The following is a 60,948-nucleotide window of genomic DNA, read 5'->3' as shown; positions in this document are numbered from 1 at the left end:
TGTTGGGTCTTATTTGAGGTATGTGGGATCTAGTTCCCAGACCAGGGATTGAACCTGGTCCCTCTGCATTGGGAGCACAGAGTTTTAGCTACTGGATCACTAGTGACGTCCCCAGCATTTTTTTTTCTGGGATATACTTTTTTGCACCTCTTGATTTTTCAACACCAAGAATGTATTACAAAAGTACTCCAAGTGAACAAAATAAAAAGAAAATCAGTATTTAAGTACATGGTTACTTTCCAAAACAATGGTGCAAATGGACACCATTATACTTGAAATATTTAAATTCTGAATTCTTCTTAACGAAGAAATAGGAATCTGGACTGAATATTAAAAGATAGATACTATTTGGATACTCCAAAAGGAGGTGGAAGCATTCTGAATTCAACTGACATTGAACAAAAGCCCTACAGAGGAAAATAGACAACATTTATGGTCCTAATAAATAAGTGGGGATGACTGTAAGTAATTTGAGCTGGAGAGATTAAGGGGTAGATTATAAAGAGCTTTGAATGCCAGGATAAGGAGTTTAGATTTAATAATAATATAAACGGAGAGAAGCTTTCAAAATTTTGAACAGGGGTAGTAAGGCCCCTAATAACTTTCAGTGTGGATTGAGATGGGAGAGGCTGAAATCAAAGACAGCATCCCAGGCAAGGAGATTGGGGTGGAGGTGGTGAGGTGAGTTTGTAAAATTTATTTTTTAATTTCTTTATCTTGTTGGCTGTGCCATGCAGCTTGTAGGGTCTTAGTTCCCCAAACAGGGATCAAACCCAGGCCCCTCTAGCCATGAAAGCAAGGAGTCCTAACCACTGGACTGTCAGGAAATTCCCAGAGTTTGCAAAGTTTAGATGAAGGAAATAGAGATGAATTCCCAGTGATTGTAACGTGAGAGGAGCCAGTGCCCTGGAAAGTCACCAAAGAGAGTCCTCATGTGTGTGTGCTAAGTCACTTCAGTTGTGTCTGACTGTGTTGACCCTATGGACCCCACCAGGCTCCTCTATCCTCATCAGCCTCCAATTCTTAAGAGTCAAAAACAGTGAGGGCTGAGACAGTATTATTGTACTTACTGACCTGTAAGTAAGTGTTGAGAAAGTATAAACCATGTATTTTTGATGAGTGCACATTTTCATGTGAATGGTGGGGTGGAAACCAGATTTTCAGAAATGATGGTGACATTGGCAAGAAAAAGAAGAAGTACTTATTAAAATTAAATAATCTAATATAATCAATAGTTTTTTTGATCACTCATTATGTGCCAGAAACAGTATTAAGTGTTAAGGGAATAGGGTGGAACAAGACAACTTAATCTCTGCTTTTATGGAGTTTATAGATTGCTTGTGAAAATAGACAGGAAACAAGTCATTAATGATGTATAGAATATGTGTCATAGAAGGAGAAAAATGAATGCTTTGGAAGTTTATAGCAGTGAAAAGAAGGATAGAAATGGAAAAATATCTGGAAGAATGTGGTAGGGACATATGAAATAATTTTGTTTTTCCAAATGGATCCAATATGGAGGCATATTGGGAGGAGTCTGTGAGGAGGTCAAGGGTGCAAAGTTCTTGGGGAGGCAAGAGAAGGTGAAATTCAGCACAGATGGAGAGGTTTACTCGTGGAAAAGAAGGACACTGATTTTTTTTTTGTTAAGGCAAGAGGAATAAGAGAACACCATAGCATAGAGATAATGCTGTTCAGAGCTGGCAAGGTTCACGACTGGGTGCCTTAGCCTTGAGGTGAAGCTGAGGCATGGGGAATGTGGGTGTGGAAAGCCATTGTGGTCTTATGCTGGCATTAACTGGCCTTATTGTGTGTCAAAGGTGAAGGCTGCCCTCTCAACCCCATGTCAGCCCAGGGTGGTGGAGAGGTTCTGGTTCATAGACCCTCGAGGTGTGAAACGCTTTGATACCCATCAGTACAAATCTACCACAAAGCATGCCCTAAAAGGAGACGGTTAGAATCTATAGGTCAGAATCTAAAGCACTTTATTTCTTTCTCATATTTTATGAAAATAGGATATATTATTTACTGCTGTGTGTAAAGCTTTCTTATACTCAGCAGTCCCTGAGTCCCTGTGTAGGGGCAAAAAAGTAATCATTTACAATAGAATGGATGAAGTCAATAAAGAGACTTCCAGCTAGCTTGGGCTTCTCCCTCCGCCTGGGACATGAGCCTTACCTGCTGGTGGCCATGATCCTCTGGATGAAAGGATATGGTTAAGAGTGTCTTCTGTGGCTTCTGTCTGGGGTGTCTTTGTGACTCATATTTTCCAGTGATGGACGAGATGGGGGTACCTAGAAGGGCCTAGCTTCTGCTCTGGGGCAGCCAGTGCCAGGGAAAGGGCAGAGAGCCCCTGGTTACCCTGCTGTCTGCTGTGAGGGTGCTCCCCTCATCGGGGTGCTTCCTCTCCCCTTCAGCCTGAAAAGAGAGCACACCTCTCAACAAGCCTGGGAGAATGCAGCATATAAACCCCTAGCTGTGCAGTGCATAATTGGCATTTATACTAGTACACTGAACACACTGAATAGTTTGAGGAGTGTAATCCAAATTTATGTATCCAAAAAAAAAAAAAAGGATAACTTCTGGCTGGAGACTGGACAGTATAAATCAAGCAGTTCACTGGGCATACAGTGTTGATAAGGTCAAGATAATTCATGAATAGATACATTAATGAGAAAAAAGACTACACTTTATGTTCTCATAACACTCTCTGCAAAAATATCCCTTTGCCATGTAGTCATGAATACATTTCCATTTTATTCAAAAGTGTTGCCCATCATTTTTATATCAAGTGATAAATTGCAGCTAAGTTTAAAGAGTTAGTGCCATTTAAAAATAGACATAATTCCATTATTGTCACATTTTATAGGGTATCAGAAGTCAGTCTACCTTTGTTATTTTTTCAAATTAAATCTGTCTATCAGATAACCTAAGCCTTTAAAGCCATATATCCTATTTTAATTAAAAAAAATTCTGGTTGTGATCATTGCATAGAATTAAAATCCCATGTAAAATATGGGAAGAAGGGAGGTAAGGGGAGGTCATATAGTGTTACCTGATAAAAGGAGACAGTAATATTTAAAATGAGGTAAGTGTTGCCCGGATTTATGATGTATTTTATCTTCAGGAGAAACCATAGTTTATCGTGCTGTCATTCAGCTTGAATCGTCAGCTGTATATCTTTGACTTTTTGAATGTAACTGTTGAAAGGAAAAGACTTTCAGCCATGTGAGCTCTGAGACAGATCAAAAGCTTAAAGCAATTTTGCTTTGCTCTTTCAAATATATTTTTATTGAAACATATTTTGTTGTCATGCATGCATAAATATTCTATAGCATCAGTTAAAGAGAGTAAGTCCCCCCCTCCCACCAAAAAAAGAGTAAGTCCCAGAGTTGCTGGGTGTTGTTAACAGAAAAGAAAGTAAGAATTAAAATGTCCTTCTAACTTTTAGAATCTCAAACTCTTTGTTATCTTTATTTTTTTCTTTTTTTCCTTAACATCTAATTTTGCAGTAGCAACCCTTATCCATAGAGAATTGCTATTGAAGAAAAGAAAAACAAATTTGTGATGTTAGATTCCCAGACTCAATGTAACAGTAAATTTAAGGAACATAAATCCTTATGAAAAAGCAGTAAACACTAATTTGAGTGTCTTAGGAAGTGGATTACAGTTCCACATTCTACATAAGCCAATAAACAAATCTGTTAGTTTTTGTTTTTTAAATTTATTTTTTCCATCATTATGTTTATATACATTTCTTGTAACTGGTAACACTATAAATAGTCATGAGACAATGAAACCTTATAAACAAGCAATGCTTTGATAACAATTGTCCACTGGAGTTAGGTTCAGCTTTTTACTTTAGCTTCAGATTTTCTCATGAGATTAACATTTCCTTTGAGTATTTTTAGAAACCAAGAAAAATATTTTTTATTCAACTACTGGCAGAGATTTTTTAATAATTTTTAACATTTTCTTTTTTATAAGTTGGTTTTAGTTTAGAAGTGAATGATAAAAATACACCATGAAACAGGGTCACTAGGAATAGGGCTGAATGAGCATTACTACAGTCTGAAGACAGGAATGGGACTCAGTTCTTCAAACAGTCTTTGTGGAAATTAATCCCCCAAAATTTAAATGGTTTTATTCAGAAATATTTAGTAGAAATGATAGGTGAGAACAAAAAGAGATAGTCTACTATTTGTGCTGAGGTCCTTTCATTTTAGATTTTTAAAGACTATAGTTCATAAAGTAATCAAAGGTTAACTGACTTTTCCATATCCTCTTACCAACCTCTTTCTTAAGACTCAATGCCTAGAATGTGCTTGTGGTCATGTCATCTCCCTCAACAGAGCTAATGACATGAAGTTTTAGGAGGGGGGAAAAAAGTAGGGCTCATAAATTAAATGCACTGACCCCTTTCTCCAAAAAGCATAAACATCTTATAAAATGTAGATTCTTCACTGTTATCACCTCTCTGTAAAGCAGAAGAAGAACAACAGGTTTTCTTAAAAGGATTTTAAAAATGATAAAGCAGCCGAGTGTTTTGCGTTGGTGTAGGAATTTACACAAATAACGTTGAGACTCTTATAGAATTCTTAGTGTTATTTAGAGAACAGCAGCTTGAAGGATTCTGAAGTCGTGTATATCTTACCCAGACTTTATTAGAATGTTTACAAAAGGACTCACTTCATAATTCACATCCTTCCTTAAAGCAGTAACTATAAAGCAGCAAACATATGACAGATGTATGTCTGTGTGTCTTTTCTGCCTGTTTAGGCTTTATAGAGAGGTTCTTTTTTTTTAAAGAAAATCACTAGTGGAGGATCATTTCACGTTAACATGCATTTATTTTGTATTCTTTTTTACAGCTTGCTTAAGAACTGTATTTTCATTAGCTCCATCAGAGAATATACTGTATAAGTTTCTGTATTTAATTTAGGTCACTTTATGCTAAATTCACATTTATTACACCCTCTGGTAATAAAATACCTTTCAACATTTTCACCATATTTTATACTGTGCTTGTTCAAAGACTTTTTTTTTTTTTTCCAAAGTCTCTTTGTTTTGTTTTGTTTTTTGGTGGGGGGTGGCACTTTAGCTAAGTGAACAGCTGATCACATAACTTCTTTTAAAATCAAAAACATCTCTTATGAAAACTTTTGAAAAGATGAGTCCCAGAATTTCTTGCATTTAAACAGGAATTAGCTGATGGATCTATCTAATCTATATACTGAATGAAAACAATGCCTGAGAATAGAGTAAGTGGGAAAATAAATCCCGACTTTGAAAACTAGACTTTGAAAACAAAAACCCATTTATTAAGAACAGATTTATTTATTCATGATATTTGTGAACAGTTGTTATGTGGCAGATGTTGCATTACATATTTGAATTTTACAACCTGAACAATGTTATCAAATTATTTTGATTTTTTGTTTTCCAGAAAGGAATCGAATATACCACATATGATAAAGTAGCACTAATTCACATTCTACTCACTTAATCAAGATCAGTTTAAGTGGCAATTAGTTTCACTAATTAACACTACTAGTGAAATTAGTAAAAATTCAGAGCAAAATAAGTTTATTAAAATGATTAAAATAGTAAAAAAAACTTAACTTTTTATTTTGTGAAAATGTTTGAGTCCCTAGAAAAAAGAAAGATGTAGAAATTTTTAAATAAGAAATTTCTAGAGTATATTCTTGATGTTGGGCTGTAATGTATATTCTTTCCTTGTAAAAGCTTTTCTGTTATGTTGGTTATGTGCTAAATTCTAATGGACTAAAATATTTTATTATAGAATAATTATAGTATCATTATAATATTTCATTATATATTTTGAATTTTAATTAGATTGTAGTTATATCATATTTTGATATATCCTATATTTTTGAATCATAAACAGCCATTTCTTAAATCATGCTATAATTTTTAACTTAAGACAGTGCTTTTAACTCTGCCTCTTTCTTCAACAATCCTTTTTATTTTTGCATTTTCTATTTTCTAGGAAATACAGTTTTCATCATTTTCATCATAATGGTTTCATTATGTCAAAAGTCTATTGCTTTTCAGATATAATTTAAAGTTTTCTTTCAGTAGATTCTTCCTGGATAGAACAACAAAAAAAGCCAGTTTATATTTTTGGCAGTGCTTGATGGTTTAGGAAGAAATTTTTCTAGATTTTCCCTAAGTTCATTAAGTACCTTCCAACTAACAGAGGCCTCCAGGCTTCTGATAGCTCTTTAGCCCAAGGGAATAGCATTTCCTGGATGAGCTCATTTAAAACAAACAAACAGCATTTTAAATAGTAAATTTTGTTAATAAAAATAACAAGATGGTTACAATGATCGTAATGATCACAGTAATGTGTTTCTTTACGAATTTATACTTATCTCATGGAGTATTTTCCTGAGAAATTTCCATTGTAGCTATTTGAGACATATAACTTAGTTATAGCACACGCACTAATACTATAATTTGTTTAAAGCTTCTTTGTAATTAAAGAAAAAATTCTATCTAATAAAGTAATTTTTCCTTTTCCCCAGATGGATTATTTATTTAATAGTAATAAAATTTTTAAAAAATCACAATAATATTACAAAACTGAAACAAAATGATGACTCTCCAAAGAATGTTTTTAAGCATATCTGATTTTGGAGAATATCCTCCAATACTTCTTTTGTTTAATCGTTTTAAAATTTGTAGTCATTATGCTCTAAAAATACAAAAAAAGAAAATAAAACCACAATGAAACACTCCCATCTTTATCTATTGCTATCACCGCTTTATGTCTGTCTACTAATTCATCCATTCTTCCATTCATCACCTACTTGGCTATCTATCAAAATCAAATCATTTGCACATATCAAAAAATGATTCAAGGTCTTTTAAATGTCATAAAACCTGATTATTATTTGCATTTTATTTCAGTAGTGCTACATTGGTGAGAAATGTCACTAGGCCCTCATAATTTAAACCCATTAAAAAAGTAAAAATGTTTCTGTTTTAAATCATATTAAAATGATTAAGTTTTAAAATAATCAGCATTAAAATATCTGCATTAACTAAGTGTGATTCCAATTAAATTATTATTGCATTTACAGTTAGTACCTGATGTGGAAGCAAAATTTCAAGTCTATGTGACACAAAAGTTACTTCAAGCTAAACAATTGATTATTATGGGGCTTATTATATTTTCCTAGAAGCAGAAAGTCATCATGTTGACTGTATTATTTTCTTATTATGTATATTCTTCTGATCATTAAACATAGATGCTTTGTAAGGAACAGTATTTTATGAATTAATATATGTCACTGGTAAAAGGTGAAAGCTATTATCAACTTTCAGTCTATTTAATAGTTGAGAACAATTGTAAAAGTGTATTATCGTTTTGAATTTTGATCATGAGCCTGTTGATTGCTATTAAAAAAAAAAAAACTAAGCCTCTCTGCCTGCTACAATTCTTCCATCGGAAGACAGGGCTGTGAAAATCTGCAATAGACTTCTATGTGACTTGATGAATAGCAAGAGAGCTTAGTGGAAATGTTGAAGTCCTTCATGATTAAAAAGCAAACCTTTAATGTAGTTTTTGTTTACCATGTCATAAGTGCAGCGTTGGAAGTTATTGCCAAAGAGTCATTGGAACAGGCATCAGTGAGGCAATGTCAGCCAGCCGATGCTTTGAAAATGATTCAGTTCCTCTAGCCTTATGACTAAAATAATATCCAGTGGCTCCAGCCCCAAGCCTGGTTAATGCATCTGTCCAGAACACATAATTACTCGGTCATAACATTCCCCCGGCCACCAGCCAACAAACCAATCAGCATTTCTTCCTAACTTACCAGAATTTTTGCTGTGTCAAACTGTTTGATCTCTAGGTAGTAAAAATGCAAAAAATGGAAGGACACTGCACTGGAAGGTTTTAATTTAGAATAGTTTCTCATGGAAATTAAATTTGAAGAGAAACATGTTTTTGTCGTCATGACTGAAGTTGAGATGTTAATTTGGTGTCCCTTTGCAAACTGCATCATTTGTTTTTTCATCAGAAGCTCACATTTTTAATCATTTTAGTGAGGAAATATTTTAACAACAAAAGAACAGCAAATATATCTCCAGTGACTATTATATGATTTTGTTTCCCAAACATTAACAAATAGAGTGACAAAATGTTCCTTTTTTGGTTAACAGTAATATTGTATGTGCCTATATTTATGTACATGTGTATATGTAGAATTCTTTATATCATCTTCAAAGAGAAATTATGAAAGTATATATGTAATCATAGATGTGTGAGCATAATCTAGGTTTTATTTTTTTACAAGCTCTTTATATTTGGATAACTGTTAATTCTTAAAATTAAACTGAGGGGGAGGGATAAATTAGGAGATTGGGATTGACATATACCTACTAAATATAAAATAGATAACTAATAAAAACCTGCTGTAAACCTGGGTAGTTCTAACTCAATACTCTGTAATGATCTGTGTGGAGAAAGATTCTAAAAAAAAAAAGAATGGATATATGTATATGTATAAATGAATCACTTTGTGGTACATCTCAAAACTAATACAATATTGTAAATCAACTTTTCTCCAATAAAAATTTAAAAATAAATACAGTAAAATTTTAAGAAAACTATTTTAGATTGAATGACATTATTTCTCCCTGTTTCCCACAGTCTCACCTATAAATGCTTTAAAATGAATTTAAAAAATCATTTTTTATGAAGTGAAGATTAACCGAGATGTAAAGTTTGAGTTTAGTTATACGGAATAAATAGGTTAAAGTCACCAGGGGCAGTGAGGAAGAACATTCCACATAGAGGGGAAAGCACGTAGGCAGAAGCATAAGAGTGAAAGAAAATGACACGCCCAGGAAAGTAGGAGAAATTTGGTCTTTCTGGAGCACAAAGACAAGCGGGAGGGTGATGGGGGATGAGGTTGACATGGTAACCTCAGGTTGTGAAGGACCTTAATATGTAAAGTAGAAGCACAGATCTTAGGACTCCTAATTTGAAGAAATGACATTGGACTACTTCAATGGGTTAATTTGTGGGCACATGAAAATATTTTCTCAATTACTTCTCTCCCTTCAACTTCTTCCTGTATCAGGCTTAGATGGCGATGCGCACATTGGATCATATTCCTGTCTTCCTGTCTGGTATGAATTGAAAGACGCGTAGAACTATTACACTTTGTTCCCACAAACAGTTGGTAAGATTTCTGTAGCATCGTTTCTTTATCTCAGCACACACTGACCTCCAAGGGAACAGGGTCTGGAATGAAGATAAAAAATAATGTCGGAAGCAAACTGCCTTTCAAATAGCTGATTACTGAGCACTCTGTGAGGAACGCACATTCAGTGCCCTTCCCAAGTCACAAGAGGAGACTTGTGTATTTACATAGTACACATATTCCCACATACATTCACGGAGGGCCGCCTGTCTGCTTTCTTTGCGCCAGGCTGTATCATCACAGGCTTGTGTGTGCACACTCACCATCGCAGTTTATGGGCTGGTCTTCATTTCTCCTTTCACTTCCCATGTGCTGTTCACATGTCAAAACCTTGATGTATTTACCAAGAGACTGTAATAAATAAGAAACATGAACCATCCCTAAGTCATAACCGCTTTCCTTTTTCAGTGATCGAATGTCATATAATTCCAGAGGCGATGGGAGCTTCCTTCCGTGTTGATACGGTGAACTCCCCGCAGGCGACTCCAGGCAGACATGGTGCTTGGGCTGCCGCTACCATTGCAAATCTTCACGTTCCTATCCAACTACATCCTCACAAGCAGATCTGGTTTGTAAAAGATTCTTGTTTGAAGAATAGATGTAACTCTTGAAGTGACGAATAAATTTAAGAAATGACTTTATCTTAGAGGGGAGAAGTCATAGTGTTCACGAATTACTATGTCTCTGCTATGAATATAAACTCCCTACAGGGACTTCGGAGAGTAGATATAGGAAACTTTGCATTTTCAAGGAACGGAATTCATGCTCTAAGGCAGCATTACCCAATAAAAACACCATGAGAGCCATATATGTCATTTTGAAATTTCTAGCAGTTTGTCGCATTAGAATAAGCAAAAAGAAAGTGAAATTTCAATAACATTGTATTTAATCAAATGGATACATATTATACCAATATTTAATCAATGTAGAATATTAATAGAATATTTGTATTTGAAAAAATTAAGTTCTCTAAATTCTTACGATCTATCTCAATTTAGACTAGCCATATGTGGCAACTGGCTACTATATTAGCAGTGTACTCAAGATAGAGAGGGCTTCCCTGGTGGCTCAGTGGTCAAGAATCTGCCTGATAATGCAGGAGATGCGGGTTCCATCCCTGAGTGGGGAAGATCCTCTGGAAAGGAAATGCAACCCAGTCCAGTATTCTTGCCTGGGAAATACCGAAGACAGAGGAAGCTGGTGGGCTACAGTCCATGGGGTTGTAAGAGTCAAGACACAACTTAGTGCCTAAACAACAACAAATAAGAGACCAGAATTCATGATCACGTGTGTCAGCTTAGAGGCACGTATGAAACTGGTGTACGCCTCTAGGTTTTAGCCCTTAGAGAGCAACATCATAAAAACATTCATCAGATGCTAAATTCATTTAGATTTACCTACGTACTTTTTGTGTTTTAGTCTTTATTTCTTCTTGAATTTCTGACTTTCCCTCAGATAAATTGTATTCAGCTCGGAAAATATTTTACATATAAGTCTGCTGAAGATAAATTTTCTCAGTTTTTGTTTTCTGAAAAATGTCCTAATTTCGTCTTTATTTTTGGAAGGTATTTTTGCTATGCATATAATTCTAATTTAAACTATAATTTTATCTAAATACTTTATAGCTTTATGGATTATTTTTTTGTTTGCTTTTTGTTTTTGCTTATACTATTTCTGTTGAGAGGCAGTTGTCAGCTGTCAGTCTAATTGTTTTTTTTTTCTTTTAACTGCTTTTAAGATTTTCTCTTGGATTGATTCTCAGCATCAGCTTTATCATTATGTGAACAGATACTGGTTTTTGTTTTTAGCTATTTCTACTTGAGATTTGTGTGGCTTTTTGAATACATGGCTTGGTTTATTCCATTAATTTGCAAACATTCTCAGTCATTTTCTCTTTAAATATAACTGCTGTTCCATTCTCTTTCTGTTCTTATTTTGGGAGTCCCAAGAGAATGGAACAGCAGTTATATTTAAAGAGAAAATGACTGGACAATGTTTGCAAACTAATGGAATAAACCAAGCCATGTATTCAAAAAGCCACACTACTATATCCCTTTATAATTCTTATTTTCTTTTTCATATTTTTCATTCTTAATTTCTCCATGCTTTATTCTGAACATTTTGTTCTGACCTATGTCTCAGTTCACTAATTCTCTCTTTAATATTTTTAATTTACTATAAAACCTTCTCATTGAAATTTTAATTTTGTAATTGTTTTGTTGTTGTTTTGGAATTCTATCTTTAAAAAAACCTGGTTTTTAGTTTCTGCTAAAATTTGAAGTCTTAATCTTTTATGTCCTTGTATACAATAAGCTTAACTCCACATTTGGAGTTCCTATGGGTCTGCTTCTATTGTTTGTTTTTGCTGTTTTTCAGAGTAGTGTCATTTTTCTGTGCCTACTCACTGCCTCACTCCTGCCACAGTGTTTATTAGACTGCTTTAAAATTGTTCTGGAAAAAGGAATACTGTTGTAATTTCCAGAGAGGATTTACTTTTCCCTCCATCAGGTACCTGGTGAGGGGGGAATCATCTTAATCCAGTTTCATTTATTGAGATGTTTTAAGGTGAGCTCTGGGTCCTGCAAGTGCTTCATCCCACACCTCACTCTTATCTTATTCTTTATCTTTATCCTTATCACCTGAAGGTGCATTCTTTCCAACCCAAAGGGAGGGGTTTCAACTGGGAACTCCCATTGACAGGCTCTGGACTGTTTCTATTTTCTTTGTCAAAAGCACTTCTTATGCTCTCATCCTTCCTCTTTCAAATTAAGGGAAAAAAATGTGAAAAGTGGTCAGAGCTGGACTCAATTTTCTACTTCCCTTTTATACCTCAAGATGCTGAAGCAGTAGCATTTCACGAACATGCTAGCTCTCCTAGGCCTTAAAATCATGTTTTGTATGTTCGATCCAGTTGTTTCAATACCTGGCAGAGAATCACTCTAAATAGTCTACCACTTTCCCTTAATTCATTGTGCTATAACAGATGCTATTTTTGTCCATTTTATGGTCAAACTTTCCTTGATACAGTGGCAACTTATTAATCTTTGGTTGAAGCTGGCTCAACAGATTGAAGTAGAAGCCCTCTGGGCTAAGAATCATCTTTTACATATCTTCCTGGCTTTCACTCTCCTACTTCTCCTTCCATTCAGATTTTCTCACATTTTTAAATTTTAATTTTTTACTTATTTTTCTTATTTTGTTATTGCAATATAGTTGAATCACATTGCTGCACAGCAGAAATTAATACAACATTGTAAATGTACACACACACACACACACACACACATATATATATATATATATATATGGCTTTCCTGATAGCTCAGTTGGTAAAGAATCTGCCTGCAATGGAGGAAACCCCGATTTGATTCCTGGGTCAGGAAGATCCCCTGAAGAAGGGATAAGCTACCTACTCCAGTATTCTTGGGCTTCCCTTATGGCTCAGCTAGTAAAGAATCCGCCTGCAATGTGGGAGACTTGGGTTTGATCCCTGGGTTGGGAAGATCCCCTGGAAAAGGGAATGGCTACCCACTCCAATATTCTGACCTGGAGAATTATATGCAGTCTGTGAGGTCTTACATATATGTATATCTTACATGTATGTATATATATATATACACACATATATACTTTTAAAAAATTCTTTTCCATTATGGTTTATCCTAGAATTTTTTAAAACATTTGTTGTATTTTTTCCAAAATATTTATTTATTTGGCTGCATTGGATCTTAGTTGCATCATGTGGGATCTTTCATTTTGGCACACTGGTTCAGTAGCCCTGAGGCATGTGGGATTTGGCCTACCCTGCCAGGGGTCGAACCTGCATCCCCTGCATTGCAAGGTGGATCCTTAACCACTGGACCACCAAGGAAGTCTCTATCATGGGATATCAAATGTAATTCCCTGTTCTATACAGTAGGATCTTGCTATTTATCCATCCTATATATAATACTTTGCATCTGCTAACGCCAACCTCCTACTCCATCCCTTCCCACCCTTCCATTCAAATTTAACCAGAATATACTTCAAAGTTTTCCCATCATTTTACAGTTTCGTTGAGGTAAAGTAGATATTTTTCAGTTATATGATGTACTTTCAAATAGTTCCGGCATGCATCTTAGGATCATAGTATCTCACTAAAATATATGAATGGAAGGCTTACTTTTTGTCTGTTGTTCTGTTGCTCAGTCATGTCCGACTCTTTGCGATCTCATGGACTACAGCACACCAAGCTCTTTTGTCCTCCACTATCTCCCGGAGTTTGCTCAAATTCATGTCCATTGAGTCCTTTGTCTACATTTGATTTAATAGGAACAATTTTTAGCATCACTGTTGAAAAAAGCAATCTACAAGGTTTTTGTTCTTTGCGTGTAGCATGTTTCCTAGCTGTGCTGCTATAGGCAGTTTCAGCTAATTTTGTTTTGGTTTGTGTTTGACTTTTTGTTGCTTTGCTCTTTCACATGCTAGAGAATGAAGTGGCATTTGAAGAGGCTGAAGATCAATTACAGTAGCAGAGTTTCTTGGAGTCTAATAGGGATAGTCATATATAGTTCACTTGTGAGTGTTTTAGGTATTCAGAGTAAGTTGATATATTTCCTTCTCCAGGGGATCTTCCCTGGCCCAGGGATCAAACTCATGGCTCCTGCCATGTCTCCTGAATTGCAAGCAGATTCTTTATCACTCAGCTACCAGGGAAGCTATAAGTGTCTGCTGGAGATATATTGTGAAAATGAACAACCAGCTCATGGTGAAGCTGTATCCTGCTTTATTTGTAGCTGATCTTCCCACGCCTGCCTTTCTGGATTGCTCTCTTCCACAAACATGAGCACATCTGTTTTGCCTGGAGCTCTGTTTCCAGGAAACTGGGCTAAGGTAGGGTGTGTCAACAACACCATGAATATTTATGATTGTGATATTGCTAACTTAGTAGATTCTTGGTAAACACATGCGGAATATTTATTAAAGACTTACACTGACCAGAAGAGATTTTAATTAAGATGTTTAGCCAGTTGAAGTCTAAAATGATAGTGATAGCAAACATTTAATGAAAATTTACTCTTTGCCAGATACTGTGACAAATGCTTTGCAAATGTTATCTCTTTTGGCTTTCCCAATTGGTGGACACTATATACTATTAACCCAGTTTTTACATATAGAGAAAGTGAAGCTCCTAGTGGTTACGTAACTTTCCTAAGATCATGAGGTGGTGTCACAACTGGATCTAAATGATTCAATTCCAGAATTTATCTTCTTGACCACAAATTATATGGCCTATCCAAAGTTTTACTTTTGTTTGTATACTTCTACTTTTTTTTGTTGGTCAAGTTATTGGAAAGTTTTAAAAATCTATTCCATCTCACATATTGGACAGCTGAGAGATATCTAAAAGTGATAAATGTTGGTATCACAGTTAAAAAATAAGACATCTGTTAATCAGGTTAAGTATCAAAATCAGCAAACTGATGTTTTTCTGAGGAGAAAAATATGTGAATGCAAGTGGAGAGTTAAAAGGAATTCCTTGTTTGATATCATAATCATCCCAAGAAGTGCTGTATTATTTAATTAGATTATCTAGGAAATCCAACTTGGTTTTCCCCTCAAGTCATCTTATTGAAACAGATAATTTTTTTGAAGTATAAGCAAATTTAAAAAATAAGTTATTTTTTGAAGCTATGAAAGCAGTACAGTCAGATGACTTTATTTTGTATTTTTCTTTTAGTTAGAAATATGATTAAAAATAACATTATGTTTAACTAAATGCCTATAATTCAGGAAATGGATGATAGTTAAGTTATAAGTAGCAAATACTCTTGGGGTCCATTTGTCTTGAAAACAGATTCTAAGTAGGTAGACATGCCTTTCAGTAGGAAATCTGACAAATCAAGTATTTTCATAATTAAACTATAACATTCAACAAATACCTATCTTGCGCCTACTGTTAGGCACTATTTTATTTGCTAGGAATTTGGAAGCAAAAAAATCCCTTCCCTCATGAAGCCTACATGCTAGTAAGGAAAATAAACATTAAACAAAATTATTTTTTTCAGATTTCTGATTGGGAAAATTACTGCAAGAAATCAGAAATCAGTGTGAGATGACAGCCCTTGATAAGGTGGTGGTGGTAGTGGTGGGCGCCAGCTGTTTTAGCCAAGTGGCTCATTTTTAAAGAGTCCAGATTCTCAGGTACAGAACTTTATCGATGAGGAGGAGCTGAAGATTTACTTGGACTTCTGCAGGTGTGGATCATCATGGACTCTCAGAGGCAGGAAGGCCTTTAGGGTCTATCCCCTTCCTGTTGCAGACCACACTGAGAAGAGGAAATTCCAGTTGATTGCACCCTAGTTCACACAGATTGTCAGTGTAAATGACAATGCTGGCCTAGTTTTCAGTCAAGTATTTTTTTAGCAATCTTTTATTACTGCTGTTTCTCCATGAATAAGAGAGAATGATACAATTCCAGATAGTCACAAAGCCACTTCTAATCTCATACTGCTCATGTCTTTATTCCAACTTCTCAGTCTTTCCCTGTCACTTTATCTAAAATTGCAACTGCCTCCATGTTAGGTCTCCCTTGGAGAACTATCACCCTGTGCTCTGTGACCTGCGCAGGTTCCACTTGGAGAGCTCAGACGTTGCAAACAAAACTTCCTTTCCATGCATCACTGGGAGAGATGCATACTTACTGTGTAAAAGTCAGGCATAAACTTGCTTCTCTCCTCCCCAAATGGTAAGCTGCATTATCAGGGTGATCATACGTAAACTTCAAGGGTTTGAAGAAACATCACCAGTAGATTATGTTGCCATCAGAAGACAGTGAAAGTCTCTCTAAACAAGATGACCCTTTCTTGAAAGGTATCCTGGAGGGATAACCTACTTATTATGTACACCTTGAGGGAAGTTATCTCAACCTTAGGAATATCCATTTAGAAAAGATGGTATGGAAATAGTTAGCTAACTAACTCTTGTTAAAGTGATCAATGATGAAGGTGCTAAGGCCAGCCTCGACTTGATGATCTGGTGGTTATGCTCTCAACCTCCTGTTTGTATCTGAATCAATACCTTGGGTGAACTGGAGAGCTCAATACAAAAACTTCGGAGAAAGTCACCTGTCTTTCCTGGGTATATCTTGATGTTTTATGGGATTTGTTCCTATGGCTGGGTCTTAAACCATGGGTAGCATGTTGAGGCAACCAAGGTTGGCCTCATCCTGCTTCTTGGCATTTTGTTGGTAATATAATGAAATGCTGTAGTGCAATAAAATGTTGGTAGTATAGAAAAATGCCTTAATAAAGAAAGAGAATTTGGGAATTGCCTGGCTGTTCAGTGGGTAGAACTCCACATTTCCAATGCAGGGGTCCTGGATTTGCTACCTGGTGTGGGAATCCTTTAAGCGCCCCCCCCCCAAAAAAAAAGCAAACAAACAAACAAAAAGAGACAGTATAAGAGGCATCCTGGGGATGCGTGAGGATGCAGTAGGTGGTGAGCACAAAGCAGGAAGCAGCTACTCCTGTTAGGAGTGGACCTCATTGCGAAGAGAGTCCCACAAGGGCTGATCTCCTTTTCCTCTGTATCTTATTCCTTAGGGAGCTCACCCACTTTAACTTCCATGACCAGCACCTCTAGGTTGGTCATCTCCTAATCTATACATCTAATGCTGTCTCTCCTCGAGGTGGTGCGGTTGCTGTTTAGTTGCTAAGTCATGTCAGACTCTTGCTATCCTATGTACTGTAGCCTGTAATTCTCCTCTGTCAATGGGACTTCTCAGGAAAGAATACTAGACTGGTTTGCCTTTTCCATTTTCACCCAGGGATCTTTCCAACCCAGGGACCAAACCCACATCTCCTACATTGCCGGTGGGTTCTTTACCACTGAGTCACCAGGGTGTCCCCCCTTGAGATGTGAAGTGAAGTCGCTCAGTCATGTCCGACTCTTTGCAACCCCATGGACTGTACCCTACCAGGCTCCTCCCTCCATGGGATTTTCCAGGCAAGAGTACTGGAGTGGGGTGCCATGAGATGTAGTCCTGCTTAAATCTTAGCATTCTTCATTGGTTTAATGGAGTTTTGGGTGTCTACTCTGTGCCAAGATTGCAAAAGTGATGCAAATAAGTCAGTGCCCTCAAATTCAATGTAGTAGGAGATACCCTAATTAGCAGCATCATTTAGTGTCACCGGAAAGGGCTTTAATAGCAACATGGGAGGACTAAGAATGGCCAGGGAACTCAGTCTGGGGATGGAGTCAAGGAAGGATTCCCAGAGAATGTGACTCCACTTGAGACTGAGCAATAATGGGGGTGAAAAGGCCAAAAGGGGGCGTTTTAAGGTCCAATGCCCAGATGTCATAAGACTTTTTAATTCCATCTCAGCTGAATAGTACCAGTCCTTTCTTCTACCCTCATCTCCAACCCAATAACACTTTATTTATAATTTCTTTCCTTGCATAAGAGGAACATCTTATTCTACAATGTATCATAGTCACATCACTGTACTTCTCTCTACCAGACTGTAATGGCGGGTCTATGACTTACTCATATTTGTATTCACCACATATGAAAATTGGGGCTTGCTTATGGAATCAAATCCTACAATGAAATAGGCCAATGGACTAAATGGAAAGTGAAAAATTATCATGTACTTTTGATTTGTTTGTGTCAAGGTCCAAATATACAGAAATGCAAGGAATCTTATTTAATGCAGACAAGAGTATAAGTGAAACATTAGGGTTAGAATCCTAAGCAAAGACTTTTCCATTTTCTCATCTCTCAGTTCAGCCTCCTCAGATATCCCATCACCACAGAGTAGAAAGAAACTCTTATTTTTTGCTGAATCCTTGACTCTTCCATGGGTCTGCCTCTGTGACAACTGCTTCCATGTGATCTGGCAGTTGAAAATTGTAGGTTAGGTTTCTTTAGGTCAAAATGATGTCTAGGATAATTTGCATGGAAATCACTGTGATTATACAGCTTGATTTCAACTGAAAAATTCCATGTCATGTAACAGTTATTACTATTCATATAGGGAGCATGAAAGTAATTCCATGCTGGCTTTAAAATATTTAGATGTGAAAATTATTTTAAAAGGCATATTTTATATGAATAAGAATCTGTGAAGAATGAAAACATTAAAAACAACCAACAACTATTAGTCACCAGCCAGAAACCACTATGTATCACCCTCTCCCCCACCCCTAACCCTAACCCCCCACTAAAACATGTGCAATACTGTGGAGAAATGTTGAGTTGCAATGACATTTTTTAATTATTATTTATTTATTTTTTACTGCACTGTATCTTTGTTGCTATGAGCAGACTTTCTCTAGGTGCAGCAAGCAAGGGCTGCTCTCTAGCTGTGATGCTCGGACTTCTCACTATAGTGGCTTCTCTTGTGGCTCGGGGGCTCTAAGGGGCATGGGGATCAGTACTTACAGTGCTCAGGCTTAGTTGTTCTGCATCTGTGGAATCTTCCAAGACCAGAGATCGAACCCGTGTCCCTTTCATTAGTAGCCAGATTCTTAACCACTGAACCAACAGGGAAGTCATGCAGTGACATATTAACTCCTGGGACTTATCCATCCCTGGACAGCCTTCCCCTTGGCCTGCCTGGATATATATATATCAGGGCTCTTTACCTTCAGCACTTCAGAGTTCACATGACCCAGAGACTTTTCCTACCATAGAGGCAGAATCGTAGGAGTCTATATGTCAAAGTCACACACTATGATGAACTTCAGATCAGCTCAGTCACTCAGTCATGTCTGACTCTTTGCGACCCCATGAATTGCAGCACTCCAGGCCTCCCTGTCCATCACCAACTCCTGGAGTTCACCCAAATTCATATCCATTGAGTCACTGATGCCATCCAGCCATCTCATCCTCTGTTGTCCCCTTATCCTCCTTCCCCCAATCCCTCCCAGCATCAGGGTCTTTTCCAATGAGTCAGCTCTTCACATGAGGTGGCCAAAGTATTGGAGCCTCAGCCTAAGCATCAGTCCTTCCAGTGAACACCTAGGACTGATTTCCTTTAGGATGGACTGGTTGGATCTCCTTGCAGTCCAAAGGGCTCGCAAGAGTCTTCTCCAACATCACAGTTCAAAATTCTTCGGCGCTCAGCTTTCTTCACAGTCCAACTCTCACATCCATACACGACCACTGGAAAAACCATAGCCTTGACTAGACGGACTTTTGTTGGCAAAGTAATGTTTCTGCTTTTCAGTATGCTATCTAGGTTGGTCATAACTTTCCTTCCAAGGAGTAAGCATCTTTTAATTTCATGGCTGCAATCACCATCTGCAGTGATTTTGGAGCCCCCAAAAATAAAGTCTGACACTGTTTCCACTTTTTCCCCATCTATTTGCCATGAAGTGATGGGACCAGATGCCATAATCTTAGTTTTCTGAATGTTGAGCTTTAAGCCAACTTTTTCACTCTCCACTTTCACTTTCATCAAGAGGCTTTTTAGGTTCCTCTTCACTTTCTGCCATAAGGGTGGTGTCATCTGCATAGCTGAGGTTATTGATATTTCTTCCAGCAATCTTGATTCCAGCTTGTGCTTCTTCCAGCCCAGTGTTTCTCAAGATTTATTCTGCATATAAGTTAAATAAGCAGGGTGACAACATACAGCCTTGACGTACTCCTTTTCCTCTTTGGAACCAGTCTGTTGTTCCATGTCCAGTTCTAACTGTTGCTTCCTGACCTGCATATAGGTTTCTCAAGAGGCAGGTCAGGTGGTCTGGTATTCCCATCTCTTTCAGAATTTTCCACAGTTTATTGTGATCCACACAGTCAAAGGCTTTGGCATAGTCAATAAAGCAGAAATAGATGTTTTTTCTGGAACTCTCTTGCTTTTTTGATGATCCAGCAGATGTTGGCAATTTGATCTCTGATTCCTCTGTCTTTTCTAAAACCAGCTTAAACATCTGGAACTTCATGGTTCATGTATTGCTGAAGCCTGGCTTGGAGAATTTTGAACATTACTTTACTAGCATGTGAGATGAGTGCAAATGTGTGGTAAGCATTCTTTGGCATTGCCTTTCTTTGGGATTGCAATGAAAACTGACCTTTTCCAATCCTGTGGCCACTGCTGAGTTTTCCAAATTTGCTGGCATATTGAGTGCAGCACTTGCACAGCATCATCTTTCAGGATTTGAAATAGCTCAACTGGAATTCCATCATTTCCACTAGCTTTGTTCGTAGTGATGCTTTCTAAGGCCCACTTGACTTCACATTCCAGGATGTCTAGCTCTAGGTGACTGATCACACCATCATAATTACCTGGGTCACGAAGATCTTTTTTGTACAGTTCTGTGTATTCTTGCCACCTCTTCTTAATATCTTTGGCTTCTTTTAGGTCCATACCATTTCTGTCCTTTATCAAGCCCATCTTTGCATGAAATGTTCCCTTGGTATCTCTAATTTTCTCAAAGAGATCTCTAGTGTTTCCCATTCTGTTATTTTCCTCTGTTTCTTTGCATTGATCATTGAGGAAGCCTTTCCTCATTTCTCCTTGCTATTCTTTGGAAATCTGCATTCAGATGCTTATATCTTTCCTTTTCTCCTTTGCTTTTCACTTTTCTTCTTTTCACAGCTATTTGTAAGGCCTTCTCAGACAGTCATTTTGCTTTTTTGCATTTCTTTTCCATGGGGATGGTCTTGATTCCTGTCTCCTGTACAATGTCATGAATCTCCATCCATAGTTCATCAGGCACTCTGTCTATCAGATCTAGTCCCTTAAATCTATTTCTCACTTCCACTGTATAATCATAAGGGATTTGATTTAAGTCATACCTGAATGGTCTAGTGGTTTTCCCTCCTTTCTTAAATTTAAGTCTGAATTTGGCAATAAGCAGTACATGATCTGAGCCGCAGTCAGCTCCTAGTCTTGTTTTTGCTGACTGTATAGAGCTTCTCCATATTTGGCTGCAAAGAATATAATCAATCTGATTTTGGTGATGTCCATGTGTAGAGTCTTCTCTTGTATTGTTGGAAGAGGGTGTTTGCTATGACCAGTGCATTCTCTTGGCAAAAGTCTATAACCCTTTGCCCTGCTTCATTCTGTACTCCAAGGCCAAATTTGCCTGTTACTCCAGGTGTTTCTTGACTTCCTGCTTTTGCATTCCAGTCCCCCATAATGAAAAGGACATCTTTTTTGGGTGTTAGTTCTAAAAGGTCTTGTAGGTCTTCATAGAACCATTCAACTTCAGCTTCTTCAGTGTTACTGGTTGGGTCATAGGCTTGGATTACCGTGGTATTGAATGGTTTGCCTTGGAAACAAACAGAGATCATTCTGTCATTTTTGAGATTGCATCCAAGTACTGCATTTCGGACTCTTTTGTTGACCATGATGGCTATTCCATTTCTTCTAAGGGATTCCTGCCCTCAGTAGTAGATCTAATGGTCATCTGAGTTAAATTCACCCATTCCAGTCCATTTTAGTTCGCTGATTCCTAGAATGTTGATGTTCACTCTTGCCATCTCTTGTTTGGCCACTTCCAATTTGCCTTGATTCATGGACCTGACATTCGAGGTTCCTATGCAATATTGCTCTTTACAACATCAGACCTTGCTTCTATCACCAGTCATATCCACAGCTGGGTATTCTTTTTGCTTTGGTTCCATCCCTTCATTCTTTCTGGAGTTATTTCTCCACTGATCTCCAGTAGCATATTGGGCACTTACTGACCTGGGGAGTTCCTCTTTCAGTATCCTATCATTTTGCCTTTTCATACTGTTCATGGGGTTCTCAAGGCAAGAATACTGAAGTGGTTTGCCATTCCCTTCTCCAGTGGACCACATTCTGTCAGACCTCTCCACCATGACCTGCCCATCTTGGGTGGCCCCACAGGGCATGGCTTAGTTTCATTAAGTTGGACAAGGCTGTGGTCCATGTGATCAGATTGGCCAGTTTTCTGTGATTATGATTTCAGTGTGTCTGCCGTCTGACGCCCTCTTGCAACACCTACGGTATTACTTGGGTTTCTCTTACCTTGGACGTGGGGTATCCCTTCACGACTGTTCCAGCAAAGGTGCCGCCACTGCTTCTTACCTTGGACAAGGTCATCCCTCCTGACCGTGAACGTGGAGTAGCTCCTCTCGGTCCTCCTGCACCTGCACAGCCGCTGCTCCTTGGACGTGGGGTTGCTCCTCTTGGCCGTCACCCCTGGCCTCTTATGTGGGGTGGCTCCTCTCTGCCACCACCTCTGACCTCAGATGTGGGATAGCTCCTCTCAGTCACTCCTGTGCCATTGCAGCCTGGTGCTCTTGGCAGCCGCCCCAACCTGTTTGATGAACTTCAAGAACATTAAAGAAAGAAGCTTGTAATAAGTTCTGTGACCACCTTGGTTTTCAGAAATTCATGTTATTTTATGCCTTGAGTAAAATTCTCAATTCTTGAAGTGATTAAAAGCATTTTTACTTCCTTGGTGTTATCACCATGAAGTACCAGCCAGTACAGAGATCAGAAAGGTTTCTAGAGGGTGGAATTGTCTTTCATCAGAGAATCAAAGTAATGTCCAGAATCTTTGACTTCCGACATAGTTGTATTTGAATCTCCAGTAGGCTATGCATTAGTGGAGAACTTTGGACAAGACACTTCACTTCACTAAGCCTTAATGTTCTCATCTGAGAAATGGGAGTGTTAATGGGAGCAGCTTCATAAGGTTGCTTTGAGGATGATATAGCTATGGTTTTACCAGTGGTCATATATGGATGTGAGAGTTGGACCGTGAAGAAAGCTGAGCGCCGAAGAATTGATGCTTTTGAACTGTGGTGTTGGAGAAGACTCTTGAGAGTCCCTTGGACTGCAAGGAGATCCAACCAGTCCATTCTAAAGGAGATCGGCCCTGGGATTTCTTTGGAAGGAATGATGCTAAAGCTGAAACTCCAGTACTTTGGCCACCTCATGCGAAGAGTTGACTCATTGGAAAAAACTCTGATACTGGGAGGGATTGGGGGCAGGAGAAGAAGGGGATGACAGAGAATGAGATGGCTGGATGGCATCACTGACTCGACGGACGTGAGTTTGAGTGAAATCCGGGAGTTGGTGATGGACAGGGAGGCCTGGTGTGCTTTGATTAATGGGGTCACAAAGAGTCGGACACAACTGAGCGACTGAACTGAACTGAACTGAAACTATGATGCTGCTTAAAAAAAATCTAGATATTCCATTCTGAAGTACTTATGGATGAAATCATATGAAGTTTAGGACTTACTTCAAAATAATGCAGATATGAGGAAATGGGTAGGGGTATAGAAATAAGTAGATTGGCCATGATTTTTTGATTGTAGAGAATGGGTTATGAGGTACATAGGAACTCATTATGTCATTTTATTTTTGTATATTGAAAATTTCCACAATAAGAAAAAATTAAAATGATAAAAATAATGCAAGTAAAGTTGTTAGCAGTGTTTGGCACATAGTATATAGTAAAAAACATATATGTCTAATTATTATAATGGTAATCTTCACAGAGTAATAGTTAACATCATGGACATGGTGAAATATTGATATAAGGATGTCATTTTTAAAACGAATGGTTCTAATTACAAGTTATATATATATTTTTGAACTGAACTGATTTATTTTAATTGGAGGTTAATTACTTTACAATATTGTATTGGTTTTGCCATACATCAACATGAATCTGCCACAGGTATACACGTGTTCCCCATCCCGAACCACCTCCTCCCTCCCAAATTATATTTTTTAACAGTTCAGTTCAGTTCAGTTGCTCAGTCATGTCCGACTCTTTGCAACCCATGAATTGCAGCATGCCAGGCCTCCCTGTCCATCACCAACTCCCAGAGTTTAGTCAAACTCATGTCCTATATATAATTTTTTTTCTGTTTTAATTGAATAGGATATAACTGTTTTATTATTTATCACAAATTAAGGACCTACTAGTAATTATTTTTTTCATCTTTTCATATCCAAGTCATTATCATGAGTAAAAAGGAAAAAGATTACACAATTTCTGAATGTTTTGACATGATATCAACACTTGAAAAATTCTAAGCAAATTAAGAACTATTTCTATTTGTTTAGTTAATAAAAAAGAAATCCAATAATCATATAAATTTTAGCAGAACAACAATGATGTCATAGCTTGTTAACAGAAATATTTAAATCAATCCTCTTTCATTAAAGCCTGCTTTTTCTGGTTCTTTTGGGACTAGGGGCAGCCCTCTGCCCACACCAGGACCTACTTGTACAAGAGACTTTTCCATATGCAGGACAGGTTTTGTGCTCCGTCTCAGGATAGCCATGGAGCTCTCCAATTCCCTGGAATGAATGACTGCTGAAAAGCATGCTTCCTGCCCTGGTGGGATTTCCTGACAGATAGTAGATTTTCTCATTCTCTAAGACCAAACCTGAATGCAAAACACAAAGTTCCTGTAGAATCTCACTAATTCCTCTTTTGGGGGATTTTTCACTTATGCTCACAGTCTGAAAGTCAAGCAAATCTCTAATGCCCATGTCCTCCAATGGTCCTGCTTTTTTCAGGGACTTCTGGAAATAATTATCTTTGCACTTCAGAGATGAAAGCTTTGTTAAATATGTGAGACAGCAAGCAGATGTGGCAGAGCAGATCACACTGCACATCGTCTTGCATCACAGCTGTACAGCTGATGGAGAGCTCGCCTGAAACGGCATCATTGAGAGATGCAAAAGAAAATGGTTGTTTGGAGGAAGAAGATTAACATCTCTGGTACTGCATGATTCAGCAGTGAAACCCAGAATAGATGCATCCAAATGATTTTTTTTTCTCAAAAATTCATATAATTAAAGCATGGACACAAAATAAAATAGATCATAGACAGTGAGTACATAGAACACTTTCTTTGTTAGTATCCATAAATATACAAGAAGAAATTCTTTAATAACAAATTTTTTTGCCATTAGTTTTCTGTTGTTGTTGTTCTGTATTTTATTTCTTTGTGTGTGTGTGTGCGCCATTAGTTTTATAAAGAGTAGCATCTAGCCATTTTATGCACATTTACTCTCATGATCAGATTATTTTATTTTTATTATCAAGCCTATGACATGAGATTTTTAAGTTTTGCTTTTTATTTAAAAAAAGATGATTTAATATATATATTTATTTTTATTCTAAAAATGATGATTTAAATATATATATCCTTTTACTCTAAAAAATGATTGAAATATATATATTCAGTTCAGTTCAGTCGCTCAGTCATGTCCGACTCTTTGCGACCCCATGAATCACAGCACGCCAGGCCTCCCTGTCCATCACCAACTCCTGGAGTTCACTCAGACTCATGTCCATCGAGTCAGTGATGCCATCCAGCCATCTCATCCTCTGTCGTCCCTTTCTCCTCCTGCCCCCAATCCCTCCCAGCATCAGAGTCTTTTCCAGTGAGTCAAACTTGGCATGAGGTGGCCAAAGTACTGGAGTTTCAGCTTTAGCATCATTCCTTCCAAAGAAATCCCAGGGCTGATCTTCTTCAGAATGGACTGGTTGGATCTCCTTGCAGTCCAAGGGACTCTCAAGAGTCTTCTCCAACATCACAGTTCAAAAGCATCAATTCTTCGGTGCTCAGCCTTCTTCACAGTCCAACTCTCACATCCATACATGACCACAGGAAAAACCATAGCCTTGACTAGACGGACTTTTGTTGGCAAAGTAATGTTTCTACTTTTCAATATGCTATCTAGGTTGGTCATAACTTTCCTTCCAAGGAGTAAGTGTCTTTTATTTTCATGGCTGCAATCACCATCTGTAGTGATTTTGGAGCCCAAAAAAATAAAGTCTGACACTGTTTCCACTGTTTTCCCATCTATTTCCCATGAAGTGATGGGACCAGATGCCATGATCTTCATTTTCTGAATGTTGAGCTTTAAGCCAACTTTTTCACTCTCCACTTTCACTTTCATCAAGAGGCTTTTTAGGTTCCTCTTCACTTTCTGCCATAAGGGTGGTGTCATCTGCATATCGGAGTAATTGATATTTCTTCTGGCAATCTTGATTCCAGCTTGTGCTTCTTCCAGCCCAGCGTTTCTCATGATGTACTCTGCATATAAGTTAAATAAGCAAGGTGACAATATACATACAGCCTTGACGTACTCCTTTTCCTATTTGGAACCAGTCTGTTGTTCCATGTCCAGTTCTAACTATTGCTTCCTGACCTGCATACAGGTTTCTCAAGAGGCAGGTCAGGTGGTCTGGTATTCCCATCTCTTTCAGAATTTTCCACAGTTTATTGTGATCCACACAGTCAAAGGCTTTGGCATAGTCAATAAAGCAGAAATAGCTGTTTTTCTGGAACGCTCTTGCTTTTTCCATAATCCAGCGGATGTTGGCAATTTGATCTCTGGTTTCTCTGCCTTTTCTAAAACCAGCTTGAACACTTTGCTCTATATTTATAAAAAGTTGTGTGTTGTGTGTTAGTTAGTCGTGTCTAACTCTTTGTGACTCCATGGACTGTAGCCCACAGGTTCCTCTGTCCATGGGATTCTCCAGGCAAGGATACTGGGGTGGGTTGCCATACCCTCTTCCATCCAGGGGATCTTCCCAACCCAAGGATCGAACCCAGGTCTCCCGCATTGCAGGCGGATTCTTTACTGTTTGAGCCACCAGGGCTGAATAGGATACCCATGAAAGGCTCACTGTAGAGGTCATGGTGGCCTGAGACTTGTTGGGGGTTTGCAGAATAGATCTTTATGATAGTCCCTTGTGGGCTGGGTCATTCAGAGTTTCTGCAGGACCCAGGGCTTCCATGGTAGCTCAGAGGGTAAAGCCTCTGCCTGCAATGCAGGAGATTTGGATTCGATCCCTGGGTGGGTAAGAGACCCTGGAGAAGGAAATGGCAACCCACTCCAGTATTCTTGCCTGGAAAACTCTATGGATGGAGAAGCCTGGTGGGCTACAGTCCATGGAGTCGCAAAGAGTAGGATGCAACTTCAGTTTCACTTTACTTTCACTTTATTTGTCTGCAGCACATCACATGTGGGATTACATTTCCCTGATCAGGGATCAACCTGGGTCCAAACAGTGAAAGAGTTGAGTCCTAAGCACTGGAAACCAGGAAATTCCCTAAAAATATTTTTTTAAATGTGATGAAGAGTAAAAAAGTATTCTACATGTGCCACCTCTCATGCCACAAAGCACACATCAAACTTGAATTCATCATTCCTTAATAGATGTTATAAAATGAAACTAGGGGGTTGTGAGATAAAAATCTGAAAGAAACTAGGGAAATCTAAGGTAAAATTTGGCATAAAGAGGATTCTGAGGTCAAATCTGACAGAAACTAGAGAGATGTGAGTAAAATCTGGCAGAAACTAGAGGGATCTGATGTAAAATCTGACAGGAACCATGGAGTTCTGAGGCAAAAATCTGACAGAAACTTGAGCATTGTGAGGTAAAATGTGACAGGAACTAGGGGATCTTGAAGTAAATTCTGACAGAAACTAGTAAATTCTGAGGTAAAATCTGACAGAACCTAGAAGGTTGAGGTAAAATCTGAGAGAGCTAGGATGTTCTGAGGTGAAGTCTGACAGAAATTGAGGGATTCTGAAGTAATATCTGACAGAAACTGGGATGCTGTGAAGTAAAATCTGACAGAACCTAGGACATTCTGAGGAAAAATCTGACAAAAACTTAAGGGTTCTGAGGTAAAATGTGACAGAAACTAGAGAGTTCTGAGATAAATATGACAAACTAGGGGTCTCTGAGGTAAAATATGACAGAACCTAGAAGGTTTTGAGGTAAAATCTGACAGAAACCAGAGGGTTCTGAAATCTGACAGAAATAAGGGGGTTCTGAGGAAAAATCTGACAGAGCTTAGGATATTCTGAGGCAATTTCTGACAGAACATAGGATGTTCTGAGGTAACATTTTACAGAAACTAGAAGGTTCTGCAGTAAAATCTGACAAAACTAGAGCATTTTGAGGTAAAATCTGATGGAAACTAGGGTTCCTGAGGTAAACTCTGACAGAAACTTGAAGGTTCTGAGGTAAAATCTGACAGTATCAAGAGGGTTCTGAGGTAAAATTTGACAGTACCTAGGACTCTCTGAGGAAAAATCTGACAGAAACTTGAGGGTTCTGAGATAAAATCTGACAGAAAGAAAGGCGTTCTGAGTTAAAATCTGGCAGAAACTAGATGGCTCTGCAGTAAAATCTGATAGAACATAGCGGTTTCTGAGGCAAAAACTGATGGAAATAGGGGGTTCTGAGGTAAAAATCTTACAGAATCTAAGGGTTTCTGAGGTAAATCTAACAGAATCTAAAGGATTCTGAGATAAAATCAGACAGGAACTACGGGGTTCTGAGGTACACTCTTACAGAAAGAAGGGCGTTCTGAGGTAAAATCTGACAGAAACAAGGTTTCTGAGGTAAAAACTGACAGAAATTTTAGCATTGTAAGGTAAAATGTGATAGAAACTAGGGAGTCCTGATGTAAATTCTGACAAAATCTAGTACATTTTGACATAAAATCTGACAGAACCTAGACGGTTTGGGGTTAAAATCTGACAGAACTCAGAGGGTTCTGAGGCAAATTCTGACAGAACCTAAGAGGCAATGAGGTAAAATTTGACAGAAACCTGGGGTTTCTGAGGCAAAATCTGAGAGAATTAGGATATTCTGAGGTAAAATCTGACAGAAATTGGGAGATTCTGAAGTAAAATCTGAAAGAAACCCAGGATTCTGAGATAAGATCTGACAGAAACCAGAGGATTCTAAGGTAAAATCTGACAGAAACTAAGGCTTTCTGAGGTAATATCTGACAGAAACTAGGGATTTCTGAGGCAAAAACTGACAATCTAGGGGATTCTGAGGTAAAATTAGATAGAAACTAGGGAGTTCTGAGGTAAAATCTGACATATGGGTTCTGAGGTACAATCTGACAGAAACTAGGACATGCTGAGGTAAAATCTCACAGAAATTTGTGGATTCTGAGGTAAAATAAGACAGAACCTAGGATCTTCTGAGGTAAAATCTAATAGACGTAGGCCATTTTAGGTAAAATGTGACAGAAAGAAGGCGGTCTGCCTAGGATGACCTGATGTAAACTCTGACAGAAACTAGAGGGTTCCAAGGTAATATCTGACAGAAACTAGGGGTTGTAGGAGTTTTAGGTAAAATCTGACAGAAACTAAGGTATTTTCTGGTTTGAGGAATTTTGTTCAGTATTTAGTGGGCATAGCAAATTTAATGAAAAGGCCATCTCTGATCCCTGGATGATTTTCATGATGGACCTTCAGAGGTTTCCTGGAAGCAGGACAGAGCTCCATAATAATGGAAGACATGTTCTGGGAGGCTTCTTATAGTCGCATGAAGACCCTTCAGCACATCCAGACACATATTCACTGCTTGTCTGTTCTCAAAAAAGGAAAAGCAAAAGAAAAGAGTCAATCATCTCTGTGTGTGCGTGTTCGTGTCTGTGAAAACTGAAGCATGCAAGCATCACCTTTCTCATATAACTTTGCTACCAAATAATAAATTTTTGAAAGTGTTTATTTCCCTTTGAATTCCATTTTCTTTAGTGACCTCAACAACCATCAATGACCTCAAAACCATTAGACCACTAGAAAATAGGGAAAACCACTAGACCATTCAGGTAAGACCTAAATCATATCCCTTATGATTACACAGTGGAAGTGACAAATAGATTCAAGGGACTAGATATGATGGAGTGCCTGAAGAACTATGGATGGAGGTTTGTGACATTGTACAGGAGGCAGTGATCAAGACCATCCCCAAGAAAAAGAAATGCAAAAAGGCAAAATGGTTGTCTGAGGATGCCTTCAAAATAGCTGAGAAAAGAAGAGAAGTGAAAGGCAAAGGAAAAAAGGAAAGATATATCCATCTGAATGCAGTTTCCAAAGAATAGCAAGGAGAGATAAGAAAGCCTTCTTCAGTGATCAATGCAAAGAAACAGAGGAAAACAACAGAATGGGAAAGACTAGAGATCTCTTCAAGAAAATTAGAGATACCAAGGGAACATTTCATGCAAAGATGGACACAATAAAGGACAGAAATGGTATGGACTTAATAGAAGCAGAAGATACTAAGAAGAGGTGGCAAGAATACACAGAAGAACTATACAAAAAAGATCTTAATGACCCAGATAACCACAGTGGTGTGACCACTCACCTAGAGGCACACATCTTGGAGTGCAAGGTCAAGTGGGCCTTAGGAAGAATCACTAAGAACAAAGCTAATGGAGATGATGGAATTCCAGCTGAGCTATTTCAAATCCTCAAAGATGATGCTGTTAAAATGCTGCACTCAACATGCAAGCAAACTTGGAAAACTCAGCAGTGACCACAGGATTTGCAAAGGTCAGTTTTCATTCCAGTTCCAAAGAAAGCCTGTGCCAAATAATGTTCAAACTACACACAATTGTACTCATCTCACAGGCTAGCAAAATAACACTCAAAATTCTCCAAGCTAGGCTTCAATAGTATATGAATCAAGAACTTCCAGATGTTCAGGCTGGGTTTAGAAAAGGCAGAGGAACCAGATATCAAATGGCCAACATCTGTTGAATCATAGAAAAAGCAAGGGAGTTCCAGAAAAACATCCACTTCTGCTTCACTGACTATGCTAAAGCTGTTGACTGTGTGGATCACAACAAACTACAGAGAATTCTTAAAGAGATGGAAATACCAGACCACCTTAACTGCCTCCTGAGAAATCTGTATGCAGGTCAAGAAGCAACAGTTAGAGCCATATATGGAACAACAGACTGGTTCCAAATTGGTAGAGGAGTATGCCAATCTGTATATTGTCACCTTGCTTATTAAACTTATATGAAGAATACATCATGAGAAGCACCAGGCTGGATGAAGTGCAAGCTGGAATCAACATTGCTGGGAGAGATATCAATAACCTCAGATATGGAGATGACACCACCTTAATGGGAGAAAGCAAAAAAGAACTAAAGAGCCTCTTGATGAAAGTGAAAGAGAAGATTGAAAAAGTTGGCTTAAAACTCACCATTCAAAAAACTAAGATCATGGCATCTGGTCCCATCACTTCATGGCAAATAGATGGAGAAACAATGGAAACAGTGGGAGACTTTATTTTCTTGGGCTCCAAAATCACTGCAGATGGTGACTGCAGCCATGAAATTAAAAGATGCTTGCTACTTGGAAGAAAAACTATGACCAACCTAGACAGCATATTAAAAAGCAGAGACATTACTTTGCCAACAAAGATCTGTATAGTCAAAGCCATGGTTTTTCCAGTAGTCACATATGGATGAGAGATTTGGACCAAAATAAGGTTGAGCGCTGAAGAATTGATGCTTTTGAACTGTGGTGTTGGAGAAGACTCTTGAGAGTCCCTTGGACTGCAAGGAGATCAAACCAGTCAATCCTAAAGGAAATCATTCCTGAATATTCATTGGAAAGACTGATGCTGAAGCTGAAGCTCCAATACTTTGGCCCCCTGATGTGAAGACCTGACTTGTTGGAAAAGACCCTGATGCTGGGCAAGATTGAAGGTGGGAGGAGAAGGGGATTACAGAGGCTGAGATGGTTAAGTGACATCACCGACTCGATGGATATGAGTTTGAGCAGGCTCCAAGAGTTGATGATGGACAGGGAATCGTGGTGTGCTGCGGTACACACGACTGCAAAGAGTTGAATATGACTGAGCGACTGAACTGAAGTGAACAAGCACAGGATAAAGTTGGAGCAGGTTTATTTTTCTTTTTTGCCACACTGTGTGGCATATGGGATCTTGTTCCCCAACTAGGGCAAGGAAGCCATGTTCTCTGCATTGGAAGGATGAAGTCTTATTCACTGGACCACCAGGGAAACCCCTGAGGGAAGTTTTATTATCTCCTGCCTCTAGGTGAGACTCAGAGAGTCTAGTAACTGACATGCAGTCCCTCAGAAGATAAATGGCAGGATTTTTGTTATAATTGTCTACTGATCCTCGTTCATTTTACTGTGTTCATATTCAAATGTACCTACATGACTTCTTGTGCTTGGTGGTGAAGTCAGAAACTTAGAATAGATTTGTGTGTTATTGGCTTTTATTTAAACAATTGATACAGGATGCTCAGGTATTTAATTTTCATTTTAAAAAGGATCTCCCTTGTCATAGTACTTGAAGCAGATAAAAGACAGATAAATGGCAGGATTTTTGTTATAATTGTCTACTGACCCTCGTTCATTTTACTGTGTTCATATTCAAATGTACCTACATGACTTCTTGTGCTTGGTGGTGAAGTCAGAAACTTAGAATAGATTTGTGTGTTATTGGGTTTTATTTAAACAATTGATACTGGATGCTCAGGTATTTAATTTTCATTTTTTTTAAATTTTATTTTATTTTTAAACTTTACATAACTGTATTAGATTTGCCAAATATCAAAATGATCTCCCTTGCCATAGTACTTGAAGAATGTGTCAGCATTGGAAGATTTTGTGATTTGGGGCCTTTGGTGTTTTCTGGATTAACCATGTCACATTTGCTCTCCTTCCTTTTCAGTTCTTTTTACTGGAAAGGACCTGCTGTGCTCCATTTGGTCACAGTCCTGACCCATTTTGGAGGTCCCATGAACTAGCACCTGCTATCACTGATGAACATAGATGTAAAAATCCTTAATAAAATTCTAGCAAACAGAGTCCAACAACATATTTAAAAGATCATACATCATGACCAAGTGGGCTTTATCCCAGGGATGCAAGGATTCTTTAATATCTGCAAAGCAATCAATGTGATATACCACATTAACAAATTGAAAGATAAAAACCATATGATTATCTCAATAGATGCAGAGAAAGCCTTTGACGGAATTCAACATCCATTTATGATAAAAACCCTCCAGAAATCAGGCATAGAAGGAATATACCTCAAAATAATAAAAGCCACATATGATAAACCCACACCAAACACTATCCTCAATGGTGAAAAATTGAAAGCATTTCCCCTAAAGTCAAAAACAAGACAAGGGTGCCCACTCTCATCACTATTGTTCAACATAGTTTTGGAAGTTTTGGCCACAGCAATCAGAGAAGGAAAAGAAATAAAAGGAATCCAGATTGGAAAAGAAGAAGTAAAACTCTCACTGTTTGCAGATGACATGATACTCTACATAGAAAACCCTAAACATTCCACCAGAAAATTACTAGAGCTAATCAATGAATATAGTAAAGTTGCAGGATATAAAATCGACACACAGAAATCCCTTGCATTCCTAACAATGAGAAAATGGAAAGAGAAATTAAGGAAACAATTCTATTCACTATTGCAATGAAAACAATAAAATATTTAGGAATAAATTTACCTAAAGAAACAAAAGACCTATATATAGAAAACTATAAAACACTGGTGAAAGAAATTAAAAATGACACAAATAGATGGAGAAATATACTGTGTTCATGGACTGGAAGAATCAATATAGTGAAAATGAGTATACTACCCAAAGCAATCTATAGATTCAATGCCATCCCTATCAAGCTACCAATGGCATTTTTCAGAGAACTAGAACAAATAATTTCACAATTTGTATGGAAATACAAAAAACCTCGAATAGCCAAAGCAATCTTGAGAAAGAAGAATGGAACTGGAGGAATCAACCTGCCTGACTTCAGGATCTACGACAAAGCTCCAGTCATTAAGACAGTATGGTACTGGCACAAAGACAGAAATATAGATCAATGGAACAAAATAGAAAGCCCAGAGATAAATCCACGCACCTATGGACACCTTGGAGAAGGAAATGGCAACCCACTTCAGTGTTCTTGCCTGGAGAATCCCAGGGACGGGGGAGCCTGGTGGGCTGCTGTCTATGTGGTCGCACAGAGTCGGACACAACTGAAACGACTTAGCAGCAGCAGCATAGACACCTTATCTTTGACAAAGGAGGCAAGAATATACAATGGAGAAAAGACAATCTCTTTAACAAGTGGTACTGAAAAAACTGGTCAACCACCTGTAAAAGAATGAAACTAGAACACTTTCTAACACCATACACAAAAATAAACTCAAAATGGATCGAAGATCTAAATGTAAGATCAGAAACTATAAAACTCCTAGAGGACAACATAGGCAAAACACTCTCCGACATAAATCACAGCAGGATCCTCTATGACCCACCTCCCAGAGTAATGGAAATAAAAGCAAAAATAAACAAATGGGACCTAATTAAACCTAAAAGCTTTTGCAAAATGAAGGAACTATAAGCAAGGTGAAAAGACAGATTTCAAAATGGGAGAACATAGCAGCAAATGAAGCAACTGACAAAGAATTAATGTCAAAAATATACAAGCAGCTCCTGCAGCTCAATTCCAGAAAAATAAACTACCCAATCAAAAAATGGGCCAAAGAATTAAACAGACATTTCTCCAAAGAAGACATACAGATGGCTAACAAACACATGAAAAGATGCTCAACATTACTCATTATCAGAGAAATGCAAATCAAAACTACAATGAGGTACCATCTCACACCGGTCAGAATTGCTGCTATCAAAAAGTCTACAAACAATAAATGCTGGAGAGGGTGTGGAGAAAAGGAAACACTCTTACACTGTTGGTGGGAATGCAAACTAGCACAGCCATTATGGAGAACAGTGTGGAGATTCCTTAAAAAACTGGAAATAGAACTGCCATACGACCCAGCAATTCCACTGTTGGGCATAGAAACTGAGGAAACCAGAATTGAAAGAAACATGTGTACCCCAATGTTCATTGTAGCACTGTTTACAATAGCCAGGACATGGAAGCAACCTAGATGTCCATCAGCAGAGGAATGGATAAGAAAGCTGTGGTACATATACACAATGGAATATTACTCAGCCATCAAAAAGAATGCACTTGAATCAGTTCTAATGAGGTGGATGAAACTGGAGCCTATTATACAGAGTGAAGTAAGTCAGAAGGAAAAACACCAATACAGTATAGAATCATGGTAACGATGATCCTGTATGTGAGACAGCAAAAGAGACACAAATGTAAATAACAGTCTTTTGGACTCTGTGGGAGAGGGCGAGGGTGGGATGGTTTGGGAAAATAGCATTGAAACATACATAGTATCATATGTGAAACAGATCACCAGTCTGGGTTTGATGCATGAAGCAGGGTGCTCAGGGCTGGTGTATTGGGATGACCCTGAGGGATGAGATGGGGAGGGAGGTAGGAGGGGGTTCAGGATGGGGAGCACATGTACACTCATGGCTGATTCATGTCAATGTATGGCAAAACTACTACAACATTGTAATTAGCCTCCAATTAAAATAAATTAATTAATTTTTAAAAATTAAAAGAAAAATAAAATCCTCTTGATACTCTTCAGGTCAAAAGTATGTGTTCCTTATTTTGAACTCAGATAAAACTTTGTCTCTGCTGCAGTTTTTTCAGCTTTTCTCTTAAAATGGCCTCCATATTTTATTTTCTATGTTTTCTGATCGCTGTACATTTTTTATGGAGAAGGAAATGGCAACCCACTCCAGTGTTCTTGCCTGGAGAATCCCATGGACGGAGAAGCCTGGTAGGCTCCATGGGGTCGCACAGAGTTGGACACGACTGAAGCGACTTGGCAGCAGCAGCAGCAGTACATTTTTATATTCTCCTACAGAATTTATCACCACTTTGGTAGGTGATCAACACATATTTGTATTCATTGCCTGGATATAGGAGGGAAGTCATTGTTAATGTACGTTAAAGAACAGAAAAAATCAACCTTGTCTTTGTTGTTACCTCCAAAATATTATAAAAGGATCAATAATCCATAACAAAAATAGCAACTAAATTGGGGAGTTTAAAAACACCTGGGGAAGTGTTTAATTACAGGATCAGTCTTTATCTGTCTTTCAGTTCAATTCAGTTCAGTCGCTCAGTCGTGTTTGACTCTTTGCGACCCCATGAATCACAGCACGCCAGGCCTCCCTGTCCATCACCGACTCCCAGAGTTCACTCAAACTCATGTCCATCTAGTCGGTGATGCCATCCAGCCATCTCATCCTCTGTTGTCCCCTTCTCCTCCTGCCTTCAATCTTTCCCAACATCAGGGTCTTTTCAAATGAGTCAGCTCTTTGCATCAGGTGGCCAAAGTATTGGAGTTTCAGCTTCAGCATCAGTCCTTCCAATGAACACCCAGGACTGATCTCCTTTAGGATGGAGAATTAGGCCAGACTCATCCTGGAAGTTTCCTCTTTGAATGGTAAGTTATGTCTACTCTGGAAGATTTCTTAGCACTGAGATGCTGAACATACCCTACAAGTAAGCAATCACATTTTTGGTAAGCGTTTTAATGTTCTAGTATTTGACAAACACTGATAGAAACATTTTTCTTTGGTTTGAGGTTTTTCAGCTGTTTAGAATGTCCTTTTTGAAATCCTAGACCTTCTCTTTTACCCTTTCTTTCAAAGATGAGGATGCAAACCTGTGGGCAGGTGTAGAAATAAGGGAGGGATGAACTTTAAAATGACAGTTATAATATATGATTTAAAGAAATTATTAGTTTTGATAACCATTATATAAAAGTACCTTTTCTTTCTAATTTCCTCTTTCCCTTTTCCCTTTTTCTGTCTGCATCATCATCCCATTTTTAAAAAGTAAACAGTGTCACAATGAAAGAGGCAAGAAGCAGGCTCTGAAGATGAGATTAATAGGTAAGACAGCACTTGGCAAATGATATAACACATGTCTAAAATCTTATTCTATTCACTTACTAAAGAGAATGTAGGTTCTGCATTAAAGCAAAAATGCATATTTGAGGTTTCATTGAACTAATGTTAATCTAAAAGAGTTGATATCAGCTTACATTTAGTTTGGCTGGGTTTTTCAATTAATTAATTTTTAAAACAATTTAATGGATCATTGTGCATTTGCAGACACACCATTGGTAATTATAATAAAATGAGGGAAATAAAAAAACACTGTATATGATCGAAATACATCGGTATGTTCTATTCTGAGGTGACTATTTATTATATGATGTAAATTTGGGGTTCTTTTTAAGGGTTTTTAGTAGTAATGCCTTTCTGTGGGAATAAATTTGTCTTGATTATTTTTAATTACCTTAGACATTCTGAAATACTGTTATTCCTTTCTGAGTAAAGCACTAAAAATATATTCATAGAAAGATGTAAAAACTGAACTGCCATAATGTTAAGTGACAGTTAGGAAATTAAAATCAAAGAGACACTTACAGAAGAGAAATTTGACATCTTTCAATGCTTTAAATATACTCATTACAATTGTCCTCAAGTTTCTCTTTATATTGTTCATCATGGAAAACAGTTGTAGCAGAATAATGAACCTGAGATGCTAACAATGAGATTTTTTTCCCTTACACTTACTGGACTTATATGACTTCCTCTCGACTTTCCTCCAAGTGAAAAAAGACTCGCTTCTTCACCACCTTTGGGAGTTTTGGAAGAGATTCTTGAAACCCAAGATACACTTTGTGAACATTTGGAAATTTAGCTTTGGGCATGAAACATCAAAGCTTTGAACTTGAAGTTAAATCTGAGCAGGTTTCTCTGCCCTTGGACAGCGTGGGGTGGGTGTGGAGGCAAGGTCAGAGAAGGGCTTAGCTAGCTGGGTACAGCACAGGACCCCAGCCTTGCCCCACCCTTGTTCCAGGGCAGTGAGTGCAGGGCAGAAGACAATAGAAGCACCTATGACCCCAAAGATGGCAGCCCACCAGGCTCCCCTGTCCCTGGGATTCTCCAGGCAAGAACATTGGAGTGGGTTGCCATTTCCTTCTCCAATGCATGAAAGTGAAAAGTGAAAGTGAAATCGCTCAGTCATGTCCGACTCTTAGTCACCCAATGGACTGCAGCCTACCAGGCTCCTCCGTCCATGGGATTTTCCAAGCAAGAGTACTGGAGTGGGGTGCCACTGCCTTCTCCGAAAGTGACTTAGCAGCATGAGGTGTAAGGACTTGAGAGCAGAGGTCTGGTCCCTGACTCCCCAGACAAACAGGAGGACAGAGGGTCTCACTGAGAATGTCCCGGCATGGCTGTAACCAGGTGACTTCCATGTGAGAGGCGGGGGTTGCCACTTACCTTTCCAGAGCTCAGATATCCTAGGGGCCTGTGCCTGCCTCAGATTAGGGTATAGGAGAAGGGGGAGAAGAATAAGTGGGGGAAAATGGAGATGGGGACCCCTGAGTATTTTTCTGCAGATGAAGGACAAGCTAGCAAAGGATGAAGAGTGACTCTGGCTGGTGGTGATTCTGGGGTTTTGGCGAGGTGGGTGGGGGAGTAGTGCTGATGGAACAGATGACAGAAGATGTCAGCAGAGGACGATGGTATCTGACACCTGAGAGGTGGAGGGTCACTCCTGTCCATCACTGAAGGAGAGGAACCCCCATAGTGTTTATCACAAGTCTCAGGAAGATTCAACAGGATTGGAGTCTATTCTCAATTAGTTCAAATTTAGGCCTGAAATGATTGAAAAACACAATCAGTTGAGTTTACTTAAGAAGGATAACCAGGTGAATTTTTCTGCATCAGATAAAATGACACCTTGTTCACTGGAGTCATATTTTTTTCACTCTTCACTTCGTGGCTGCATTTTATACCTGTTCCGTATCTATTCTTTATTTATGGATCAGATCATCTTTTGCTCTTTGAAAAGCAGAATAAAAGAGAACTACGAAACTAGATCACACACACACACAGAACAATAGAAAAACACTGAAAATAATTGTTAAAAATAACCTTTTCTTGACATATTTCCCTTTAACTTGAAGTTCAAAGCCAGTTTTGATCCATATAAAATGTTAGGCTTGAAATATTATTCTTTCTTTGATTTCATTTTATCATCCATTTGAAAACTGCTCCAAACACTGAAAAGTATTTTCTTTATAAATATATTAAATAAGAATCAGATGATACTTTTCTAAATAGATGAAATAAAATGATGCTTTCAGAATGATCTAAATGGGTAATATCATGAGTAAAAAGCTAAAAAAAATTAGTCATATTTATTGTTCTTCAAAAAGATGCATGTTTCTGTTTATTGTGGTTAATCTGTGAATTGCTACAGTTGTTTTGTTTAATGGCTAGACATGATGCCATCAAAGCATAAACCCTGTTTGGTTGTAAAACTTGTCCATAAACTTACTACTAAAAATGACAAAAACAGAAAAAGCCATTGAGAGTTTAAAAAACAACCCAATGACAAAAACAGAAAAAAATAGAATATTTGAGCTAAAGGAATCATATATATTATACAATAAATGCATATGAATATATACATGTTGTATTACATATAATACTAACACATTATAAGTATTATACTAACACACATATATGTCACATTATATTGCTAATGGTAGTTATTTAGTATATGGGAGATAGATTTTCAGTAATGTTAAAACTGGATATCAAGTTTATGAAATCAATTTAAATCTCTAATCAGTACAGTGAAAATAAATAGCATTATGAGATCAAAGTGTTAGTCATCAGAAAAAGAAAACATAATTTCAGTGATACTTTGCAGACTAATACACTGAAAGCCTTGCTGATAAATGTCTAAAATAGTATTTTTTAAAAACCAAATCAATAGTCATATGAGTAAAATAACTTACATGACATCTCATCTATATAGATTTAGTTAAGAGATTATGAAAAAATAAAATTTTCACCTTAATCCTAAAATGTGCAAAAAAGGAAAATAAAAAAATCTTGTTAAGAAGCTACTTTCTCCTTGATTGTTTATCAAGACCATTATGGCTTCAAATTATCTTATATAAGAGGGAAATTAGAATGGGAGAGGCTAAAATGGTAGTTTTTAAATATATTTCACTCCTTTGCACGATAGCTTTAGTGAGGGAATTTAAAACTTGGACGTGAGTATTTTAATGTCGCTTCCTCGTTTTCACTATTGTGCTGACTGAGAATATTTGTAGCTGCATCTGCCAGAGGTAAGAAAGTTTCAGCTATTTGATTTATGAACCCTGAAAGTGGAGTGTCTCAGCCAGGGCTTTTAGTCCCCAGAAAAGTCTTCAAATTCATAAACATCTTGCAAAAATCTTATTCACATACACAGAAAAATGTATTTAATCAACCTTGGTGTGCATGAAGTGGAGAAGGGTGAAAGCAGGGATGGAATATTGAGGACTCAAATGCTCAGAATTGGGCAATGTTGTAAGGTTGTGATCTACTGAGTATTTTTTCAACCAGATTTTCTTTTGAGTTAACTTGTCTTAAGGCAAACATTTAAGTTTGCTAGAGAGTTTCTTGGGATAAGAAATCTTATGGTCCTAATGACTCTTCAGCCAGCTGTGGAGCTTATCCTGGGTTTTTGTGTTTTATTAAGGCACACTGTACAGTTGCCACTGGACGCCCCAGACGTGTCTAGATGTCAGCAAGTGTTATGAATCTGCAGGTGAACAAACACATTTGTGCAAGTGGGAAGTTGTTCTATGGATGAAGCCACCTCTGTGGTCAGCTGGTGGCTGCTTAGCAGAAATACTCTCAGAACCTGTTAAATACAAAGTTGGTTGGAGTTGGGGCAGCTGAGGTTGTAAGAAAAAGAATGATTTAGGGTCTGAGAAGTAAGTCAGGATGTTTGCCCATAGGTGAATCAGACCTGCCTCCTATATTTGGATGGAAAATGGGAGAATGATAGGAACATGAGTGGTCTCATGGACATGAGCTGGACCAGTGTTTAGATGATGGGTTAGGTCTTGTGTCATTCATATGGCTCCTGTTCTCTTTGCTTCCTCATGTCTTGGTTCTCTATCCTGACTGGGTAACCACCCCAGCACACGGCCCTGACTCCCCATCTTTATTAGTCAAACATTTCACCACCCCTAGTTCATTGTCTTAGAAACTTGGGGTAGAGTAGAATGGTGATGGGCACAGAATCTGGATGAAGACAAATCAAGGTTGATGGATGGCTTGCCCAGTCATGTCTGCAGGTTGTCTCAGCCACAAAAATCAGAGTCTGGGAGACAGATAAATAGGTGAAAAGCAAAGCATCTCGAGATATTGCCAAAGTAGGTTACATGTACAAAACAGCAATGCATTTTATTTTTAATTTTTAAAATAAGATTCTTTTTTAAGTATGAGTGATCTATGGTGATCTTTTATTTGTTCATTTTTTGCCAAGGGGCACATGGGATCTTAGTTCCTCAACCAGGGAATGAATCTTCACTCCTTACATAGAAAGTACTGGACTGCCAAGGAAGTCCCAGCAACATATTTTAAATTCCTTTTTCCACTCTCAGCCTCCTGTGAATATGGGACCGCCTCTGTATCCTTGGTCTTCTTTGACTGCAAATATTCCCAGCCTGACGACTCATACTATTTTTGTCTTTCTCTCATTTTCCTAGCTGATCTTGTTGTCCTGTTTTCTTTTTCTGTTAACTATCCACCTTTTCCAATGTAATCAGTGTTTTTGCTCTATCTTTCCAGTTGATTGTCATAACAAATAAGTCCTGGAACCAAGTATGCAAAATATGTGGGGAAAGAAATAAGACTTACATCTCTAGTTACCTTCCTCTCATTGCCAGGGGCAGAGCAGATGTCATTCGATATTGTTGATAAACAACTGTTTCAACAACTGTTTGAGAATATTTGTACGGGATGCTGACCTAGTTGATAAATCTTCCTTTGGGAGAGTCTGTCTCTGGATAAAATCAAACTTATAACTACTGTAAAAGCCATTCCCATGTTCAAAGAAAAATACAGCTGTGCTTGCTCTCCATTTGACTTCTTAGAAGAGGGAAATCTTAATATTTAAGTGAAAACAATTTAAGGAGGAAAATAATGCTTTGAGTTCAAATAATTGCTTTCTTTTAAAATTTGTGTCAAAGCACACATTATTTTGCCACCAAATGTAAATTGGGAATTTTGAAGATTATTTCCTCACCCTACTCTATTTCCTTCCCCAACAAAAAATAAGGCACCCAAATTCTAGATTTGCATCAGTATTTTAAAGGGTTTCCATTGGGTGTTATGACCTGAGTTACTAGGTAATTGGCTCCCCTTGTGGCTCTGCTGGTAAAGAATCTTCCTGCAATGTGGGAGACCTGGGTTCGATTCCTGGGTTGGGAAGATCCCCTGGAGAAGGGAAAGGCTACCCACTCCATGGCCTGGAGAATTCCATAGACAGTCCATGGGGTCGCAAAGAGTCAGATAAGACTGAGTGAGTTTCACTTTTCGCTAGGTAATTTTGTAGTTTTTATACTGACAATTCTCATATCCACAAAAAAGTATTTTCTGCCAAATCTTGTGTCTCGTGCTCATTTATCTATTCAATAGATTCTTGGTCAAAAAAATGGAAAAAAATTTTTAAAAATCAAGGCCATTGTTGGGCATTCAGTGGATTATTTACTATTGTTTGTATTGTAGTAGTCAATACAATACAATGTCCATGGGATTTCCCAGGCAAGAATACTGGAACAGGTAGCCATTCCCTTCTCCGGGGGATCCTCGCTACCCAGGGATTTAATCTGCTTTTCCTGAATTGACATGCAGGTTCTTTACCACTGAGCCACAAGGGAAGCCCTAAATTCAGCTACTTGAGTCCATTTTTTTTTCTAAAAGTTTAACGCAAAATGCTTTTAATATGTGAATTATTTCCATTACTTTCAGTCTCTAAGGTAATTTTAACTTAAATTTTTTTCATCAAGCACCTTTAGAACTAGAGGATACCCTTTTCTGTTTGGAGGGATTGGTTCCTAAATTCTTTTCAGCCTTTTGCTCTTGGGGGAGGAAGGGAGGAGTGCAAGAGGAAAGAACATATTGAAATACATTCCTGGTGGCTGATCCATCTATGTGCGCTTGTGAGACCCTGTAATGTTCTAGCAGTGTCCTGCATGTCACGGGCACTAAATTAGGACAGTCTGTTCTTGGATAACCTTAACCTTCTCCGTGGGTTAACTGTCCACTTAGTTTACTTACCTGAAATAGAACTAGATTCTTGCTGTCACCTCCTTGCCCCAGTCACTTGGCCAAACTTTCCCCAACCTGATACTTGGGACTCCGGGTTTTGCTACTAAATGTGGAAAATAGAACTGTTAAGACAGATTAAGGATAATAGGATAAAAATCAATCTCTGAAATACCTCCTCCAGATCAATTTGATGCAAGTAATTCACTGAGTGGGCTTCCCTGGTGGCTCAGTGGTAAAGAATCCGCCTGCAATGCAGGCGACTTGGGTTCCATCTCTGGCTCAGGAAGATCCTCTGAAGGAAATGGCAACCCACTCTAGTATTCTTGCCTGGGAAATCCCATGGGCAGAGGAGCCTGGTGGGCTACAGTCCATGGGGTCATGAAAGAATCAGACAGGACTTAGTGACTAAACAACAAAAACAAGTCACTGAAAGCTGTTCACAGGATAGACAATAGCCATGCAGTTCCTACTTGTGAAGCTTAGGGAATTATACAAGTTTTAAAACATAAAAACACAAAATGATTAATATAGATAGAGGTACAATTCTAGGGATCTGTGTGTACAGTGTGTGTGTGAGTACGTCAATGCAATGCTTGACCTATGTATGCCCCTTATTGTAAGACCTGGCAAACAGCATCCAGACAAGACCAGAAATCATATTGTCAACAGTGTACTTTGAGAACTAATTTTTAAAGAAGATGAAAAATTTTTTTATATGAAAAGAAAGGCACTACCACATTCTAGCAGTACTTCTCAGACCTCCCACATGGTTCCTCTGACTGACAGGTCTGACATCCCTCATATTCCCCCGGCATCCCAGCTAATTACTCAGAACAGATAAACCCACCAAAAGCCAACATGTAAGTAGGAACGTATGTGAAGAGTGATCTCATTCTGGGTTTCTCGAAGAGACAGCACAGGCATGGAAAAAAGGAAGGAAAAAATAGTAATTGAAGGTTTTTATTCCAACCATCTTCCTTCTTTCCTCCCTGCTTCTGTAGTTTTTTGTTTGTTTGTTCTGTTTTTAAATTAATTTTTACTGGTGTTTACAATGTTCTTAGTTTCTACTGTACAGCAAAATAAGTCAGCTCTACCTATACATATATCCCCTCTTTTTTTGGATTTCTTTCCCATTTAGGTCACCACAGAGCACTGGGTAGAGTTCCCTGTATTAAACAATAGGTTCTCATTAGTTATTTATTTTATACATAGTATCACCCTGTATATTGTCACCCTGCTTATTTAACTTATATGCAGAGTACATCATGAGAAATGCTGGGCTGAATGAAGCAAAAGCTGGAATCAAGATTGCTGCGAGAAATACCAATAACCTCAGATAAGCAGATGACACCACCCTTATGGCAGAATGGGAGGAGGAAATGAAAGGGAGAAGGAAATAAAGGAAATGAAAGAGGAGAGTGAAAAAGTTGGCTTAAAACTCAACATTCAAAAAACTAAGATCATGGCATCTGGTCCCATCACTTCATGGCAAATAGATGGGGAAACAGTGGAAACAGTGACAGACTTTATTTTCTTGGACTCCAAAACCATTGCAGATGGTGACTACAGCCATGAAATTAAAAGATGCTTGCTCCTTGGATGAAAAGCTATGACGAACCTAGATAGCATATTAAAAAGCAGAGACATTACTTTACTGACAAAGGTCCATATACTCAAAGCTATGGTTTTTCCAGTAGTCATGTGTGGATGTGAGAGTTGAACCATAAAGAAAGCTGAGTGCCAAAGAACTGATGCTTTTAAACTGTGGTGTTGGGGAAGACGCTTGAGAGTCCCTTGGACTGCAGGGAGATCAAGCCAGTCAATCCTAAAGGAAATCAATCCTGAATATTCATTGGAGGGACTGATGCTGAAGTTGAAACTCCAGTGCTTTGGCCACCTGATGTGAAGAACTGACTCATTGGAAAAGACCCTGATGCTGGGAAAGATTGAAGGTGGGAGGAGAAGGGGATGACAGAGGCTGAGATGGTTGGATGGCATCACCAACTCAGTGGACATAAGTTTGAAAAAGCTCCAGGAGTTGGTGATGGACAGGGAAGCCTGGCGTGCTGCAGTCCATGGAGTCACAAAGAGTCAGACACGACTGAGTGTCTGAACTGAACTGATACATAGTATTGGTAGTGTATGTATATAAATCCAAATTTCCCAATCTATCCCACCCTCCAGCCCCCTTCACTGTTGGTGTCTACATGTTTGATCTTTATGTCTGTGTCTCCATTTCTGCTTTGCAGATGAGAGGATCTGTACCATTTTCTAGAATCTACATTATATGGGTTAATATACAATATTTGCTTTTCTGTTTGACTTACTTCACTCTGTATGATAGTCCATCCACATCTGCGTGAATCGACAATTTGCCTCTCCATTTTAATCTTCAGTATTTCCCAGCAAGTGCCCATCTATGGATAATATTAATGTATTTTAGGGTTCATTGCACAGGTGTTTGATTTCACAAAATCACAGAACTGTGCCAGAAACAAAAGCATCAAAAATTTTATAGACATTATCCTGGAATGATATTTACAGTATTGGGGATATCTATGGAAAATTAATAAATCTTAATTGTAGGCAGTTGTTTAAGGAAAAGTTTTCTTAAGGCAGTGGATAGTCAATTTTAACATTTTTTAACATAAAAGCTTAAAAAAATTATCAATTTTTCTCTATCTTTTGTACCTGTAGAAATTCTTTCCTATCTAGATGTGTAATAAAGATATTCTTACATTAACGTAAATTTTGAGCTTTTCTTGCACTTGATAATCTACAATGTATTTTTTGCCTGTGATGTGTGATACTTTTATTTTCTTTTTTCAACCAGAAAGAAAATGGTTTCACTAGCATCATCGCTACGATGACTTGTTATGCCAGAGTTGTGTGTCATTAAGGGGCTCTATTCTCCAGGTTGTTATTCATATACCTGGAGGCAGACAACTAGAAGTCACATTTCAGCACCACTACTTTTGAGCAGTGTGATCAGCTGGTACTTTTCAGAGAGAAAGTCAACTGGATTCTTGTTTACAGTTTGAACGCTGCTGGTGGAACCACCAGGGAGCAGATTTGATATCCTCTGTTCTCTTAAGAAAAGATGCCCCCATTATGTATCTGTGGGATGACATTAACCCTTGAGGCAGGACCCTCAGTTCTGCAGGAAAGTCTCCCAGGAGAGACTACTATAATACCATCTGTCACCTCAGTTACAAGAACACCTCAGTTACAAGAATACTTCTCACATTTTCTTTCCCAAATTCATATTTAAATTTCCCCATTTGTTCCCTGAATGTCTCTTATAGCCGTTTCCATTTTTTATATCTTGGTTATATGTCGCTGTCTTTATAAACATCGAGGATGCTCCCTTGTTTTTGGAGGTCACAATGAATTTGCCATTTTCTTCCTGGTCAGAGCTGACATTTAAGACTACATCTCTCATTTTAAGATTTCCATTGGCAAATTGAACAAATCCATGTTTATATCAGTGAAAATGGATTCAGTTTCAGAACAAAACTCTCTGCCCCACCAACAGTGTAAGAGGGTTCCCTTTTCTCTACACCCTCAGTTAGTGTTTGTATATTTTTTGATGATGGTCATTCTGACTGTTGTGGGATGATACAGGAAATCCAAAAAAGAGGAACATGTGTTTACATATGGCTGATTCACTTTGTTGTATAGCAGAAAATAATACAACATTGTAAAGCAATTATACTTCAATTAAAAAAATAAACTCTCTGCCTCTATAAGCCAAAAATAAATCTGCACAACTGAAATCTAATTCTGCCACTAAAAAAATTCTTCAGCATGGTAAGTATTCTAATATTTGTGGTCATATTTCTTGTTTAATCTTTAATCTTATATTTGTATACTTCTGTCAAATCATGTAATATCTGGATGCTTTTAAAAATTGTACAAAATTTTTTTTTCTTGTCCTGCAGTGGGAAAGGCCAAATGGCTCATTTGCTAACAGTATTTACCAGGATCCACACAAATGCTATATAATACATAGAAAAACTATCGTCATTATCCTCCTCATAGTCTTTAGCTAGTTTTGATCTATTTCTTAACTTGATTAAGGACTGGAGATAATGACTTATTTTGTGTTGTTTGGGTAATAGTGGCATCTCCTCTGAATATCAGCTTCCTTGTCTCTAAAATAGTGATGACAGTGACTCTGTAAGGCCCATCCAGTCAAGGCTATGGTTTTTCCACTGGTCATGTATGGATGTGACAGTTGGACTGTGAAGAAGGCTGAGCGCTGAAGAATTGATGCTTTTGAACTGTGGTGTTGGAGAAGACTCTTGAGAGTCCCTTGGACTGCAAGGAGATCCAACCTGTCCATTCTAAAGGAGATCAGCCCTGGGATTTCTTTGGAAGGAATGATGCTAAAGCTGAAACTCCAGTACTTTGGCCACCTCATGCGAAGAGCTGACTCATTGGAAAAGACTCTGATGCTGGGAGGGATTGGGGGCAGGAGGAGAAGGGGACGAGAGAGGATGAGATGGCTGGATGGCATCACTGACTCAATGGACATGAGTCTGAGTGAACTCCGGGAGTTGGTGATGGACAGGGAGGCCTGGCGTGCTGCGATTCATGGGGTCGCAAAGAGTCAGACTCGACTGAGCAACTGAACCGAACTGAACTGAACTGAAGGTCCCTATGAGGATTAAATGAATTAATATATAAATAATTTAGCAGGACCAGACTTGCCACAGAATTGATGGTTAAAAATGGAAGATATTGGTACTGTAGCTTCTCATTTCTTACAGTGATTAGTATTTGAAACTTTTGTGTTTTGTACTAGTTGTTTAATTATTGAGAAATATTTATAAACATTTATATATACATTTCTATATTCTAAATTATTAACACGGGGAGACCAATATCTCTGGAAGTCATATTTTGTCTATCAAGTACTTTATTTGATTTACTAATCATGATATTGACTTTTAAAAGAGAACAAATTGTTAATAGAATGGCTAGACTTTTTAATAACTGAAAATGACTGAACAATTTAATGCAATAAGTGAGACAAGAGTGGGTAGGAAGTGGGAAGTTTGGAGAAAGAATAAAGTAATGTTCTTACTTGCTCCTTCCTAATGCCAGATCATGTAATGAGTTGAGTGCAAGTATAGCTCACAAAAATATAATATTGGCTTAATTTCTGAAAAATATCCAGGAAGGGATTAATGTATACTTAAATACAGTTATGGAGATACCCTCACTATTAACCTCACTCGTCCTGACTGTTCTCTAGCTAAAGCAATAATACCAGGTTTGCTGATTTTGCAGAAGGCAAGTATGAAGCTCTTTCCAGGAGTTTGCTTTATTGCATGTGGATTTATACTTTCTCCTCTGAAGTAGAACTCATGTATCTTCTTGTAACCAGATGAAACAGGGCTAAACTAAGATCAGAAGAAAGGAAGAAGATAAACTTATTCAAAGACAAATGTTTCAAGACTAGAAGGTGATCCTGAGGTTCTTTCAAATCTCCGAGAAATATGTTTGTTTTGGCAGAGATACTTGGGGAGAATAGAAAGAAAGAAGCTTGCAGAAGCTGTAGAGTGGTTCTCGATCGTAGGCTTTGTAAAATTTGAGCAATCCTAATTTAGCATCAAAAGGAAGCCCTCATGACTTGGTCAGTTCACCTTCCTTACTGAAGATGGCCCCTGTAGGTTTCTACTACTGTCCTTTAAGCTTTTTCTGCACAGATCTTACATTTATACTCTTGCAAAATGAAGGGCTTTCAAAGAGGAAGAATGAAGAACTAAGAGAAGCAAGTAACTTATGTAGCAGAGACAGAAATAGTCACACAAGATTTTACATTATATTTCCCCCTCTGAAAGAGCAAAAATGGAGAAGAAATTCAAACAGGAAAGAGCGCATTTAAAGGTAAAGCTGTGTGACAAAAATCAATCTCTTATCCATGCCAAAACTTGAAGAGGCTGAAAATAATCAGGTTGAAGTAACCGTGAAGATATGATTGAAGAAGTAATGTAAGAAAAATTGAAGAGAAAAAAGGTGGAAGAATTAGGAAGAAAAGGAATAGCCAGGTATCAGGAAGGGGTGTGCCTGGGTTAGCTTGTCCTCTCAAGTCAGGCAGAGTGTCTCATGAAGATGCCACAAAGGCAGTTAACCTTTATTAAGGCAGAGGACCACATTTTTCGGAGCTGCCATTTGGATAAGCTAGTCTTTGTCCAATGAACATGGTAGCAGGTGATACTGCATAAGAAATGATAGCTTTATATGACCATTATCCAAAGAATGGTTCAAAATTGACAAAGAAGTATGTCAAGGATGTATATCATCACTAAGCTTATTTAACTTGTACGCAGAGTACATCATGCCAAATGCTGGGCTGGATGAAGCACAAGCTGGAATCAAGATGCTGGGAGAGATATCAATAGCCTCAGATAAACAGATGACACCACCCTTATGGCTGAAAGCAAAGAGGAACTTAAGAGTTTCTTGATAAATGTAAAAGAGGAGAAGGAAAATCTGGCTTAAAACTTGACATTCAAAAAAATAAGATTATGGCATTCGGTCCCATCACTTCATGGCAAATAGACAGGGAAACAATGGAAACTGTAACAGACTTTATTTTCTTGGGTTCCAAAATCATGGAAGATGGTGACTGCAGCCATGAAATTAAAAGATGCTTGCTCCATGGAAGAAAAGCAATGACAAACCTAGACAATATGAAAAGCAGAGACATTACTTTGCCTACAAATGTCCATATAGTCAAAGCTATGGTTTTTTCTAGTAGTCATGTACAAATGTGAGAGCTGGACAATAAAAAAAAAGTCTGAGCAGCAAAGAATTGATGCTTTTGAACTGTGGTACTGGAGAAGACTCTTGAGAGTCCCTTGGACTGCAAGGAGATCCAACCAGTCAATCCTAAAGGAAATCAACTCCGAATATTTATTGGAAGGACTAATGCTGAAACTGAGGGTCTAATACTTTGGCTACCTGATGTGAAGAGACGATTCACTAGAAAAGACCCTGATGCTGGGAAAGATTGAAGGCAGGAGGAGAAGAGGACGATAGAGAATGAAATGGTTGGATAGCATCATCGACTCAATAGACATGAGTTAGAGCAAACTCCAGGAGATGGTGAAGGACAGGGGAGCCTGGTATGCTGAAGTCCATGGGGTCACAAAGAGTTGGACATGACTGAGTGACTGAGCAACAACATCCAAAGAATAGGACTATAAATAGGATGCTTAAAATTCAATGGATTGCCTAGAAAAGTTATAGTATTGCTCAGACATACTTGCTAACTATAAATTTAATTGAAAATTAGTTTAATGAGGTAACTGTGTTACTACAAAAAACAAACAAAAAAAAATGAAATGGCATTAGAAGAGACAGCAGGATGAAGCCTGAATTTGATTTGAGCTAAGCCAGAATGAAAGGAGGAAACCAAGCTGAGAAAGATCTTGGATAAACTATCTTTGTTTTATGACACTTTATTCCAACTTACTAGTAGTATCATCTAGAAAGAAGTGCAGCATAGTAGACTTTTAGCTTGACACAAAGATCTATAGGAAAAAAGTAGTGGAGATTTTCTTAGGAGAAGCCTAAGGTTAGGGAGCCAAGAGACACAAGAAACTTTTCTAGCAGAGACAAAAGTCCTCCAATAAGATTTTATATCTATTTTTTCATAAAGCTGGGAAAGAAAAAACTTAAAGGTAAAACTGGTGCTTTCAAATTGTGATGCTGGGGAAGACCCATGAGAGTCCCCTGGACAGCAAGATCAAACCAGTCAATCCTAAAAGAAATCAATCCTGAATACTCATTGGAAGGATTGATGCTGAAGATAAAGCTCCAAAACTTTGGCCACATGATGTGGAGTTGACTCACTGGAAAAGACCCTGATGCTGAGAAAAATTGAGGGCAGGAAGAGAAGGGGATGACAGAGGATTAGATGGTTGAATAGTATCACTGACTCAATGGATAAGAACTTGGGCAAACTCATGGAGATATTGAGGGACAGGGAGTCTTGGTGTGTTGCAGTCCATGGGGCACAAAGAGTTGGACACTACTTAGTGACTGAACAGCAACAGCAACATTGAATGATGAGCATCAGGTTCTTCATGCCTTGGGCTTAGTGGTTAAGGATATCTAGGTTACCACAAATAAATGGTTGGAATTGGAGAAAGAGAAACAGTGAGGGAAACGAAGTGAAGAGTTAATAGTTGTGTCTGTAGGAAAGGAACATCCAGGGATCACTAATCTTAGTCAATGTTCAGTATCTTCAATCCAACTCAAATTCCTAAACTATTTTTTTTTAATAACTTGAAACATAGCAAATTTAAAAATATGTCTTTTCTTAGAATCTGGACAGCTTCTGCTACAATCATGAGAAAACTGACTACCATTTAGTTTCTATATTGTCATGGAAAGTATTTTCCTTAAGAGGACTTTTCAATGCTGGCTTCCACAAATGTATTTAACACAGGTTTTTTTTTTTTTTTTTTTTTAATGAGAAAAGCCATGTTGTTGTACATGCACAAACCACTTTCTAATGGTCTTTAACCTTACGCCATTTGGACTTGCCTCTCCAAAGAGAGATATTTGAGTAAGTGGCCATTACCGTGACATAGAGGAAGAGCCTCATTTTTCTCCATAACCACTGAACTCCTTGTAAGACATCTCTGGAGTCTGTAATGATACAGCAACCATGGACTCTTTAGCAAACAGCAGCTCAAAACCAGTGCCAGCCCCAACCCTCAATCATCCAATCCCAGCTCACAGCAGACATTGTTTACACAGTTGTAATCAACAGGGTAAATTTAGAATATCCTAGAATAAATGATGATAAATTTCCTGCTTTGAGATGATAACTTAATGGAGCAGACAGTGACTATCTCCGATAGAGAGGGTGAATTGATGAGCATTCCCTTTAGTGAACAATTAGGATAGAACTCTTTACAGTTGTAGAAGTCAAACTAGATCATTTTTTTGAAACTAGTTTGCACACATTTCTTTCTTTCTTCTTCTTTTTTTTCCCCTTCAAGTTCATGTTTTAAAAGCAAAGAATAATTATCGTCTTCTGTAGGTCAAAGAATAAACTGTTTATAGCAAGGTCTTGTTGAGAAGGAGATCTTTTCTGGAATCCTTCTCTTCCTCCCACCAGTGACCTGCTGATCTCTGGGAAGAGTCCTGAAGACTGTGCCAGACATGTGATGCTTAAACATTCCTTTTTCCTTCTTTATAGTTGGGGTGACTGGCTAATATCCCTTCAAACCTATCAAAGCAATTTTTTGTGTCCTCCTTGGAATTTTATTTCCACATGTGAGGTTGGAGTAGTCTGTATGGAATACAAGGCTCACCTTTGATTTTAAAATCAGCACCAGCAGCTGCTCTGAACAAAAGAGCAGCCTAACAGATAGACCTAGTTCATTTCCACTCCCATCCACCTTTGACCTTTTTCAATTCCCATCACTTCAGCTTAACAACTTCATTTTTCACTCTAATGCCTTCTTCCATTTGAGCAGAGATTACATTTTCCAAGCTGTATACGTTCTCCAGTTGATTTTTTTAAGGACTGAGATCATAAAACAATGCTTTCTTCAATTTCAGTTCTTAGTACCTCAAATCCTGGTTGTTGGAACAGAAACCGAGGGGGATAAAGTCCATATTAATTAACCGTGTCTTCTGTGATAACATGCACATTCATTAACCTTGGAGATTCCTGCCCTTGCTGCTCCTCCAGGAGTTTCTCAACCTCCAGGCCCTTCTCTCTTTGGGCAGGACAGCAGCCTGACCTCGTGTTTAGACAGCCTGATTCTGGACTCCAGCAAGAATGGGTTTCATCACTAACCCAGTACTGACAAGCTGTGTGGTCTTGGTTGAGCTACTTCATGTCTCTAAACTGTTATCTGTAGAATGGGATTAATAACATTGACCTTAAAGAAATTCTTGAAATGTAAATGAGAACAGTAAAGCTAAAGAATCTGGTGGTTCATGAGCCCTCGGTAAGTATTAAATATAATGACTATTCTGTTTTTAACCCACGATGATCCTATTCTGGGAAGTTATTCATGGCCTCTTTGAACTGGTTGCAATGGTCGTGGGCTGATTAGAAGAAAAGTTTAGTTTATTGAAGAGGTAAAATGTACAAGATAGGGGTTTCTAATGTGAAAGTGAAAGTGTTAGTCATTCAGTCGTGTCCTACTCTTTGCGACCCCATGGACTGTAGCCCACCAGGTCCCTCTGTCCACGGAATTCTCCAGGTAAGAATACTGGAGTGGGTAGCCATTCCCTTCTCCAGCAGATCTACCCAACCTAGGGATTGAACCCAGGTCCTCTGCATTGCAGATTCTTTACCATCTGAGCCTCCAGGGAAGCCCTTCTAACATGAAAGTGCTTTGTGAACCATAAAGTACTATATAAATGTCATTATTATGACCTTGAGAATGTATGTTTTCTTGCCAAAAGGTAAAAGTTACAACCCATCTTGAAATGTAATGATGAAGTGTGGCACCAATATAAGTTACAGGAGGGCTGGAAATGCTAACCTGGAAGTGACAGAATGGTCCCAGAAGAAACATGAACTTGGACCAATGAAACAGACTTGCTTTTGCTTATACATCTGACTCGCACCGCCTCTGCACTGCTCTGATTCACCAGAACTGGGTCAAATACTCACTTCTGGAGTAGGTGGTAGAGTCAGGTTCTCCAGCACCACACAGGCTGAGTTTAGAGGAGCAGTCAGTTTCCAGGGAGAATCAGGGTGCTCTTTCTGAAGCAGGGAGGATGGAAACTCCACCGGGGGTCTACCTAGGAAATTTCCATCTCACAGAGTCCTTACTGTCCTCAGTAGGTGGATAGCAACAACATCTGCATGGGTGCAGATACTCTTCCTTCAGCTGTGAAACAGAAGGAGCTGCACTGAAGTCTGAAAAGTCCACTTGCCACATTCATGATGCTTTATATAGCGAAGAGCTGAGAGTGATGAAAAATTTCAGGTAATTAAAAAATCACCATTCAGCAGCCAAGTCAACACGTTAAGAAAATTGGTGTGGGGGACAGGTAGGTGAAGAGAATGGCTAGTTATTAAGAAGAATGAATAATGCTATTTGAGGCAATATGGATGGGCCTAGAGATTGTCATAGTGAATGAAGTAAGTCAGACAGAGAAGGAAAAATATAGTATGACATCCTTTATATGTGGAATCTGAAAAGAAATGATAGATACAAAGGGACTTATTTACAAAACAGAAGCAAACTCACAGACTTAGAGAAGAAACTTATGGTTGTCAGGTTGGGGGAAGGATGAGGGGAAGGGATAGTTAGGGAGTTTGGGATAGACATGTACACACTGCTACATTTAAAATGGATAACCAACAACCTGTACAGCACAGGGAGCTCTGCTAAATGTTATGTGGCAGTCTGGATGGGAGGGAAGTTTGAGGTAGAATGGATACATGTTTATGTATGGCTGAGCCCCTTTGCTGTTCACCTGAAACTATCACAACATTGTTAATCATCTAGACTCTAATATGAAACTAAAAGTTGAAAAAAAAAGTGGCTGGGGACTTCCCTTATGGTCCAGTGGTTAACACTTTGCCATCCAATGAAGGGCATGTGGGCTAGATCCCTGCTTGAAGAGCTAAGATCCCACGTGCCTCAGAGCCAAGAAACCCAAAACAGAAGAAATCTTGTAACAAATTCAATAAAGACTTAAAAAATTCAATTAAGACTTTAAAAAAAAAAAGAGTAGCTGGGGAAGCAAATTAGAACTATATTTTACATTTATATGAAAAGATACAACCTCTAATTGATGAAGTTACCTCTCTGAGCAATTAAATGCTGTGAAATGATATTGGCAAAGAAAACAATGCCTCCATCAAAATGTAAAGCTGTGGTACTGTTTTCTGGGAAGGCCTTTTCTAAGGCAGTGTTGGCCAGGAGGAGGGCAGTGGTTCTTAATACTTCAGGGATCATAGAAACTTGAGAATCCAGTGAAAGCTATGGATCCTTTAACTTGAAAAGATCCACATGCACACACCTTTCCAAATAGTTGCTTAGAACTTTGAGACCACAGGAACCTATTTATGGAGTACTCTGAGGAGTCCCTTGGATTTGATAGGACTTGAGCTAATACAGCAGAGAAGGCAATGGCACCCCACTCGAGTACTCTTGCCTGGAAAATCCCATGGACAGGGGAGCCTGGTAGGCTGCAGTCCATGGGGGTCACTAAAAGTCGGACACGACTGAACGACTTCACTTTCACTTTTCACTTTCATGCATTGGAGAAGGAAATGGCAACCCACTCCAGTGTTCTTGCCTGGAGAATCCCAGGGACTGGGGAGCCTGGTGGGCTGCCGTCTATGGGGTCGCACAGAGTTGGACACAACTGAAGTGACTTAGAAGCAGCAGCAGAGCTAATACAGGGTTTACTTTCATTGGAGAAAGTCTCTGAGATGTGATAACCCCAACCCCAACCCCAAGAAACTTCAGAGTCCTGGGCTAACTGTTGTTCATCCACTCATTCATTCATTTATCTATTCACTTATTCATTCCTTCACTTACTCTGTCAGTTAGATAAATAACACCACTGCAAAAGCCCTGTAGTAGGATACAGCATGAGGAAGAGCCATTCCTGCCATAGAGCATACATTACATGACATACACTTATTTTGTCCAAAAATTCAGAATGTCTCAATTTTGGAAGAGAGGTACACGAATATCAGCCTTCCTCAGGAATTGAGACAGAGAGAAAGGAAGAAAACATAGTGAACTACATGAAGTATCTTACCTGCCCTTTCTCTTTTGATCTTATAAAAGATTTGGGAAGTTGACATTCTTTTCCCCATTTATCGTGACTAAGTTGATGGTGACTGCAGCCATGAAATTAAAAGATGCTTACTCCTTGGAAGGAAAGTTATGACCAACCTAGATAGCATATTCAAAAGCAGAGACATTACTTTGTCAACAAAGTTTCGTCTAGTCAAGGCTATGGTTTTTCCCGTGGTCATGTATGGATGTGAGAGTTGGACTGTGAAGAAGGCTGAGCACTGAAGAATTGATGCTTTTGAACTGTGGTGCTGGAGAAGACTCTTGAGAGTCCCTTGGACTGCAAGGAAATCCAACCAGTCCATTCTGAAGATCAGCCCTGGAATTTCTTGGGAAGGAATGATGCTAAAGCTGAAACTCCAGTACTTTGGCCACCTCATGTGAAGAGTTGACTCATTGGAAAAGACTCTGATGCTGGGAGGGATTGGGGGCAGGAGGAGAAGAGGACGACAGAGGATGAGATGGCTGGATGGCATCACTGACTCGATGGACATGAGTCTGAGTGAACTCCGGGAGTTGGTGATGGACAGGGAGGCCTGGCATGCTGCAGTTCATGGGGGTCACAGAGTTCTGTCAGTTCAGTCCCTCAGTCATGTCTGACTCTTTGATAGCCCATGGACTGCAGCACGCCAGGCTTCCCTGTCCATCACTAACTTCTGAAGCTTGCTCAAACTCATGTCTATCAAGTCAGTGATGCTATCCAACCATCTCATACTCTATCGTCCTCTTTTCCTCCTGCCTTCAATCTTTTCCAGCCACAGGGTCTTTTCCAAGAAGTCAGTTCTTTGAGTATTGGCATTTAAGCTTCATCATCAGTCCTTTCAATGAATATTCAGGGCTAATTTTCTTTAGGATTGACTGGTTTGATTTTCTTGCAGTCCAAGGAACTCTCAAGAGTCTTCTCCCATAACTTAGTGACTAAACAATGAACAAAAAGCTGATAAGGGTAAGTTGATAACCTTGAGGGTTTCCCTGATGGCTCAGATAGTAAAGAATCTGGTGCAGGAGACCAGTGTTCTATCCCTCAGTCGGGAAGATCCCCTGGAGGAGGAACTGGCAATCTACTCCAGTATTCTTGCCTGGAGAATTTCATAGACAGGGGCATATCTGAATATCTCTATTCTTGCCTAGAGAATCCCGTGGACAGAGGAGCCTGGTAGGCTACTGTCCATAGGGTCGCACAGAGTCAAACACGACTGAAGCGACTTAGCATGCCCGCATGTATTGGAGAAGGAAATGGCAATCCACTCCAGTGTTTTTGCCTGGAGAATCCTAGGGACAGAGGAGCCAGATGGGCGGCCGTCTATGGGGTTGCACAGAGTCGGACATGACTGAGGTGACATAGCAGCAGCAGCAGCAATACAGAGGAATATTGGAATATCTCTCATGATATCTCTCATGGATAACTTTGAGAGAGACTAAATAACTTGCTTAAGGTTGTATGTAGCAGGGCCAGGATGTGAATCCAACTACCTGGATTTCTAAATTCCAGGACGCTTTCCTGCCTCCCCAGGGTCACACAAACTTAGGTTTATTCAAATGATAAAGTCAAGTGAAAACTTTCTGCCTGATTTTATGGAAGTCATGTGTGTGTGTGTGTGTATTGGTATATATATTAATATATAAGCATATGTATATATACATATATACATACATGCATATATATATATATATATATAGTTTTTTTTTTAAAGACCAGGCATGTTATGGAGAGATAGCCTGTCCAGAGCAAAGTACACTGGTTCAACAATCAAAGTCCATCAAATTGAATTCTAGTTTTGTCAGTATGTGATCTGGATGTGGGCTTCCCCATCTGCTCAGTGGTAAAGAATCTGCCTGACATGCAGGAGACATGAGATGGGAGTTCAGTCCCTGGGTTGGGAAGATCCCCTGGAGCAGGAAATGACAACCCACTTTGGTACTCTTGCCTAGGAAAGTCCATGGACAGAGGAGCCTGGCAGGCTACAGTCCAAGGGATCACAACAAGTTGGACACAACTGAGAACACTTGCATGTGGCTTGGATAAATAATTGAACTTCTGAAGTCTTTAATTTCTGAATCTATAATTGGTATTATGATCTTTCAGATTTTTTGAGCTTGAAATTTTTGTGATAGATCCACTCAGATTATCAAACTATCAAAAAGTTCAATAATTTGAAGGCTTATCAATAGATTATATCTGTGCACACATTTTTTTTTTCCTCAACATTTTTCTCAATTACAAAAAGCACTGTTTATGTTAGTGGGCCTTAACATATCAGAAACACTAGAGGAAAATGAAAGGCAAAGAGGATTCTCACAGACAAATAATTCCCTGAGAAGGTTCTACTTAGAAGTCCCTGTCACTTAATCAAGGGATCACTGAGGTGTCTTTAGAATTTAGTAAAGGGAAAAAAAAAAGAATTTAGTAAAGGAACTATTATAATATCAAAAACATTTTATTTAAGGGCCATAAATATCAATAGGAATATAATCTAATTATTTTTAAAGAGACTGATAATTAGACAAAATGATAGACTGTAAGATCTAAAAATCATTTTGTCCAATTTTCTCTCTTTACAGGTTAGAAGAGTGTCAAAGAGAAGAATAGAGTTGCCCAAATTTGCAATAGATTATTGACCCTGAATGGAGCCTGAACCCAAATGCTGATTTCATATTCCAGGAGCTCTTTCCTTAGCCATCTCCCAGCTTCAGATCTTTTCTCTCCCCCTGGAGACTTGCTCCCTTGCTCTGTCTGAACAAAGGCTCCCATCCATCTTTATTCTGTCCCTCAGCATCCAACCTTCCTCAAAAGATTTCATAGCTCTGTTGCACTGTTTACACCTCTGATGCCCCTCACTGCCCACAGAGTACAGTTTATGTTGTTTAAACATTTCTCTTCCTTCAGGAAGCTTTCCTGGATTCCGCATGGCTGGAGTCATGATTCCATGCTTGGAAACTCTCTAACATGATAATTCTCACATAACAATTTTCATCATTACTTTATACCATAGTTATTGGTATATTGTTTCATTTTTTCTTAATTTTTATTGGAGTACAGTTGCTTTATAATGAGAGTTTCTACTGTATAACAAAGTAAATCAGCTATAAATGTGTGTATATATCAGTTCAGTTCAGTTCAGTCGCTCAGTAATGTCCGACTCTTTGCAACCCCATGAACTGCAGCACTCCAGGCCTCCCTGTCCATCACCAACTCCCGGAATTCACTCAACTCACGTCCATCGAGTCGGTGATGCCATCCAGCCATCTCATCCTCTGTCATCCCCTTCTCCTCCTGCCCCCAATCCCTCCCAGCATCAGTCTTTTCCAATGAGTCAACTCCTCGTATGAGGTGGCCAAAGTACTGGAGTTTCAGCTTTAGCATCATTCCTTCCAAAGAACACCTAGGACTGATCTCCTTTAGAATGGACAGGTTGGATCTCCTTGCAGTCCAAGGGACTCTCAAGAGTCTTCTCCAACACCACAGTTCAAAAGCATCAATTCTTCGGCGCTCAGCTTTCTTCACAGTCCAACTCTCACATTCATACATGACCACAGGAAAAACCATAGCCTTGACTAGACTGACCTTTGTTGGCAAACTAATGTCTCTGCTTTTGAATATGCTATCTAGGTTGGTCATAACTTTCCTTCGAAGGAGTAAGTGTCTTTTAATTTCATGGCTGCAATCACCATCTGCAGTGATTTTGGAGCCCCCCCCAAATAAAGTCTGACACTGTTTCCACTGTTTTCCCATCCATTTCCCATGAATGATGGGACCGGATGTCATGATCTTCATTTTCTGAATGTTGAGCTTTAAGTCAACTTTTTCACTCTCCTCTTTCACTTTCATCAAGACGCTTTTTAGTTCCTCTTCTTTTTCTGCCATAAGGGTGGTGTCATCTGCATATCTGAGGTTATTGATATTTCTCCCCACAATCTTGATTCCAGCTTGTGCTTCTTCCAGCCCAGCGTTTCTCATGATGTTCTCTGCACATAAGTTAAATAAGCAGGGTGACAATATACAGCCTTGACATACTCCTTTTCCTCTTCGGAACCAGTCTGTTGTTCCATGTCCAGTTCTAACTGTTGCTTCCTGACCTGCATATAGCTTTCTCAAGAGGCAGGTCAGGTGGTCTGGTATTCCCATCTCTTTAAGAATTTTCCACAGTTTATTGAGATCCACACACAGTCAAAGGCTTTGGCATAGTCAATAAAGCAGAAATAGCTGTTTTTCTGGAACTCTCTTGCTTTTTCCATGATCCAGCGGATGTTGGCAATTTGATCTCTGGTTCCTCTGCCTTTTCTAAAACCAGCTTGAACATCTCGAAGCTCATGGTTCACATATTGCTGAAGCCTGGCTTGGAGAATTTTGAACATTACTTTACTAGCGTGTGAGATGAGTGCAATTGTGCAGTAGTTTGAGCATTCTTTGGCATTGCCTTTCTTTGGGATTGGAATGAAAACACCTTTTCCAGTCCTGTGGCCACTGCTGAGTTTTCCAGATTTGCTGGCATATTGAGTGCAGCACTTTCACAGCATCATCCTTCAGGTGTGTGTATATATATATGTACATAAATCCTCTTCTTTGGATTTTCTTCCCATTCAGGTCAACCACAGAACACTGTTTAGGGTACCCTGAGCTATACAGTAGGCTCTAATTAAAAAGCTAAAAATTCAGCTATCATATGATCCATCAATCCCACTACTGGATATATACCCAGACAAAGCCCTAATTCAAAAGGATGCATGCACCCCAATGTTCATAGCAGGACTATTTACAATAGTCAAGATGTGGAAGCAACCTAAATGTCCATGGATGGATGAATGGAAAAGAAGATATGGTACATATACACAATTAAATATTACTCAGCCATAAAAAGGAACTAAATTGGGTGATTTATAAAGACATGGATGGACCTGGAGACTATCATTGGTGTGATTTTTAACACATTTCTTTTATTATAGTGCAAACTTTTAAGGTATGGAGTCATGGGTAAGGCAATTAGCATAAGGCTTGGTGCCTTGAAGACAGTTGTTAAATATGAATTCTTCTCATTAGACATTTATGTTTTTATCGTACCTCATCCCATTTCTC

The 60,948-nt window shown here is 38.6% G+C and overlaps 1 long non-coding RNA gene across 1 annotated transcript; it reads left to right on the top strand.

The window, feature by feature from the left end:
* Positions 1 to 5,840: 5,840 nt before the first annotated feature.
* Positions 5,841 to 32,884, top strand: LOC123332744. The gene is made up of 3 exons (XR_006549733.2): positions 5,841 to 9,215; positions 9,645 to 9,804; positions 32,700 to 32,884. It is a non-coding gene; the product is annotated as an uncharacterized LOC123332744 (long non-coding RNA).
* Positions 32,885 to 60,948: the final 28,064 nt, after the last annotated feature.

Source organism: Bubalus bubalis, chromosome 3 (assembly GCF_019923935.1).
Source record: "Bubalus bubalis isolate 160015118507 breed Murrah chromosome 3, NDDB_SH_1, whole genome shotgun sequence".
NCBI classification, from domain to species: domain Eukaryota; kingdom Metazoa; phylum Chordata; class Mammalia; order Artiodactyla; family Bovidae; genus Bubalus; species Bubalus bubalis.
Note: the sequence above shows the minus strand (reverse complement) of the source record. Positions and strands in the feature narration are given on the sequence as shown.